We start from the raw sequence: 72,089 nt of genomic DNA, 5'->3' as shown, positions 1-72,089 counted from the left end.
GAGCCAGATAATAATGTAAAAAAGGCATTATGGCTTCTCAGAAAAAAGCAGTGCCTAATGTAAAGTATGTCACATTTTTTTGGTAGGTTAGGGGATGGCAGAGGTGGAAAAATAACACAGTAGGTAACTTGGAATACAGCACTAGAATGCAACATTTTGCCTTGATACCACTTCCTCCCAAAACTCACCTAGAGGAGGACAAGCTAAAATCTAGACTTTTGTCTACTTCAGAAGCATTAAGAGTTATGCCATTTGATAATTACATAGCCCTCAAAGAGATGTGTTAGTATGAATAAGAACTAATTGGAAATATTGAGTATGAAGATATAATTTTAACATAAAAAAACTCAAAAGATCTCCTTTGCCTCTGTTCATTTTGTAGTTTAGGCTGAGGGGAAGCAGTAATCAGGGGAAGATCTTTTTATGATAGTGGCTGGGTTGCAAAAGGGAAAGTAGAAACCCAGGAGGTCTCTTAAGTCTTATTTTCAGAACTGGCACTCTATCATTTCAATTACATTATATTGACTAGAATCAGTCATGTGGCCAAATCCAAATTTAAGGAGATGGAGAGTACTCTAGGCCTGTTTTTGAGGAACTGTGATATTACATGCAAAGGACATGGATAGAGAGATAAGTAAAAAATTGGAGCCAGTATTTCAATATACCTCAGATTGTCACTAAATTTCTCAATGGAGTCACTAGATTTGAGAAGACAGTGGAAAATTATGTTTGAAGTGGTGAAGGAGAGAATATTAGACTAGAATTTTATACCACATTAAATTAATATTGACATACATGTATAAGCTAAAGATACTTCTGAGAATAAAGAGTTCATAAGATTGAATATAAAAATTCTTCTTGGAAAATACTCTCTGAAGAAGTATACAGAAAGAGAAGAAATTAACTAAGGAAAACAATGAGGGACCTAGGGGAAATACATTTACTAATATATTAGTAAATTATATTATTGTCTAAGTAAGTAAGGATCAAGTATAAAACTTGTGTCTATAATCATCTAGAATTAAAGTTTAGTCCAGTGGTTTAGTTTGTCCAATCAACCTGTCTACAATGATGGAAATATACTATCCAATTTGCAGGCCACTAGTAACATGGAACAATTGATCACTTGAAATGTGACCAGTGGAACAAAGAAACTAAATTTTAAATTTTCCTTTATTAAAGAATTTAAATATTTATATGTGGTTAGTGGTTACTGCTTTGGACAGCACAACAATTATAGGGTAGTTAGAAGTGGAGGTTACACCAAGAGAATACACTGAGGTGAGAACATGTTAAGTTACTTGTCTTAATCCAGGAAGTGATATAAGTATTGATAGGTTTAATATATTGAGACATGAATAGAAATATATGCATAGGATTTAATAAGTAACCAAAAAAATGGAAGAGAATGTGTTAAATATAAATCCATAGAGGAAAAATCTCCAATGAAAGGAAAAAGAAGTAGAAGCCAAATAATTTTGACAAATAGAAAACAATAACTAAGATGCAGAAATAAGTATAATTATAATAGTTAATACAATAGCTCTAAGAGGTCAAATGAACTAAAACACTCAGATTGGAAATTAATCAGCATATGCTGTCCTCAAAATAAAGGAAACATAACTATTGACAAAAAGAGAGTAAAAAAAAATTAACAGTACCGTAGTCCTTTCATTCAAATAAATATTTTTATCATCAAAAAAAGATTTCAGGAACAATTTTAACTTCAGCCCTAATAAAGAAATACTCCTGATATTCTGGAATTTCAATGAATATTTGTCATCCTTCTGGATTCCCAGCCTCTGGATTCTCTCCCTATGTTTGACTAATCACCTATTGTATGGCACAGAGCCACCCTAATATAAAGGCATAAAATGCCAGACACATATTCTTCAATCTTCCTTGGAGTTCTGCTTAGGCATGCACTTTCATTAGCCTTTGACAGAGAAGGTAATGATAACAAAGAAGCAGGCCTGGGGGATGCATTCTGGAGATGGGTAGCAGAGGTCCTATCAGGTCATAAGAGGCAATCCTGGCAGCAGTCCCTGTGGCAGATTCTACTCTGTCCAGCATTGACTGCATGGTCAAGATCTGTTTCAAGATGCAATGGTGTTTTGGGGAATTTTTCTTAATTCTGTATCCCCAAACCTGGTTCTCTGCCTTCCCTTTTCCCTTTCCTTTCATCCACTCCCATCACTCCCACATTAAGATTCTGTGAACTATTTAATATTCTCTAAATAAAATATTTTTATGCTTAAATTAGTCATGGTTGGCTTCTGTTTCTTGCAACCAAAAACTCCATCTGATATAACAGTGATTAACAGTAACCAGATCAAATTCACTTTGCTATTTCAAGTGGCAGATATGGACTCAGTGAGAGAAGTATCTGTGTTTTATGTCTTGCGTCTGAGTGAGAGGCAATGGAAGATTTCATGACCATCACATCTATTGTTCTAAATTGGGCCTCTTCTCCAGCTGCTAAATGCTCATTTCTTTCAGAGAAGTGGATATTCACATAAGCCCCATTATTGCAGATAGCAAAGAAAGTTCAGTTTGAGAGGAAACCTCTTTATAACTTAGAAAAGTCTGCTTATTCAACAAGGATATTTTGATGAGCATTTTGTAACCCCTTCCAAATCAATGGAAAATTGTTACATTTATACCACATTCTTTGATTACATAATAAAGCTCAGTGATGGTAACTGTCCTCAGTCAAGTAGTTACTTGACTATTTACCTGTGGTACTTTAAAATACCATAATAGATATTGCCTACTATTACATATCATTATCTACCTTCTTACCTAAAGATTATCTATGTTTAAACCTGCTGTTTCATTCATTTATTTTCTAAATGGTAAAAGTATCATTTGGAGAGGCTGTTCATAGGACATCAATGAAAATTAAATAACAACATTTTAATCACACTGGCTTCTTCCTATACCTGTTTAGTAAAGAAAGGAATTGCATAAATCACTTCACTTTACCAGGCCTCCTCAAATGAAAAAAAAAAAACACCACAAAACCAAAAATGGAATAAGATTGAATTGAATAATGGCTCAATTTATTGTTAATCTAACCATTGTATACTTATCATATTGACACTAACAAAAGCTACTGATATTGTCCAATGTTGGTGAAAGTGTGGGGAAATAGTGCCTCCTGTCTGGCACAGGTGAAAGGGCTGTTTTTCTATTGTTTGGATAGTGAATGTTATTAAAAATTAATTTGAGATATTTAGAATTTCTGGCCAGTAATCCCTTCTCTGGGATTTTATGTTACAGAAACTTTGCCATAGGTACGTAAACATAAATGTATGAACATGTTCATTACAGCATAAAATATTGATAAAACAAAATGTCCAAAATAGTTGACCAATTAAATACATTCTAGTAGAGCTCTACAACATAATATTATAGAGCTTTTATGACCGCCTGGAGGGGTGGGATGGGGAGGGTGGGAGGGAGGGAGATGCATGAGGGAAGGGATGTGGGAACAGATGTATATGTATGACTGATTCACTTTGTTATAAAGCAGAAACTAATAAAAAAAAAAAAGAATAAAGTAACCAAACGTAAGGTACATAGATAGTGGGAAGCAGCCGCATAGCACAGGGAGATCAGCTCAGTGCTTTGTGACCTCCTGGAGGGGTGGGATAGGGAGGGTGGGAGGGAGGGAGATGCAAGAGGGAAGGGATGTGGGAACAGATGTATATGTATGACTGATTCACTTTGTTATAAAGCAGAAACTAATTAAAAAAAAGAATAAAGTAGATCCATAGGGACTGAATAATAAAGATATTCATGATACAGTGTTTAAACAAGAATGCAGGTGCAAAAACCTATATGTGGTGATCTAATTTTTTATGATATTTAATAAATTAGGTTTCTGCCTATTTTTCATCAGGTAAAAATGACTTGAATGGATTTTTGCTAAATTCTGGGGACATGGTCAATATGATATCTTAAAAATCTGTTCAGGGCTATGATATTATCTTTAAGGAGATTGTTGGTGGCAGAGAACACTTCAGAGAGAGAAGCATGCAGCAGAACAGATGCCAGTGTTGACTGACACAGTGTGATTGATTGCATAACATTATTCATAATAACCAGAAATTTTAAACAACTCAAATGTCCATCTACTGACAAATGGATAAACAAAATATCCATACAGTGAAATATTATTTGGGAATAAAACTAATTAACTACTGAATATATGCTTCAACATGAATGAACTTTGAAAAAACATTATGCTATGTGAAAGAAGCCAGTTACATAAGATCACATATTGTATGATTCCATTTATGTGAAATTCCCAGAATAAGTAAGAAACGGAGATAGTCAAGCTGATGGATCAGCGACAAGGGAGGAACATGATAATGGGGTCTAGGAAGAGGTATATGGATGGAATTATGGGAGGAGTACAAAATACATGAATCATTGTCTCTCTCATGATGGGGGAGACGTCCAGTACAATTTCACAGGATAACCTATCCTCTGGAAATCTGCTAGCTTGTGTCTTTGGCCATTTCAGTGTTTTCCCAATTGGCCAAAATGACCATAGTGGCCATTAAAATAAGGAAGTGGGCTGTGCCTGTATCTAGAAATGAGTTCCTTTTCAATGAGGCTACATCTGCTGAGTACCTAACCTGTCAGCAAGAGAGAGCAACACCAAACTTCTAGTGCTGACAAACCAGCTACCTAATGAATCAGTTTGAAAGGGGAAACAATTTGGCCTTCATAGAGCAATACACGTTTTAGATTTAGGCTTGCTTTCTCTGCCAGTGATGGATTTCAAAATTCCTTACTCATTTTCACATTATTCTGTGCAACGTTGTCTTGATCAAGGAACCAATTGTATAGCAAAGAAGTATGACAATACTATCATGACCATGAGATTCAATGGTTTATCACATACTGCAATGTTCAGAAACAGCCAGTCTAATAGAACAGTGGAATGGCCCATGAAGTCTCAGATATGGCACAAGCTCTCAAACAATATCCCATGGAATTGTGGATCTCTCCTCCAATATGTTGTATATGCATTTGATGAACAGCTGCTCTATGGTATATACTTGGTATTATGGTATTCTAAAGAGTTAGACTACATTTTTTTCTTTCCATTGTTACTTATTGAGTACTTTGAGATGTATAACATACTATTTAGGCACTGTGGAGTAAGCACTCAAAGAACTCTCTTCCAAATGAGCATGGGAGAGGGCATTTACCTGTCTTCATTTTCCATTGAACTTCATCTCTACTTTAGCTATTAAATAACAATGCCTTGGTCTTGTCATTAATAAGAGCTGCACAACCTCCAAAACATTGAATTTAAAGGTGTTTTCTCTTTGACCAGTTTTCTTACCTTCAGCCTTTTCTACCACTGTATTTCTTTCCAACTTTTCTTCTCTCAATTTTTCCGAGCTCTATTTCTTCATTTTTTCTGATTATTTAGTACCTTTCTAATTTGCTTATCTCATTCCCCAGTGTATACTTTATGGTCTGCTTCTTCCACATTGATTTTGCTATCACCTATAGGATTTATCACTGGATGTTTTGTGCTATATACCATTCTGGTCTCTATACCCCAGGGCTCACTTTATTTGATTTATCTGCTTCTAGTACTGTTAGAAGAAAAAAAAAATAAGTAAAGATGCTGTATCTATAGCAGCTTAAATTTTGTTTCATTGGATATCTATAAGTATTTAACAGTCTTCTTATTGACTTCTTGTTGATTTCCAATTGAACCTCCACAGTGGAATCTTTTTCATTAGTATTTAGTATCTAATTATGGCTTGCTCCCTTCTTCATAGAAAAAGGTCTCTCTTCTTCAACAGTTTTAGTGACTTCACCTACACAGACATACCTCAGAGATATTGCAGGTCCAGTTCCAGACCACTGCAAAAAAGTGAATATCACAATAAAACAAGCCACATGATTTTTTGGTTTCCCAGTGCATATAAAATTAATGTTTACACTATACTGTAGTCTATTAAGGGTGCAACAGCATTATGTCTAAAAAAGGAGTGTACATACCTTAATTAGAAAATACTTTATTGCTAAAAAATGCTAACCATCATCTGAGTCTTCAGAGTGGGTCATAGTAGTAACAAGAACAATAAAAAAGTTTTAAATATTATGGGAATTACCAAAATGCCACACAGAGACAGCAAGCAAATGCTGTTAGAGAAACGGCACGATAGACTTGCTCAACGCATGGTTGCCACAAACCTTCAATTTGTAAAAAAATCACAGTGTCTGCAAAACACAATACAATGAAGTGCAATAAAATGAAGCATGCCTGTACTTCCTTTCTCTGCTTTGCATATTTTGAAGAAAAAATATATTCTCACTCTTTCATGAAGTTAACAGTACACCTGTATACTTGACTACATGATGTTTCCTTTGAGTGTGTGACCTTACCTTCAAGTTCCAGCAGCCTCCACCATCTTCATGGATTCAGCTAAAACTTCTCTGTAGATGACGCTTCCTCCTTCCCCCAATCTTTATCTCTTTTTATATTTAGCTTTAGTCCTACATTCTTTCCTTTTGGATTTTGGCAGTTGGATATCTCCCTGGAACTCAACGTCAACATGGGTAAGACTGAGCTTATAATCTTGCATCACCCCCAAACCCATCTCTTGAGTTTTTCTTTCTGTTAATGACAGCATTATTCTCTGAGCCATTGAGTTTTGAAAATTGAGAGTCCTTTTAGGTGATAACTTATAATCTGCCAAACCTGGGGACTCTTTTTTCTTTTTTATATAGAATCACTAACTTATATCTCTCCCCTCACTTTATCTTATTATTTCCCCAGCTTTAGTGAGATATAATTGATATATAACTTTGTGTCCATTCCAGGTGTATATTGTGATGATTTGATATACATATGCATTGGGAAATGATTACCACGATAATGTTAGTTAACACATCTATCACCTCACATAGTTAAAATTTCTTTTTGGGGGAGGTGAAAACTTTTAGGATCTACTCTTCTGGCAACTTTCAAATATACAATAGAGTATTATTCACTACAGTACCCATACATTACAGTATAGCCCCAGAACTTATTAATCTTGTAACTGGAAGTTTGTACTTTTGACTACCTTCTTCCAGTTTCCCCACCCCACCCCTTCCTCCTGTCCCTGGCAACCATGAATCTACTCTTTGTTTTTGTGAGGTTTTTTGGGTTTTTTTAGATTCCACGTGTAATGGAAATCATACAGCATTTTTCTTTCTCTGTCTGACTTATTTCACTTAGCATAATTCCCTCAAGGTCCATCCATGTTCTTGTAAATAGTGGGATTTTCTTCTTTTTATAGTTGCATAATCCATTGAATATTTGAACATTGAATATTCCATTGAACATTTTCTTAATTCATTCATCTATTGATGGACACATATGTTGTTTCCATGTCTTGGCTATTGTAAATAAAGCTGCAGTGAACATGGGAGTGTAGACATCTTTTTGAGATAGATATTTCATTTCCTTTGGTTGTATATCCAAAAGTGGAATTACTGGATTGTATGGTAGTTTTATGTTAAATTTTTGGAGGACCATCCATAATGTTTTACATAGTGGTTGCACCAATTTACATCACTGTCACTTGTTATCTCTTGTCTTTTTGACTATAGCTACTCTAATAGGTATGAAGTGATATCTCATTGTGGTTTTGATTTGCATTTCCCTGATGATTAGTGATGTTGAGCACATTTTCATGTACCTGTTAACCAGGTGAATATCTTCTTTGGGAAAAAGGTCTATTCAGGTTCTTCGCCTATTTTTAAATTAGGTTATTTGGGGTTTTTTGCTATTGAAGTTGTATGAGTTTCTTATATATTTTGAATATTAACCCCTTATTAGATATGTAGTTTGCAGAAATAATTTCTTTCTTACTGTGGGTTGCTTTTCCTTTTTTTTTTTTTTTTGATGGTTTCCTTTGCTGTGCAGAAGCTTTTTAGCTTGATGTAGTCCCACTTGTTTATTTTTGCTTTTGTTTTCTGAACTTTTGGTGTCATACCAGAAAGAAAAGAAAAAGAAAAAAAAATCACTGCCAAGGCCAATGTCAAGGAGGTTTTTCTCTATGTTTTCTTCCAGAAGTTTATGGTTTCAGGTTTTAGATTTAGGTCTTTAATCTATTTTGAGTTAATTTTTGTGAGTAGTGTAATATAGGGTCCAATTTTATTCTTTTACATTTGAATATCCAGTTTTCCTATCACCATTTATTGAAGAAACTCTCTTCTCCTACTGAGTATTCTTGGCTCCATTATAAAATATTAATTGTACATATACACATGGGTTTACTTCTAGGCTTTCAATTCTGTTCTATTGGTTTATGTATCTCTTTTTATGCCAATACCATATAATTTTGATAACTATAACTTTGTAATATAGCTTGAAATCAAAGAGTGTGATGCTTCCACTTTGTTCTTCTTTCTGAGGATTGCTTTGGCTATTCAGGACCTTTTGTTGTTGTATAGGAATTTTAGGATTGCTTTTTCTATTTCTGTAAAAAGTGCCATTGGCCTCCAGGTGTATCCAGAAGTTGAGTGAGGCTGGAGACTATGCTATGCAATTGGCCGGGGTCACTGACCAGGCTCCCTGCTTGGGGTAAGCCACAGGCTGTGTTGGGCAGGGTGGTAGGCTGGATTCCGCTTCTGGGCAGGGTTGAAGTCTGAGCTCTGCAGCTTTGTGGTCCAGTAGGTTGGGCCACGAGGCTGTCCAGGGTCAATATTAAGTCTCCCTAGTTATGTGGGTCCAGAACCTATGCTCAAGAGTTGGGCAAGGCTGCTGGCTTGGCTCCCTGAACAGGGCTGTAGGATGACCTTCATTGCTGTCAGGTTCCCTGGCCAGGCTTCCTAGTTGGGTGGGACTCAGCAATTGGGCAGAGCTGTGGATTTGCTTCCCTGCCTGAGCAAGCCAGTAGGATAGGCTCCATGACCAAAATGGCCCTTTGACTGGGGACTTTGTAATAATTTGAATACAAGTTAAAAATCTTTCAAGTGTAAGAAGTATAAAAAGTGAAAATTAAAAGTTTTAAAGAAATGGAAGTGTTCTCTAATAGAAAATTAATTCCATCATACTTTAGCTTTTAATTTTCTCTTCCCTCATTGTGAAATAGAATTAAAAAAACCCAAAGTGTACAAAACATGTTATCGTACTTTCTAGATAAGCTTTTAGCCTTCTTCCGGGTCATAAAAATTTAATCATCATTTGTTGCTTTTTAGCTTTTGTTCTTTTCTCCATAGATTCATTTGTAAATGTTAAACATTGATTTATAAAATATTCTTATGCTGGTCTAATGATCATTTTCTGATCATAAGTTTTACCTGTTGCCAAGAATAGTGATGGAAATGAAAATTAACTTATAAGGCTCTTTCTCATCTCTGCAATACCATTAACAAATTTGCGACAGAAAGCATATAGGAATCAAGAAAACATACACTGACCAGCTGAACAATCACTCTTTTCTCCTGAATTGGAAATTGACTGTGGTGTTGAGCAGAGCTGGAGTGATCAGTGTCACATGCAAACGTGGGCACCCAAGTCATTTAGGTGGTAGTAGAAGGTGATTATTTCAATCCAAGGCCCAGAGTCAGCAGGTCAGAAAGTCATTTGTTCTGTAACTAAGGAGAACAGACAGGTGACTGAAAGGGCAAGGACATCCCATAAATGTTTCACATGAAGTTGTACCTGTAAGGGCTGAGAAAGAGCCCAGTATTGGCCTTTGGCCACCTCCAGAATATACTGCATGTAAGTGAGGCCAGAGTGGAAATTGTTTATGGGAGGGAGTAACCAGGATTTCAACACTGAAACTTCTCTAAGAAAACTAAACTCAACAGATATTCATTTTCTTTTTTTATTCACTAATTTTACTTCAGATTATTTACTATTTTTATTTTACAATGAAATCCCCTCACTTTTTAGTCTCTCCTCATGTGTGTTCAGATGTGAGTCTTCCAAGCAGACCAGGCAGGAGCTACTTATGTGGCCAAGTGACTGAGTTTCTTCTCATGAGGCAGGGACTATTTATACCTCTGAGTGGTGTAGAATTTATTTTGACATTCTGAATAATTAAGGGCAAGATGGAGACCCTTGAATGCCAAATGTCTTTTTCATAGAGTAATTTCTTTTATGTGGAACATACTGGGTACCATGGACATGGTGATCATCTGTCTTAATTTGCCTGGCCTGCTCTCCAGTTATAATTATAAATGGCCTTCCTTTCACTCATAAAAGTATTCTTGTTTGGAAACTAAGTTATGTGGCCTCTCTAGCCATGGTGAATAGAAACGTGTTTGAAAGCAGAGGTTCCACCCTCAAGAAGCAAACAAGTCAGTTGAGGATAATACAACTTGTATAACTACAGTGGCTTTTCAGGCTCATCTTCACAGACACTGAGCAGGATCTACCTCTGAGGTAGTGTTTTGGAGAATAAGGTGGAAATACAGGTGTTCCCCTGAACTTGAAAAAAACAAACAACAAAAAAACACTTGTTTGGAGTCAGGGCTCCATGTCTTCCATAAAATTCCTATATGGAGCTGGGCTTGAAAAAAATCACCTAATTTATCTGTGCTTGAATATTTTCACTTCTAAAACAGGGGACAGGGCTAGGTTAACAGTATTTACCCTGTTTTCTGAGAGACCTGGGTAACAGAGGGGGCCTTAAGTGTGGGGATCAGAGGTCTCTAGTCAACAAGCTTTACTTCAAAAAGAACATCAGGGTTTCTCTGTTTACATATTGAGTTTGTGCCTGAAGTTTCATCTGAACACAAGTTTCTGGTTATATAGATAAATAAACATAATTCTTGATGTTTGAAATTCTCTAACAAATGATCCAGTGACTCTAACTGAGTAACAGGAACATTACTGCAGGGTGACTGCTTGGTAGTCCAAGGTACTATAAGCCCTAAGCAACTAGAACATGATTCCAGTATATAGAAAGCCTGCTTACCTTACTTCCATATCTAGTAAAGATAGTAGGTGATAATGTTGCTTGTGCCTTTATAGGCTGCATGTAGAAAATTGAACCTATAAATTTCCTTTTCAGAAGTTCTCAGTTAACAGTCCAGAGGCTGCTTTCCAGCCCCAGGCCTATGTCTAACTATCTCTGCAGCAAAACAAGCCTTTTTGACTCTCTGGATCTCAATCCCATTGTGTCTGTGTATAAAATTGGGATAACATTTTCTGACCTTCTAGTCTCACTTGTTTATTATCATTATCAAAGAAAGCAAGAGATAAAAACAACACTCTGAAATGCTCTAAACATGTGCATTCCATTATTATTTATTAGAATTATTTCTTGGGATCATTTTTATATAAGTTTTGTGGTTGTTTTAGGTTACTCTTGAATGTGAATCAACTTAACTTGCTGATTATAAAATTTTCTAAAAATATTATTTCTCAAGAGACAGCATATTGTAGTATAGGTCAAAGATACTTGTTGCAAGCAAAGAAAACAAATCCTGCCTCAGGCAGAATGGAATTGAATGCCCACAGGACATGTAGAAATCTATATGATAAGATACATATGACAAGGCTTAAGAAATAGATCTAGGGGACTTCTAGAGACAAAGAGACAGGAAAAACTCAGTACACATTTGGAGTAGTCTGACAGCAGGCATTACTATTTCTGTAAAGGATTCTCTTTAACTAGGGGTGGGTGGATTTCAAAATACACATCTCTTTGTACAGCGAGGGTACCAATCCATCAAGTTGGTGTTTAGCTAAAAAACCCAGTAGGGCCATACTGGTGCACATCTGTTGTAAATCAGATCTTGCCTCAAATTATTCCTCATGTCTGGCATCTCTAACTGAAGATAAAAACTCCATCTACTACCATTTCTGTAGATGAGCGTGGGCCACTCTTAGTTGCATGATGGCAAGGGGTTCAGAGAGTGTGTAGCCAGGAGCTTCTGTAGCACCAGAATGACACTAACTTGACCAAAATTTAGACAGCATACAAAAGGAACTTGGGTGCCAATAATGAAGGGATTGCATTCTGCACAGCCAAAAGGACAAGCGTTCACAAAAAAATGTGGTATTTAGTTGCTGTCTTGTTTTTCTCATGCATATTTTGGTAATTTAATTATCTGTTATTTCTCTAAAGCACAGAAAAGTAAGGCTGAGGTAACAGATAATATATGCAAGTCATGGAATTTTAGATGCTGATATTTATTTGTGCTGACTTATTCAATATTATTTCACTGAGCAATCAAACATTAAAATTTAATGACAAGGTACAGAAATATATGTGACAGTTAATATTTAGCATGTCTATTTCAGAGATAGGGACATCCTTTAATTTGAGTAAAGAAATGAGATTTCACAGGGAGGCCTACACATTTGTAAGTGTAGATTCTTACGTGGAATTTTGGAAGATAAAATTTCTTCCTTTCTAAGATAAAGTTATTTCCTTTCTCTTGTTTCCATGGTGATAATGGATTGGTTTTAACTTGTCTGACCCTCCAGCTATAGTTGAAATCTGAGCTATTTTGCCACATGCCAGCTTAGTCTCCAAGCTTAAGAACAGGCTCCCAAGTGGCCAGAACTGACCCTCACTACCCAAGCCATCAGGGAAGTTAGCAACACTAGAGATGGATCAAGCAATCTGAGATCAAAGTGTTTTGTGCTGGTCTCAGCCTATCAATAACCAGTGCTGTGGCTGACATGGCCTGTGTGATTTTTATTAGGATTGCAAGATGCCCTCAAGTAATAACCATCAGGAAATTCTGAAGAAAAAAAATTATTGCTTTCAAGTCCTGGAAATTACATGGCACACCTGAGGGCACACAGTAAGGTTACAGGTAGAAAGAGAGGAAATGCAGGCCTGGGGTTCTACTTTTATTGAGGTTGAAGGTGCAGGCCTAGGGTTTTGTGGGTTCACTGTATTATAGATGAATTTAAAACATAAGAGGGAGAATTTAAAACATGGGAAAAGAAAAAACAAGCCACCCAATGGTCAGTTATTGAAATCAAACAATAAAACAAAGGAAGCTGATAGGGAAGGGGGGCATGGCCTTGCTCCTTGTCTAGCCCTGTGGCTGGCACTGTGCTTATTCAAGATAGCCAACTTGAAGTGAAGTGGATACCTCTTGGGAGTAGAGGCCTCAGTAATCAAAGGTCAAGTCAGGCACTTGCATTACAAAAAAGAAAAAAACAACAACATTCAGGTCTACATATAAAAAGCTGAAGACCAAACAGTGGAGAGTGCTCAAAGTTCATTTACAAGCCAGAGGTGGGGAATTAAGATGGGGTATAGAGAACCAAGAGTTAACAACAAAATAGAGGTGGAATTTGAATGAAACAATGGGGAAACAAAACAAGAGAAATCCTGGAAATGTATCTGTTATACCAACAGGTACATTTCCAGGCCTGGAAATCAGCATGTTTAGGTCTGCTGGCTAATTTTAAAGGTCAGCATCAGGGAAAATGGATCTGTTCACATTCTTTTACACTTCCAGTCCTCTGGCCTGTTTCTAATATTTGAAAGGCCCAGGGCCTGAAAACAAAGAGAGACCCACATGTAAGATGTTTAAACGTTTGAAAGCTGTATATCCAAACCACCAATGTGTTAAATAAAATACATTCTATCTGCTCATTGAACAGTATACTTTCATGGTAAAACGTGAAAAAAATATGTATGGTTTTATAAGATTAAAAGTAGGCAAGATATAAATTTTAATTGAATTTAATTTTTATTGTGCCAATCTAACTATTCTGTCAATGGAACTACAATGTTTAAATGAGTAATAAACAGTGGCACCCATGACTTATAAATTACTTTGTATTTATTTTGCTTTTTCTTGTCTGATCATGGTTTCATAATAGATACTTTTAGAAACATATTTAGAAACATATTCTTTTGACAGTGATGATATAAAAGAATTTAACTTTGTTCAAAGTATGTAAACTTTGAATATAATATATAAAAATATAAATTGAAGTGAATGTAGAGAATACAATGCTATTCTTGTATTTTTAAGTTCATTTCTTCTCAAATATCCAAACTTTTCTGTTGAATGTAGAAGTAAATACAATTTATAATTAACAAGTATAAATTTTAAAATTCATTTATATAAATATAAATTTAGAGTTTTTTGGAAAATTTTATTAAATCTTATCATATACTTTTACCAAAATAGTGCTCACAATTCTAGTTTCCAATATCCAATATCATTGCCAATGTAAAGAATCAATGTCAGGCTTTCTTTATGTTATGTGATATATATAAATGTCATAAATATAAATACAACCAGCCCTCCAATCTGCAAGTTTTATATCCATGGATACAACCAAACTCAGATCAAAATACTTTTTAAAAAAATTCCAGAAAGTTTCACAAAGCAAAACTTGAATTTGCTGCACATTGGCAACTCTTTACATAGCATTTACTTGTTTTAGGTATTATAAGTAATATAGAGATAATTTAAAGTATACACGAGGATGTGCATAGGTTATATGCAAATACCACACCATTTTATATAAAGGACTTGAGCATCTATGGATTTTGGTATCCATGGGGGTCCTGGAACTAACCCCTGTGGATACTGAGGGATGACTACCTATATATAAATTTGAGAGAAATATACATTGATATTGCCAATGTTTCTGTTGTCAAACCTAAGTTTGTGTGCCCAATACACACAGTGAGGCCAAACAAACTGATACGTTGGAGTTTGGAGCAGGGAAAGGTTTATTGCAAGGTCCAAGAAAGGATAATGGGCAGCTCATGCTAAAAAAAACCCTGAACTCTCTGATGGGTTTGAGGGAAGAGTTTTCAAAGGCAAATTTGGTGGTGGTGGTGGTGGGGACTGCAGGGTGTGGGACTTTCTTCTGATTGGTTGATGGTGAGGTAACAAGATGGTGTTCCAGGAATCTGTTATCAGCCTCTGTTTCCACCATCCAGAGTCCATGTGCTATGCTCAGCCTGAAGTTGCCATTCTCCACCTGAGTGGGGCCCTAGGTCCTATAGAAAAAAATCGGAGATACGTATCAGATTACTATGCACATCCCCTGGGGAGTAACCAGGATCTTGCGCTATTATTTCTTGACCTCTTTTCCTTCTTTCTGCATTCCCTCACTTCCCTCATTAGTAACTGTTTGAGTCTGCCCTTTGGAACTCAGAGAAGGTCTAGGAGACTGAAGCCTTTTTCCTACAAACAAGAAAAAGGAGATACAGAATGGCTTTTGTACCTGGGAGTGCCCAGTCGGGTTCTGCTTGGTTTCATTTGTAGGCCATCTTGTATAACTGTTGCAAAGACTTTGCTAATTCCCAGATATATTTGGAATCATGAATTGGAATACAAATGAAGGGAAGAAAATGAATGCTCTGCATACTGAGATTCATGCCCTGTAAGAGAAAGAATTTGTCAAGGTTTCCCCTCTTATCTAAGACTTTCTAATATTCAAATCCTCTCTGCATTTTGTTCAGGGACATAGGGCAAGAGATGAACCAATAATTTTCTGGGCCTGGCTGGTGTGAGTCAAGGCAGTGATTTTAGGTGTCAGGGTTGCACTATGTCAGCTTTGAGCCCCAGATCCTAATGACATGACTATGTACTTTGTAATCATTTAATTTGATTCTTTGTGATAAATATCCTCTAAAGCATGGGGTTCTGGGTAGGGACCTTTTTTGTGGATCTAAGGGTCCTAATATCAGTTAAGAATATTACATCTATTTCAGATCACTAACAAAAGGGCTAGGCTAGAGGTGCAGGCATAAAAAGAGAAAATAAATTATCCAAAGTTGATAAAACTTCCACTTTGTATGTGGGGGAAAAAGAACACTTAATATGTTGATAAAGGTTAATGTATTGAGATTTTAATTCGTAGTGGTACTTTCTTATTCTTCCTTGATCATCATGACCAAGCATGACCAAGCATATTAGTAGACCTTTTGTATTTCTGTGTTTTAAGTGCTTTTGCAAAGACAAAAACCCACATGCACTGATGAAGTTATGCTGGGCTCTTGAGACAGCAAGGGAAATGGGTAGAGGGGGAGTATCTTTGAGAACTGCAAAGGGTAAGGAGATATTTCCTATAGACTGGCAGGATTATAGAGGTTGGCAGTTTCTACATATGGTATTCATTCATGCCCTGCTTTATTGCAGCACACACAGATGATAGCAAGACTTTGGAGAATATAGCTTCCAAGTGTACATATGGCCCTGAGACAAGTCCATAGCTTTAGAAAAAGGCCCAAATATGGCATAGAAAAAGACTCATCAAACTTCAAGAATTCAGTAGACAGGGATGGCAATATCTCAGTAGTAATCAACAGACTAACCACAAAAGAGGCTTTTCTGAATATTCTGCTCTGCATAAGGGGAAAGCAGTAGAGGAATTCAAGAGAGTAATAATGCCTGATATTACCAAGTCCAAGCTCATACTGCTCAGCACACAACAGGCCAGTAAATAGAGAGACGAGGTGTTGGGGGCAAGAATAGCAGTTTTATTCAGAAAGCCAGCATACCAGGAAAGTGGTGGACTAGTGCCCCAAAGAACCATCTTCCCTTAGTTAGAATTCAGGCTTCTTTTAGACTAAAAGGGGAGGGAATGTGGCTGGTTTTTGCAGACTTCTTGGTGATAATCCTTTGTTCTTGCAGCTGTCCATGTAGGTCTGGTCATGATGTTCCTATAAATCTTCAACAAGAAAAATGTTATTTTCTGTTCTGCAACTTTTAATCTCTATATGAATGAAAAGTGTTACGGCATTAAAGGTCAAGCCTGGGAGGCAGAGCCTTGAGAAAGTGCTATTATGTATATTTCAGGCTTTAGGAACATTCTTTTACTTACTGAGAAGACAAAAGTGCAGAGTCAGCATGACTAAGCATAGGCAATCAAGCACCACATGGAGTCAGGTTTGTCCTTCTCTGTTACAATATTGACTTTTCTGATTTAAAGGCAGATTTAATTTTATTTATTAAAAATGAAAAAAAATGTGACTTTGCATGCATACTTGAGTTGGAGCTACAAACTTATTGTCATTGCATGTCATCATTTTTGTTCAGCTCTGCATATTTTATATTTAAATATTTGTCACAGTCATGTAGATACTTGGCATCAAGAAATACTTCAACAGTATTTAACACTCTGGTCACCAATATTGAATCCTAATTTTACCATATTTTAGCAACTAAATTATTTCATGAATGGACATTAATTTTATCTGTATTTGATTGGTTGTATAGTTTGGAAAAATAAGATTCACACACACACACACACACATACACACACACATATATATATATATATCTTCATCTGGGGGTTGTATGATCTGAAGATTCACTTTTAAGGATATATTCACTGTCCTTTTAAAGCTATATTTTAAAAATAGAAATTAACCTTTAAAAGGTAACATAAGCCATTACCATATGAACAGGAAGCTTTAGATTTTAGAAAGAATCTGCTGTGCCATGAAGATAGTGGGCTTTCTGGGAACAGAAGAGAAGTAGGATACATAAAGGTGCAAAAGGCTATTACACAATGGGCTGATGATTTTATCTGAGTCCAGGCTTGCATCTATAGCTCCAGTTTAACAAGGTTTTCAGTAACTTTAGCAAACCCAAAGATACAATAAAACTGAGAACAATGGCAGAGCTCTACAATCTTTTAAAAGCTTCCCACTGGTACAAGCAACCAGAAAAATGTTAGCCCAGTTTGAGGAAACAGTCTTTGGGATAAATGAAAGTTCCTTCCTCTCCCCTCTCTGCTCGCTAATCATTGTCTCCATCTCTCCTCCTGTCCCTCTGCTCAGAGAGGCTATGTACTGATACAGATATTACACATAGTACTTGATACAGATGTTATTTGTCTCATGCATCAAAGAAAAAGCAACATGAGAGTTGTGAATTTAATTCAAGGTCTTGCTGAAGGCTATAGCCTGGGAGACAACCACTCAGTAGCTCTGAGTTAACTAACTCCTAGGAGGGAGGGGAGAAGCCAGTATACCTATGATTTGGGGTGGCGGGGTTGCTGGGAAATACATGTAGTCAAGCATACATCTTGGTTAAAGATTACTGTTAATCACAAGGAACAGATATCTCAAGTTAATCATTTTTGTGCTGTTCTATGGATGGGAAGATGCAAGAATATGGGGTCACTGAAATTCTTCCTGAGGTATGCATCTTAAGTTTCTAGGGGCCATTTATTCAAAACACAGAATGCTTCATCCTGTGTTTTTCATCCTGAATTCCCCTCAGGGTGTACTGTCAGTGGGTGACTGTAGTGGGTTGTGATTTAACCCTTGTATAACTGGATAATGAGGGACACTCTTTGTTCTTTGTTATCCCCACATGGTTGACTTTTTTGACTTAGCCAGATCCATGCCTGTTCGGAAATGTATATAAGGTCAAACAAGTGGGGTGTATATGAGAAGAAATGATTTGCACAAGAATGTAATGTTTGCAAATAAAAGCTCTTTTGACATATACCATGTTGAGCTACTTTTTCAAACAGAAGAGAATATCAGTCATGATTTTCTTAGGCACTGTTTGTAAATATAAATTATTCACCTTCTTTGGATTACTGTGAGATCAGTATTGGTTTCTTGAAAATGTCAAAAGGCTGACCTCAAAATATTACTGATTGAATACTGCTGCAGATTGGTAGCCATGCTTTCTTTTTCTTTCATGTTCCCATCCTTAAGATCATCTTCAAAATGACAGATTATGAGACTGTAGTTAAAGTCGCAGTCGGATGTTTGCCATTTGGGTAAGCTTGTAATGACCAATATAATGTCAATCAAGCCTTATACCTTATACCAATCAAACCTTATATATGGTTTCTATGTTTTCAAACACATTTTCTCATTCTATCTTTACTCTGCCCTATGAAGTCAATTTGGAAGGTGTTGGGGAGGAAAAAATTTTCCTCTACGCTTCCAGATTTTTCTGGCTCATATAAGAATTAAATTGACATGAGACAGATTAACAGGAGAACATCAAACAAAAGTTTGATAACACATTTAGATGAGAGAGACCCAGGAAAACTGAATAACTTGTCAAAATGGCCAAAATCCTCACCTTAAATACCATCCTCAAGACAAAAGAGGATGTTGGGGGGTAGTAGTTTGGGGCTTCAAAAGGAAAGAAGGCAATTTACATGGAGGTGGAAAAACAAATATTTGTTAAACAAATGTTTGCTGGGCCATCAGAGACCATAAGACATAAAGAAGAATCTTAACAAACAGACTTGCTAGGTTCCTCCTTGTCTACACATCTAGTTCATACTACAGTGATCTATGGATAGCTCCCTTCCTGGAACAGGTCCTCTATATACATTATTTTAGGTGGTTAGGGGAAAGATAAAAGTTCCTTCCTGACCTTTGGGCCTTGATTGTTGTCAGTTTGAAATAATCCTCGTGCCAAAGAAACATTTTGAGATGGCAAATTTTGTTCCCCTACAAAGGTATGGTTATTACTACTTAAGGGTAGGAAAACAGCCTCAGAGTGGAGTGGTTTGCCTAAGGGTGTACAGTTAGTAAAGAACAGTACCTGAATAGCAATCCAGAGACTTTAAGTTTTATACCTTTCCATAACAATAACTGATATTGCAAGTACATCTTACAAAAGTATTTTTCCCTGATATGGTATTTGTACTTTTTATTTGCTAAACGTTCTTTAAAAAATGAACATTCTTTTGTTGAATCAAATTCAGTTCAGATGTACAGAATTCAGAGTTACATCATCTTTTCTCCTAAGCTTTGATACCTGGGATGTGATGGGTGGGCCCAGGCAAGTTCCACTGGTTTTACTGTTTTAATCTAAATTGCTAAGCATTTTCTCATTGAAGTAAAAATTTCGGCTAACTTATTTTGTCTCTAAATATTAAATATCAAGAAGATTCAAAATCAATGTTATTAATTTGCTTCATTTTTCCATTAGTTTGTAATCCCCTCCCTCCCTTTGCTCATAGAGTTTTCTTCTCTTTATCCTAGAAGGTTCTCAATAAAAAAAATGACAGGGAGGCTAAAAGCTGAAACTGGGGCAGTGCTGGATCCATATGAAGTATGTCAATTATGAAGTGCTTCAATCACTTAGTTTCATACAGCCTCTTGGATAGAACATTGCAATCGCATTTTGATGTTCTAAAGGCTTCAAAGTAAGTCAGTTTGTACTACACCAAGGGAAAAAAAATTAAGATACTAAAATTGCCTCTGATTGTAACTTTTAAGGCTCTTCTTCATTTCTATCCAATCTTTTTTACAACACAAAAATACCTGGATGGAGAAAAAAATTAATTCAATTAAAAATTTTAATCTACTTATCTATCTACTTGTGAGGAATAAATAGTCCTTGTAAGCACTACAGGGCACAGCTAATTTGCTGTCTGTATAGTTATAGAAGGAGGCTGGGCTATTATGGATAACTAACATTATTTTAACAATAATGCTATATTTTATGTCTTAATTTTAAAGCAAAGCATTAAAAAGCAAGTGAGTATCTTCACCTTCCACGAATTTATGTTAAGTTCCATCTGGGTGCAAAACCCTTTCCTGAATCTATGTGGATATACATGTGTCAATCAAAAGTTATGATAAAGCCCTGGGTCCATCAGAGTTAATCATATATCCAGATAAAAACAGCAGAGTTTTTATTCTGAGAGGGACTGAGTCTAGGCCTTTGAAAGTCATAAAAATTGGGAATTGTACACAAAATCTGGAAGGCAAGATATTCCCATCAAATTTAGATAGAAGATAAAAAAGTCTGAATATTTCACTTTGGCACTATGTTATCCACTCTGATGGCTGATGACACTTCAGCTAAGAGTAGGGGAATCAGTCTGTCCAAGCTGATGAGAAGGTTGAGATAACCAGAAGGTTTGTAAGGGAAATTATATTTTCTTTAAAGCCTGAAGAACAGTTTGTAGACCTAAATCTAGCTAAGCATATGCTTTGTCTTTATTAACCATTTTAGAGAAGAAACTTCTCTCATTAAATCATTCAAGATATTTATGGAGGAAGGCATATCTCAATTTATATTTCCCTCACAACCGCCTACTAATTGTTATAGCCATGTTAAAATATAACGTTCTTGATTTTTGTGTGTGTGTGTGGTACGCGGGCCTCTCACTGTTGTGTCCTCTCCCGTTGTGGAGCACAGGCTCCGGACGCACAGGCTCAGTAGTTGTGGCTCAGGGGCCCAGCCGCTCCGCGGCATGTGGGATCTTCCCGGACTGGGGCACAAACCCATGTCCCCTGCCTCGGCAGGCGGACTCTCAACCACTGCGCCACCAGGGAAGCCCACGTTCTTGAATTTTTGTTCCATAATGTCTCCAAAATATTGTCACCAATTAGTTCTTTTCTCCTAATACACAGCCGGTGCCACTGTTCTCCCATCTCCCTTTGTTTCTCCTTCATGCTTTCTCTTAATGTCATCCATAATACAAACTCATATATCCATACTAACCACTTTCATAAGGTTGCTGTTTAGTAATTGAACTAGCAACTTCTTCTACTAATTAATCATACTATAATAGAATTTTCTGTTTGTCATCGTTCTGTTTCTGGGTCTATAGCATTTGCAACATTTGTCAAGGTGTATTATAAAAGGATGCACTTAGGTTTCTCTATTGTATATGTCATCTGTCGAATCAGGCACTGTGGAAAATTCTAAGATTCCTGGTAAACATGGATGCATACATAAGAATTGATTTTCTTTGTGTCTGAAGGTGCTGCTGCTAATTATGTTGCTCCATATCTCTGAGTGTGGTTCAAGAAATAAATCAATGTGGGACTATTGGACTTTCTTATATTCTCTATGTGAGTAAATCATAGTTTGCTGTAGACAATGTTTGTGAGGCCTGAATATTAATATAAAATTTGTTTTCCATTGTAATAAACTATTCCCACATCTCTATTGAAATTCTTCTGGTATTATATTGGATATACAACTCAGAAATAAGAATCTGTTCCCACTCTTTAGAAAACTGAATTGAGATTGATTTTTACCCACACGTACACACACACACACACAGATTTTCATTTAGATTATAGGTCAGGCATATCAAATGTTTTACAACTTGCTCCTTAATCCAACTGATTGATAATTACTGGTTTGCCCTTCTGAAGCCACCTTCAAGGTCAGCAAGAAAGGGTGCTGAGATCAATTAGCAATGCCTCCTACACATGCAGCCGTGTAAGGTAGCCTGCTCTGTACGTGTCATCTCGACCATTGTTCTTTCAGGAATTGTTAACTTCACGTTTTGCACAATGCCTGAAAAGTGTTTGGCATCAAGTGTTGAATGAATAAATCTAAGATCTCTCAGTCAAACTGAGGAAAACACATTTAATCCACAGGAAACAGAGAACAATTAAATACTAGCCTATATGCTACTAACACTTGCTGCAGAAAAGAGAGACAATGGTGTGGGCTGAAATTAGAGAAAGACTTCATAAGGGAATTTGGTATTAAAGAAATAGAAGAATGAGAATAATGGTTAAACAGAAAACTTAGAGGAGAAGATAGAGGAAACAAAGTGAAAAAATATATGGAGATATGAATATACTAATAAATATTGTGCATTGAAATAAAGAAGAGATCTAAGATGAAAAATAACATAGTATAGGGGAATACTGGTAAAGAAGAGGTGTATGTTTGTGTATGGTGTGTGTGTGTGTGTGTGTGTGTGTGTTGTAACAAAGTAGGGACAGATTATGGTGGGCTTCCAAACTAAGCAAAGGAATTTGAAATTGATGGAGAAGAAAATCATTTCTGTGTTTTAATAGAAAAGTGAAAGATTGAATGTGATAGTGTAGAAGGTTTCATTTAGTAGCAGTCCATAAACAGGTGAAATGGATGCAGGAAAAACTTGATGAAAGAAGACCAAGTGGGATCGCTGGTAACACAGACTTGGGCTGTTGAGTTTTGCCCAGTTTGGAACTGAGAGGAAATGTAAAGAGTGTAAGGTATTTTGAACGTTTAAGAATTATATTTTTGTTAACTTTGACATAAAGACAGAGAAGGAAGAAAGAAACATTATTCAAAGTTTTTAACCTAATGTTATCAAGTTTCTTGAAATCTCCAGAACATACTATTGGAGACACTAGAAATTCTGGCATGGTTGGAGACCATGACTTGATTTTATGTGAGGTAGGCTTTGGATGTCAGAGGCAACTGATAAATATGAAAAGCAAAGACCAAAAATTTTCTTTCCTCTTGCATATATGGATATGGGGTTTTTGTTTTGTTTGTTTGTTTTGTTTTGTTTTTCTGTTTTGGCGATTGAAGGATAGCGAAGCAGAAAGATCAGAGAAGACACTGTAATATGTAGCCTACAAATCTTTGTGAAGATATGTGTCTTGAGTCATATTTGGAAAGACATATATAGTCCATTGTCAAGAGATCCTGTTGGGTATAGCGAGATTATAAATCTTCTGAGATTCCATGATCTAGATAAGTGACCATATTCTTGCCATGACTCTTGAACCATAAAGGGCTGCAGTAAATGCATGGGTTAATGTTAGGATTTGAAATCAACAGCGTCAGGAAGGGGGAAACTTCCCCCCAACCCTCTTAAGTTCTTTTTGCTGCTCTAGTAACTGGTCTAGTTAAAATTAAATTAAGTTGACAGAAGACATATTAACAAGAGGAAAAAAAATAATTTAATGCATATGAACAAAGGTCTCATAGGAATGGAACCCCCAAAGTGACCAAAGCAATTTGTTTGTATATCATTTTTAGACAAAGAAACAATTATTTGTGAAAGTTTAACAAAACAAAAGGGCTTGTGCTTGGAGTAGCTGACTAATAAATAAGTAACAAAATTTGTTTACACAGCTTTCTTTAACCTTGAATTCCCTAACCCTGGTAATAAGGATACTTTCTATCCTCCTGGCATAGGGAGGATATCTTCACATGGGAGATTTATTTCCCACTTTCAGGAAGAAAGAGGGAGGTCAGAATATGTTTATTTTGTTGTTTTTGTTTGTTTGTTTGTTTGTTTTTAATATATCAACCCCCACCCCAAAGTGGCTGTTTCTCAAGTAACTTTAATTCAAAACAATCAATAGGTCATTGAGGCTTATTCTGGAGCAGCTCGATCTGGGTCCCAACCACAGGATATTCAATAATAGGAGGGTTTGAAATTGAAAAGAAGAAAGAATTTCCCTAGGAGAATGAGGTTGAGAAGAATGAGGGTCATAGAAGGTTATTTATATAAGAATGTCTCCAGCATGTATCTTTTCACCCAATGTATGAACTCCCTAAATTCTGTGATGTGGCTGTTTCTTTGGCAGATCTTATTTTTCCCCTGTTTTATGTTTCTTTTTCAAGATAATTGTCCAAAAATGGGACTAAAACAATTAAAAAACAAAACAAAACATTATGCAACGTTCCTCTCTGAAAGCAAATTTCCTAAGATGGTCACAAGGGCACAGGAGACCAAGGGGTCTGTCGTAAGATATTGTAACCATCTGAATCTTCTCCTGAGGTTGATTCATATGGCACCTGAGAGTTTAAAGGTGAATGTAAAACTTCTCTTTGATAAATGAAAGGCAAAAAAATGTATATTCAGTGTAATGAGGTTATAGTCCCAGTGTTACTAAGATTAAAAGCAGATTATTTGCATATCTTAAGGAATCTGCTTTTATTCTTGGGGCCACTGGGGTATGCTATGAAGGCAGCTGCATCAGTTTCACAGTGAGTTCAAACTTGGTAAAACAAAGTTTCCCAGTGAAACGGAAGTTGCTACTGTGAAAAACACTGACTGACCCTCTGCAGGTTCTATGCCAATCTCAAGGTAGGTGCTCAGTAAATATATTTTGAATACATGAATGAACCTAGTGTATGGGATTTGGTAGCCATCCCTGCCGGAATCCAGCAAGTACAGTCTGTGTAGTGAGCAACTTTGGCACAAGTGTACAATTTTTTTGAGCAATAAACCAAATACTTTTTAACAACAAAATAATGGTAAAGTAGAGCTACAAGCAAATTACAGGAATGAGAGAAATTGAGGAAGTAACAAGATTCAATCAGAGATATTTTTACAGTTTTAAGTGTTTGATGGAGGGTAAGTTGGCAGCAGCTGGTAGGAAGGAATCTCCTCTAGAGAAGAATAGAAATTCTAAAGAAGAGGAGTCATTGTGGAAATGAGTTACCACAGAACGTAAGGAAAGATGCCAAGCCTGAGTCATCCTGTTTTTGTTTACTAAATCTTGGTTTATCCCATGTGCAACAACAGACATCAGTTACAGGGACAAGTAGTGGTGTGTCTGTGGAGAGGGAACTTGAAGAGTACCAACCTTTCTTTCCCATTCTTATGTTTCCCACATAGAAGAGAACAGATGTTTTTGGGCAAAATAGTAAAGCATAGTACCTTCTTGACCATGAAAGCATTTTTTTCTTGCCACCAAAGTATGCTAAGAATGAAGGGAAATTGTAGGTAACTATTTTCAGAAATGAAAGTATTATGCATGATTATCTTTGATATAGTACCATGGTTCTTTATCTTACCTTATGGAGAAGCCAGTGTACTTTGGTATTTTTTGACCCTGAAGTAGGGAATTTCTGATTATGGCTATGACTTGATTAGACTTCTTCTCTACCATAACTGCTTCTCCTCAATCAGAGTTTTTAATGGGAGCACGTTTATCACTCCCTCATGTCCTGTCAGAGACAACTGCTCTTTCCCAGGCTGCAACCAAATGGAACTGAGAGCCAGAGAAGTAAGCTATCCCCAGTAATGCTAGCTCACCTGGTTTCCCTAAAAGATACAGTCAATTTGGCCTCCAGAAATTTCTGTTCCAGTTAAAATATTTGTCACACTTGAAATAATTTTTGAATTTTAACAAACTGTGCTCCGGTAAAGTACTAGTATAGAAAATTAGATGTATTCCTGGTCATTTGAATATAGCTTATCCTAGTAGCGTTTTCTCACAGGGAAAAAAATCTGGATATTCTCACAAAATTCCAAAAAAATTAAAATGTTCAGTTACATTAGACTCACCTCCTTTTTTCACCTGTTTTAGCATAATGTATCAACAAAGATGGGAAATCAGATAATGAAAATGGAATGCACAAAATAATCACAGGCTGGTTGGAAATATTTAATTGTCTATTAATTACTACTTAACACAGATTTCTTCAAATTACTTAGCAAAATCAGTCATTTTAAATACACACGAATGCTTGAACACCATGGAATGGTGTGTTTTTTTTTTTGGAATGAATATGATTTTCTGTCAAGCTAACAATAAAACATTCTGTCAGTGTTCCACATACATAAAAAAAGCATACTTGAGAAGTTCTCTTATTATCCTGCTAATTTATGATGAATACAATAACCACTTGGCTTAATTATCATTTTCAACCATCCACATCTATTTAGAGATAAACTAACCATAAAAGAGGAAGTTAATACTTGATTTAGGAAGTTAATACTTGATTTTAATGCATGGCTCTTCAACTCCAAATGCAAGGCAACGAACACACCCAAAGCACATATGGCATTCCTGATAGTTTATATTTTACTGACCTAAATCATCAAGCTGACTCAATTTTTTTTTCTTCTCATAAAGTAAAGTTGGCTGCAGCTTCAGCAAAATCCTTCCTATTCTGTAAGACAAATCAGTATATTTCCCATGCTTTATTGTATTGTCAAGGAAAGAAAAAGCCCATGGCACCTGGAAGCTGTAGCAAAATGTTAATCATTTGTACTGCTCTTATATCAGCATAAACCTCCCATTAGGATACTGGGGAGGGGGCTGGGAGGCACAAGAAAAGAAGTCTACAGAATTGACTTTTGGCTCCATTAGTCTTATTACAGATTTTATTTTACCCACTGGTAACTGTTCTTGTTTACCTCTCTGCTATCTGTAAACTGTGCAATTTTGATAAGAGGATTTCAATTTACTACTGATGTAAGGCATCACTGCAGATGGAGGACAATAGCAGCAAATGGCAGTTAGTGGCTTGTTTAAAAGCCATTTGCTGTGAAAATGGAGTTAAGGGTCACTTAGGCTGGTTGGACTCTTGCTAGTTTTTTCTTATCATGCACTGCAAATTGGAAATTGCTTAAATGTCACCCTATTTTTAGGGCTATGGGAGGGTATATATGATGATATTTTATTAGTATTGCAGATTTATTGACAGGTGGTAGTATCAGTCATCCAATGTTCAAATTAGCAATTAGTGGAAAGCTGCATGTTGTGATACATTAACAAATACCTATTTAAAATAATGACTTACTTGGTTCTTGTTATGCATCAAGTAATCTAAGTTCTTTACTTAACTCGTTAAATTTTTGCAACAATCTTATAAAGTAGGAATTCTTCACTATCTCCATTTTATAGATGAGACAACTGAAGCATAGGCAGATAAATGACTTATTCGAGGTTGTACGTTTAGTTAGCTGTAGAGCCAAGGATGGGATCTTGACACTGGTTCCAGAGACTGCACTTGTCAAAAATAACCTGTGGCTGTCAGTTATGTCTAATAAGGCCCCAGGAAGGTCACTGCCTTCATGTGTTTTAGGCTTCTTTAGGGAGGCTTTAATAATAAGGAAGCAAGTTAGACCGCTCATCCCTTAGGACAAGTTTGTATTCTGCCACTTGGTCCTGCTCCTCTGAGGAGAGTTATAAAAGATTTTTACCCTTTCCAAAATAGGGTAGGTTTTATCATATATATGTATCTATATATGTACATGTGTACTATATACATATGTTAAAGTTTATATGAAAACATACAAATATGGATATATCAGAGAACACAGGAACACACAGAAAAAACAACTTACATCTGTTTAGCACTTGTTCTGTGCCAGACAACATTCTGGGACCTTTACATGCATTAACTTATTTAACCTTCACCACAACCCTACTAAATAGGTACTACGATTTTCATCCTTAGATTTTAGCCAGGGGAACCGAGCCTCAGAGTAGTTTCATGACATGCCCAGGGTCCTATAATAGTCAAGCTGAGTTTTAAACACAAGCAGTCTAACTCCAAGGTCCAATCATCTACCCACTAGCTATAATACAGATTTCCATTTCCTTTATTTCTAATTAATGATTGACTAGGAAGCATATGAAATACCTATAAGTGAACTCCTCAAATTTAATTTCTCTAATCTGAATAATCCATTTTTTTTTCAATCTTGAAATTTAATATTCAGTATAACCACTATGGTAGTATTTATAAATGAAAACACTAACACAATAATAAAGCTTATTGTATCAGAAAACTATTCCTACCTTTAGAAATTCCTGTCTTGCTGAGAACTGAAGATACATTTAAAGTAAGATTGGACTGGCTTTAGTGTCTGCTCTAGCAGATCAATATAAAGATCAATATAAAAGAGAATGCCTTAGCCAATAACTAGAATGGTTGCTGTGCATTTTTTTTTAACCAAAGAGAAGGTTACCTCTGCTATTGCATCTGACATTTTAATTTAGTTTCTTTCAGTAACTGTATCTGAAAGCAAGCATTTTTTTCTCCATTAGCTACACTTTACTCCAGCTTCAGTAACATGATTTTAAGTATTCCTTCTGACTACTTCTACAAGCTCAAGTGATGATTTCAGCTCATCTGTCATTGCTCACAGGAATCCTGCACTTTGAGTCAATACAGGAGGGATTTCATCACATCCGGAAATGCATTGGCCTGTGGGTTCTACAGACAGCCAAGATTTATTACTTGGTGAATATAATTCTCTTGTCTATGAGTAAGTACAATGGTCATATTTTCTGAATCAAAAAAATTGAGGATACATCATCCAGTACATGTTCTGACAGTAAGATAGAATACATAATATCAGCCCTGACAATAAAATTTATGGTGCATTACCAGCCTTTGTGTGAAGGTAGTGTGGGCAGTTGGAAAATCCAAAGGGCAAGTCTTGATTTCCTTGATTACCTTCTATGATAAGAAAGGAGAATAAAAAAGAATAAATGACTTTTCTAAAATTTTGACTTTATGTCAATCCCATTCTCTTTTCTCTCACCTCCTTCCCTTATCCTTCTTTTCTTTTTCCCACACTTATTGAGTTTATTTTATGAGACAGAAAATTGGTTAAGCATTGATGGAATAGAGACAAATATCATAATACTCTGCCTAATAGGAATGCATAATCTATTGGAAAAAGAGATAAAGAGTATCACTTAAATATGGTGTTCCATGAGGAATATGTAAGAGGGAATACAAGATAGAATAGTATTTGAGAAACCTAGATTAAATTGCCTTAAATATTAATGGAGGGAAAAGACACATATAAGCTGTAGAGGTAGATTAGCAAATTCAAGCAAGGCTGAATCCAAGCCCCTTAAATGATGTCTTCCAAACACGGCAGCTCTTTACATCTCTTGGTTATTCCTTCCTCTCTACTGGCTTCATTCTCAGATAGGATTCCTCTTTATAAAGAGATAGCTTTAGGTGTGTACCTTACCTATTTAATAAGCCTAGCAGAGATGAGGGTTTTCTGGCTTATAATTCCAGAAAAAATTTCCATGTTTATGTTTATTGTCCTCATTGGGTTACATGCCCAGTCCTCCATCAGTTAACACAGAGAAGGTTGGTGTGGAAAGCTCTGATTGATCACATCTGCTTCTTGTGAAACACCTGGGTCTAGGAGGAAGGATTGGCCCTGATAGAACCATTTTCATTGTGAGTGAGAATGAATAGCTAACCCAAAGGAAAATCAGATACAATGACTGGTAGAAGACAGAATGGATATTGATGGGCAAAAATACAAAGCTGTCATTCTTGTAGTCTTTAGAGAAGGGAGAATATGTTAAGATGAAGAGATTTGCTAAAAGACAATGGTGGAAGGATACACACAGAAGCAACCCAGGAAAGAAACACTAAGGAAGTATATCCAGGAGATGATTGGGATCCTGTTAAGTACATAACATGACGTTCTCTAAAGCCATATGGCTTCTAGACTCTTCCGGTCAGAATGCCCCTTATGTATAATGAACCATCAGCAACTTTGTTACAGTGAAGATGATAAGTTCAGGTGAATTTAGTTTTAATTGCAGTAATCTGTAATGATCCTAAAAAAGGAAATGAGAGAGAAAGAAGGTGTTGCTTCCTTCAGTTGAGAGAGTATGACATTTTCATGCTTTGATCCTAAAGGAGAATTTCATACCAAAAGCATGCCAAAGAGAAGCAAACCAAGGAAAGAGAATGACTTTAATGACTTTCTTCATTCTATCATATTCTAAAATAAGAAAGGCAATGGTAAACGTAGTATAATGGAAAGACTCCAGGAGTTGGAATTAGAAAACTTAATTGAAATACTGGTTATGCTTTTGATTAGGTAGGTGTATAATATTGAGAGATTTATTTAATTTCTCTGAGACTCAGTTTTCTCATCTTTGAAATATAAATTATTGTGTTTTACTAAAATTATTTGAAAATTAAATACAATATCTATGTAAAGTTCTTTGAAAACCCTAAAGTGATATTACTGTGACCTAGTATTAATGAGTTTGCAGATTATATTTAATTACATAATTCCTTCTATTAACAGTGAACATGATATAAAATTTTAGCTGTCCATGATCTTCTCTAAAATTGGAGTTGAAAGTAGTGACATATCTTAAGTAAAATATTATCAAATACATGTTCATATGTGTTCAGTTCTGTACCTTTGATTGAAATACTTAGGATTCAGTTAAAAACCACAGTTTCAACTTGACAAAAATATAATGTGCAAAACAGATAATATGAGCAACCCACAGGAGCTGCAGTAATCTAATGTGAAACAAACAAAAAATCCTGTGATTAATATGTTTAAGAAATTAATTATAAGATAAAGAATTGGGGGAAAGAATTATATTCTATAAACAAAATAAATAAATGGACATTCTAAAATTAAAAGCAAAAAGTCAATAAAATTAACCACTCAGTGGATGAGTTTAATAAGAGATAAGCAGAGGTAAATAGAGAATTAGTAACTGATGAAAAATACAGAAAAGAGCTTAAGAGACATGTTGGATATATAAACAGATCTAACATAGATCCACTTGGAGGTCCAAAAAGAGGAGAGAGAGAGAAAACAGAGAATCAGTATTTAAAGGGCTAACATCTGAGAAAAACTAGGAAGGAAAAACTCACCGGTAGACTAAAACTGAATTAAATAATAAAGAGTGTTTTAAAGAAAAGTATTACAAATGAAAGCAGAAAAAAATGAAGAGCTATAGAAAAATTACTCTTTGCATTTATAAAATTAATCAGAACAGTATATGCCTGAAGGGAGTGGAAGTAAGGATTGATTGTTGGGAAGTCATGAGAACAATTTCTGGGGTGACGGTAATGGTTTATACTTTGAAAGAGGTTTGGGTTACAGAATAAATGTAATTATCAAAACCCATTGAATGATACACTAAGATTTGTGCATTTTAGTGTATATAAAGAAAGAAAATATAAACAAAAATTGAACTGTAGTAATTGATATACATGCTGAAGTGTTTATGGATAAGGTATACTGATGTCTTTAATTTACTTCAAAATAAATAAAAATATGCATTTCATAGGATGGTAGATTGATGAATTGAAAGAGGTATGAATATATGCTAGATTCATGATAGATGAAGTAGACTTATGATAAAACAAATATATAAACTGTACAAAATATTATAAAAATGTAAATTGTAGAACATAAAGGGTGGGTATATGGGTGTTAATAGAGCAATCATTCAACTTTATTTTGGAAATTTTTATAATAAAATATTGGAAAATGTATATGAATTGAAATACAGAATGATAATAATTCATAAACCAAGAAAGAGTAAATAGTTCTAAGGCATTTGAATTATTTAGGGAATTTTTAATGTACTAAAAGAAAAGCATATTAAAGGAATGTATAACTAGCAAACAGATTAAAAACAGATTGAAAATAATAGATTTTAAAAGTAATAATAACAATACTTAATTCAAGAGAAGGCAAGAATACAGAGAAAAGTGAACAAAGAAAAAGTGAGATAATAGAAAGATGGTAGATCTAAATCCATATGTAATATTAATTTCATCATATATAAATGGATTAGGTATATAGGCTAATCATAACACCTAGAAACATTTACTTTTTTTTTTTTTTACAGACTTAAGATGTCATTGATGACATTATGTATATACATTTACATTTCCAGACTTTATGGAAAACTTGTGTAATTAAGATTTAAAAATCACTAAACTAGTAAAAATAACTATATGCTGATTATAAGTGATACATCTTAACCATAATGATAATGTAAAGTTTGAATATAAAGTACAGAAGATATACCTTCTAAACACTAACCAAAAGAAAGTTAGTATAAGTATGTATTACAATGTTCATCAAAATAGAGTTGAGGTAAAAAAAAATTGCTAGAGATAAAGAAGAATACCTATGATAAGGATAAACTCACCAGAAAGAATTACAAGTTCTAAATATCTGTACACAAATTGTATAACCTCAGAGATTCCAAGGCAAAAATTCACAGAACTAAAATGAGAGGTAGTTACATCCATAATCACAGTGGGAAAATTTAATATCACTGTTTCAGTAAGTGATAGAATAAATAGATAGCATTAGTAAAGATATGGAGGATTTGAATAATATGATTAAAAATTTAATAAACTATATCCAACAACTATATGATACATATCTCTTTGTACTGTTCATGTATTTTACTAAAATTGACCATTAACTTTATGCTTAACCATGAAGCATGCTTCAAAAAATTTCAAAGGAATGATATTCTAACAAACATAAAAGATAACTAGAATATGCTCAAATAATGGAAATTAAGCAATGCATATTTAATAACTCATCAGATAATTCAGAATTACGATGGAAAGTAAAAATATTTTGAACTAAATAATAATATATACATGCATATATATAATATATATCAGAACTTCAGATATATAACAAAAGCAATGTTTAGAAGGAACTGTGCATCTTTAATGCACATATTAGGAATCTGAAAATATATGATCTAAACATCTATCTCACAGTTTAGATAAAATGTTAAATCCAAAGAAAGAAGAATAAAAGAAAAAAAAAAGACAACAGAAACGAATGTAATAGAAAAAAAGTAGAATGACAAAACCAAAAATTTATTGTCTAAAAAGACTAATAAAGCTGATTACCCTTAGTGAGACATATATTATTTATAATATTTAAAATAACCATTTTGGGTAAGTCTTGTGGAAGAGATGAGGTAACCTGCCCAAGGTCACACAGCTCTGAATAGAGTCAGAATTTTAATCCAGGCTTTCTGGCACTAGATTTTACTCTTAACTATTACACACCACATAAAATCTCAAGTTATTTAATCTCCTAGTTTCTTCAGCTATAGAGAGGAATATTGTTTATGCTAAATTTTTTAAACTAACACACTCCTCCAACATCTCTTTTAAGTTATCTCTAGAGGTAACCTAAATACTTTCCTCCATGTGTCTCTCTTTCTTTGCCTTTATTTCTTTAATACATAACTTTTCACACTCAAAAATAATACTTCCATAGCATTCCTGAAATAGAACATGAGTCATTAAAAAATAAAGTGGAAGTCTTCCCCAGAAGGATGTTCACAATCCCTCTCTCCCTATCAGAGGAAAGATTTCAGCTGATCCAAGAAACATTCTAGGTTAGGTCTAGGCTTATATAGGCTGTAAGGAAATATTAAATTTACCAAATCTTTCATACACACACACACACACAAACACTCACATGTATATATTTAATTCACATTTTTTCACATGTGGATATTAAAGTTTAATCTAAAAAGAGTATTCAATTTTAATTAATATAGTATAATGCCTTTAAAATATTAATCTTTTAAGAATTCTTAATTATTCCTCAGAATGTGCTTGTTAATTTACATAAGAATTTTCTTACAATAAATATTTGGATATAATATCTTCTATATCATTAATGGCATCTAGATTATTGATTTATGAAACCCTCAAGGTCAAGTCCTTTTTTTTTCCCCAACAATAACCATTCAACTTAGCCTTTATAAAAGTCAAAACATACTAGTCAGTTGAGAAAGTAAACAGTAAATCCATCTCTATTGCTACTTGCTATTATGTTTGAAATCAACACTTTGAGAAACAATAATTTCAGTTTCTATTTCCTTTCATATTGCTTTAAGTATGGAATTGAACAAAATATACTACTTTGGTAATACTATTTATTACTAAGTTGGCAGTATATTAATAAGTAGAAAGCATAGAACTAGAAAGTTTTATAAGCATGATCAATCCTCTATACTCCCATATAAAACAGAAAAAAAATTTTAAAAAGAGAAAAAATATAATATAGGTCAGAATCTCATATCTACATAAAGAAAGGAAGAGCAATAAAAAAGCAATAAGTGAAGGAAAAACAAAAACTTTTATGTTTCTTATTCTTGATCTATCAGATAACATTTTGTTAAGAATAATATAGCAGCAATATGTTCAATGATTATAGCTTATGCATAAGTAAAATAAATGATAGCAATGATACCAGGGGAAAAAAAAAAGAAAATTTCATTTGATACAAAAGCTCAAGAGCCCCATTTCCATTTGCAGCAATATTATGGTACAAATAAGCTTTTATCCTGCTCTAACAAACATTCATTCTAAGATAAGTGAGAGGTTTCAAAAGTGCTGTAAGCCTGTGGTGGTTGAAATTCTGCTTTGCCATTTATTTCTATGTGGTCTTGGGAAAGTAATTTGACTCTGCTGAGGCTCTTTTCCTTTGAAAAACAGAATTAAAAGAAAAAACAACTAACATACCTTATGACATACGTTATGCACATACCTTATGACAAAGCTAACATTTTACTTTTGGCTTACTACTTGTCAGCCACTGTTCTAAGTATTTGAATATATTAACTTATTCAATGCTTACAACCAATTTTGGGGTAGAAAATTAATAACAAAAGTTTAAATGACTTGTTCAAGGGTTAACAGGTAACATGTGGCAGAGTGGGTGCTGGAGCTAAACACATGAAGTTTAGCTCCAGCATCCATGTGATTAGCTCTATACCAGAGTACACATCCTACTACAGAGCTAGTTGATGACAGGGATAATGATGACTGTGAATGCAGCAAGAATATCACGAAAATAATAATAATAACAATGGAAATATATTCTTCCATTCAAAAACTTTGGAGGACCATCTTGAGAAATTATATTAAATTAATTATATTAAATTAATTAATTAATATCCAATTATATTAAAATAAATGATGACTGAAATTGCTATAGAAAAATAATAGCAAATCTATAATCTATGTAAAATAGATAATTGTACTTAGAGAACAATAAAGCGATATCTTCTGCTTAAGGCATCACATTTCCTGGTGAGAAGAGAGACCAGAAATAATCATGGAATGGGATAATATACAAAGTAACTGCAGGGTAATATTCTCCTGAGTGGTTGGACACTTAATGTTGAACCAGTAGGTTGCTATCAATACAGAATCTCCCAAAGTTAAGAGACATTTTTCTCTTTCCAGTTTTGTTTTTAGAGTAACCACAGCTAAAATTTTAATGTGTGGATATTATGGATCTCTAAGATCCATGAAAAAAGAGGACTCTACACCCCCAATCGGTAAGCAAAGTCCATCATATTATAGCATCATCTTTATTAGATGTGCTAAAATAGGGGTTATCAAACTTGAATGATAAGTAGAATTACATGGGGAACTTTAAAAAGACTATTGATTCTTTTGCTCCCTGTGAAGTGATTTTCTTTTAGTAGATCTGGGTGGGATCTAGAGATATGTAGTTTAAAAAATCTCCCCAGGTAATTGTGAAAATGTCCCAGGTTAGGTACTTATTGTTCACAAAGCTAGTGAGTTACACGTGTGCATATTAAGTGGAATCAGTGCCTAAAACAGTGAGATCAGCTGACAGAGCCCCCATTCCCCCACTAAAAATGATTTTTTAGCAAAGAGATAATGAGCATCAATGCATTCATTCCATCACCTCAGCAATGGCTGACCATTGGGATCACTTGTGCAGCTTCCAAAAATACTGATGCCTAAGTCTGCTTTTAATGATTCTGATATATGGTCTGGGGTGCAGCCTAGACATCAGGAGTTTTGAGATCTCCTGATGTGGCTCTGAACTGCAGCCAAGGTTGAAAATCACTGTTCTGGAGTGAGTTATTCTTTCCCATACAAAGCATACACATACAGAGAAAAAAAATAAAGTCCTTAGGAAAATACCATTCTATATCTATGGAAATCTGAAAACACAAGAACTAGTTTTAAGTCCATCTACTGGATAAATACTATACACTTCAGTGAACATTGAAAGCCTGAAAGTCAACCATTCAATGACAGCCTCATGATTCGAAATTCAGCCATTTGGAGGTGGTGGACTCACCTGAGTGAACACGTTTTCAAGGCTGGTGCCAGCCCATTCCTGCCTCTGTTACGTTTCAACTCCTCCCTCAAACTCTGTATAAGATCAGCAAATTGCTTTGCTCAGCATAGCTCGCCCTTCAGTAAGCAAAATATTCAGACTTATGTTTTCACATCTTGAATAGTGGTTTTATCCTTAGATGGTCCTTCCACAGAATAAAAAGTAAGGAAAATTAGCATTTATTTTCTAAGAAATGTTTTTAAGCTTATATATGTAAATTTGGATTAATAATGGTCTTATTGGCTTACATATGATCACTTTAATTAACTTGTTAAATAGCAAGTATCTGTGTATTCACAAGATGATCTGAAAAATACAATATTAGAGGAAATTTTCATCTGTCACAACTTTCCTAACCTGATTTAGAAGTTTATCATCCTTTTTCTTCTAAACAATTTTTCATTAATAAAAATATGTATGTATAAGCAATATATAGTATATTTTTAGCTGTTTTTGAAATTTATAAAAAAATATCAAGTGTATGTTATCTTCTGGAAGCTTCTTTTTTCAGACTTGTTGTATTACTAAAATATATTAATGTTGTTGCTTGTAACTGTACTTCATTTATTTTCTCTTCAGTATAATATTTAATCGCTTTGAACATACTATATTTATCCATCTCCTGGATAGACCTACTTTATTCACAAGTGTGTTTATGTATTTATATATACATGTATGTATATATGTGTATATGCATGTGTGTATACATTTGTAGGTTAATGTAGTGCTATTCTTACACGCTATCCTGAAGTATATGTGAAAGAATTCTTCTTGAGCATATTCTGAGGAGTGGAAATGCAGCATCTTAAGGTATCTGACTACTTAATTTTATAAGATCATGGCTGGATGTTTTCCAATGAACATTTCCATAAGCAATATATGTGTTCCTGTTAATCTTCTCCAACACTTGATTTTGTCGGGTTTCTTAGGATTTTGTCAATTGAATATATAAAATGTCACTCATTGTGACCTCAATTTGCATTTCTGTGATTAATAATAAAGTTGATCATCTCTTTATAATTTTATTGGACATATTTGTTCTTTTCTGTAAAATGCCTGCACGTGTCTTCAGCCATTTTCTTTTGGAGAGTTTGTCTTTTTCTTTTTCAAAAATTAAATCAATAAATCTCTTAAAATTCAACAACAAGAAAAGAAATAACCCTATTAAAAAATAGGCAAAAGATCTAAAGAAACATTTCACCAAAGAAGATATGCAGACAAAAAAAAAAAAAGCATATGAGATGTTAAACATCATATGTCACTAGGGAAATGCAAATTAAAACAATAATGAGGGCTTCCCTGGTGGCACAGGGGTTGAGAGTCCACCTGCCGATGCAGGGGACACGGGTTTGTGCCCCGGTCCGGGAAGATCCCACATGCCGTGGAGTGGCTGGGCCCATGAGCCATGGCCGCTGAGCCTGCACGTCCGGAGCCTGTGCTCCACAACGGGAGAGGCCACAACAGTGAGAGACCCGCGTACCACAAAAAACAAACAAACAAAATCCAATAATGAGACACCACTACACATCTATAAAATGGACAAATCCAAAATACTAACAACATCAAATGCTGATGAGGATATGGAGCAAGAGTGGGAATGCAAATTAACACTTTGAAAGACAGTTTGGCCATTTCTTACAAAGCTAAACATACTCTTACCATGTTATCCAGCAGTTGTGCTCCTTAGTATTTACCCAAATGAACTGAAAAATAAGGTCCACACAAAAATCTGCATATGGATTTTATAGTAGCTTTATTCATATTTGCCAAAAATTGGAAACAACCAATATGTTCCTCAGTAGGTAAATAGCAAATACACTGACACTTCCAGGAAATGGAATATTATTTGGCAACCAAAAGAAATGAGCTATCAAGGCTTTAGAAAACACAGAACCTTAAATGCATATTACTAAGTGAAAGAAGGCAATCTGAAAAGGCTACATACTGTATGATTCCAATTATATGACATTCTAGAAAAAGCAAAACTACGGAGACAGTAAAAAGATCAATGATTGTCAGGCTTGGGGGTGAGGTAGGGTTGAATAGGTGGAGCACAGATAATTTTTAGGGCAGTGAAACTATTCTCTATGATACCATATGGTGAAAACATGCCATCATACGTTTATTAAAATTCAATAGAATGTACAACACCAAGAGTGAACCCTAATGTAAACTATGGACTTTGGGTGATAACAATGTAGTAGTACAGATTTATCAGTTGTAACAAATGTACTGCTCTGGTGCAGGATGTCAATTGTGGTAGAGGTTGTGTGCATGTTAAGGTAGCGGATATATGGGAACTTTGTACTTCCTGCTCAGTTTTGCCATGAACCTAAAACTGCTCGTAAAAAATAAAGTTTATTAAAATTATATGAACTGTGTGTATTTCACTAATACTTGTCAGTTCTATGAATCATAGATATCCTATTCCAATGTTTAACTCATATTTCTACTTTCTTTGTCTTTTGATATTTTTTCTTAATAATATATAGTCAAATTTACCAATCATTTTATTTATGGTTAGTTTTTTGAGTGCATATCTTATTTGGGAAATCTTTCCAAACCACAAGGTCAGAAGACTACTTACCTGCATTTCCTATTAAAATTTAAAATTTTGACTTTAAAATTTTAGATCTTAATTCATCTGTAGCTTATTTTCATATAGTGGTAAAATAAGGGCCTGATTTTATTTTCTTTTTCCGTGTGAGAAAAGTTTTTCCAGATGCATTAATTGTACAGTTTCCCCTTCTTTCTTTACTGATCTGCTGTGCTCTTTGTCATATAACATAATTGTCTATATACAAGGGTCTTATTCTGGGTTCTCTAATGTCATATAATATAGTTGTCTATATACATGGGTCTTACTCTAGGCTCGCTAACCTATGAAATGAGCAGTTTTCTATTGCTGTGCTACCTCTATTTTTTCATAAATACTATAGCTTCGTAATAAGTCCTGATATCTGGTAGGGCAAGTATTTCCTCCGCTTTCAGTTATGTTTTGCTTATTTTGGCTCTTCAACCTCCTATACAAACTTTGCTATCAGTTTCTCAGATTCTTGTTCTTGTTTATTATTTTTCCCAGATGTCTTTTATTTGGACCTGTGATCTTATAATTCCCTTGGGATCAACGTTGTCATACCTAATGATGCATATTAGGAATGCATACTTTGTGTATGTCAATCATGATGGATTCAAAGAGAGGGGAAGGGAAAAGACCACAAAACGGTCTTGAATCATACCTCATTGCAAGACTGCTCCATATGCTTTCTCAGGTTACATACTGTACAAGAGTGCCATAGTAAAAGGCACTATGAACATTATAGTTGTCTTCATTATTTTGACATTCAAATTACCTTTAAAACTATTCGATCTCCCAAACAAATCATATATGTTTTACAAAAATTTTCTAGTCGGTGATGGTAAAATATCTTGTTTTAACAAGGATGTTTAAGATGTTCTATTTCAAATCATGGAAAAGATCCGAGTTTGATATTAGAAAGACATTGCTGATTTGACAAGTAAAATGAAAGGAATCTTCACAGAAGAAGATGGAATTGTAATTGATATACTGATTGACCAGTATCTTTAAAAATGCTTCTTGGTAAAGTGCACTTGTTAAAGTACAGTTCCATACTTGACAAATTCTTTTGATGGTGGAACATAACTCAATGACACATGGAGAGATGAAAGGCAAAACTCTGTTACTTATAGCTCCAAGCAAGAAAAGGTTGCCAGTGGGTTACACACCAAGACAGAGTAAATTAGGTGGTTTTGTAGGTTCCCTGTGAATTCATTAATTTGAATAATTTCCTAGGTTCCTAGGGAAAAGCAGCTGTCCTTGGTTTTCTGGTCCTTGGCCCTGAGGTGATTTGGGTAGATGAATGGCTGAGAGCCCAATAAGTGAGGTGGTTAGGAGTGTGGACTTAATCAAAATGAAGAGCTGACCAGCTTCTAGCCAGGACCTCAAGGGTCAAGACAACATTTTTCCCTGCTGGCGCAGTGGTTAAGAGTCCGCCTGCCAATGCAGGGGACATGGGTTCGTGACCCGATCCAGGAGGATCCCGCATGCTGCGGAGCGGCTGGGCCCATGAGCCATGGCCACTGAGCCTGCATGTCCGGAGCCTGTGCTCCACAGCAGGAGAGGCCACAGCAGTGAGAGGCTTGCGTACCGCAAGAAAAACAAAACAAAACAAAACAAAAACTGTATTTCAGTACTACAGAGAATGTCATCTGCCCCCTTTTCACTATCTTGTTGTTGATTTTTCCAATTTAAATGAATTTTTGATTTCCCACTTTAAATCAATAAATACTTTCATTATAACATGAATAACTATCTAATAACTAATATCCATTATTAATAATTATTTTATATTCTTCAATGGGAAATTATCACATCATGACCCATAAATTATATTATAAATGCTGTTTATTGCTTGTTACACTTACTTCATGAACACAACATTTACTTGTAGCTATTTCTTCTTAAATATCAGAAAGAAAAAAAATGATTTGATTCAGAAAGTAGGACACCGAAAATTATTAGGAAGTGAAATCAGTGAATATTTGGAGAAAATAGTTAGAATGCAAGGAGAAGAAAAATAAGAGCTACAAATTGTAGTTGAATATAATGAAGATAGGTCACTGTTTGAAGAAAATGTGACTTTGCTTTTACTTCCTTGATAAATACTAACAAACACATTTTTTTAAATGTGGATGTTCATTGCATCTTTATTCACAATAGCCAAAAACTGGAAACAATCCAAATATCCATTAATTGGGGAACAGAAAAACAAAATGTGGTCTATCTAGAGGACTCTTACTCAGTAATAAAAAGAAATGAGCTACTGACAAGCATAACAAGGTAGATGAATCTCAAAATTCTTATGCTGAGTCAAAAAAGCCAGATTCAAAAATGTTTATAAGGTATGATTCCATTTAAATAAAATTCCAGAAAATGCAAAGTGTATTCTAGTGACAAAAATCACATCAGTAGTTGTGTCCAGTAGTTGCCCAGGACCAGGGTTGGAGGGAGGGATCATTTGCAAACGGCCACAAGGAAACACTTGAGGTCGATGGAAGTTAACAAACACTTTTTGATTACAAAAACTAGCATAAGACACAATAGAAGAATTGACTAAATTGAATATGCTTTCTGCTGCTCCAAGTATATGGCTGTGTGATTCGAATATTATGCAATGTTACAGTTTTATTGGAAATTTAAGTATATGTCAAGAACAAAATTTACATTTCTGAAAAACATTACAGAAAGAAAGATTTTTGGAATTCTTTTTACATGAATTATTCCAAATAGTCAAATTAATCACTATATTCAAGTTATCTTATTCGATTACAAGCTGTTCTGTAAGTTATCTATATTACAAACTTTGGAGGAATACAAAAAGTCCACTGAAGAATGAGAATTAGTACAAAACTTGGGAACGTTTATCAGATATACTTAGTAAATACAAAGAAAATGAAATGTACATCAACAATAACACTATGTATTCACATTGAAATTCAATTTGGAAAACATACAAATAGAAATGTTGAAGAATAGACTATATGAATATAACAAAATATTGCATGCCATTATTGAATGTGTGTGATTCAGTTTTGGCATGGTAATGTCTGGCATTCTGATGATTACTGATGAAATTTTATGAATAAGATAATGATAACTGCCTTCATTTGTCAAAACTTAGAGTAGAAAATTGATAACATGTTGTTGATCATTTCTGCAGAAATCAAACATCAACACAAAAAGATTATCACATTGCTTAAAAAATAAAACTTTAAAAAAATCATTTGAATTGTAGTAGATGTAACAACTGAAATAATTTTGGAAAAAGTGGAAATGCTGGTACTCAATTTTTTAAAGATAAAACCTTGATATAGATCATGTAGAACAGACAATTATTGTTAGATTTGTTGGCTTTCAAATACAGATATTTCTTTATACGAAAACATTTTGAAAATTTTAAGTAGACATCATTTGAGAAGAACTATAGATATTTTTAGTTTACTACTAAAAATTTTGAACTTAAACACAAATTACTTGAGGGGCCAAAGATAGAACAAGGCTGCAAATATGCATGGTAAGATCAGTTACCAGTGAGAAACTTCAAAACAACATCTTATTACTTCTGTTCATTGTTTAAATTGTAGCAAAAAATGTAGAAAAAAAATCAATTTCTTATTTTTTATATAGCATCCATTAGTATTTATAAAATTCATTGTTTAGCTTTAAAAACATTGTCAAATACGTAACGGGAAAATTGAGTTGATCTTTAACGTCATAGAATTCAGAGGCAGTGTAGAATCTGTTAGAAACTGTTGATTATGTTAATAAAGATAGGCATTGTAGAAGCTAAACCAAAAGCCTATATTTGAAAAAAGCATTTTTCAAATGCTTTGCTTAGCACTCATTTGACATGATTCTTTTAATATTAATGTTTTAAGCAAAATATTGCAGAAACTAAAGTTCAATTTTATGTCCTTAAAAGTATCAAAAAGATTAAGAAATTATTTGAAGAATAAAATAAAGCAATGAATAAGAAAATATATATTATTGATGTTAAAGAAGTTGCAGTCTCTTGCTATTGTTGTCAATTTTTTCGTGTTTAGAAACTTTTAGAATAGGGAGGAAAATACCCACTTTTGACTAAAATCTCACGATCAGGGCGCCTAAGACACCAAACTAAATTTCAAAATCTATTATTTCCTACATTTTATACTGAGATATCACTCTTAAAAATGTGTAATATTAAATGTATATCTTGATCTTTTAGCATTCTAGATGTTCATCACAATTCTTTAAATTACAAATTCTGTATACGATGGCAGTCCTAACTGAAATTGACTGATAAAATTAGTAAGGAGTGTTAGGTTGATAAAGCGTCAGTGGATGAGTAAGTAAAGCTTTAGATAGTTTTCTCAAATCCATCATGACTTCTTTGGAATATGACATTTCATTTTCAGGAAAATAATTACCATGCCTATTTCTAAATGCTCTGGTAGTTCTAAGGGTATATTTATTTTTGTCAGTATGAGTTGACAGTTGTTTTAATATTACCATGGATGAGGTATGGTAAAGCCAGACAGAGTTCAAGGGAGAGAGAGTGGAAAGAGTTTTACAGTTTAGAAATACAGTAGCACTCAATGACAAGGGAGGCAAGAATATACAGTGGAGAAAAGACAGCCTCTTCAATAAGTGGTGCTGGGAAAACTAGACAGCTACATGTAAAAGAATGAAATTAGAACAGTCCCTAACACCATACACAAAAATAAACTCAAAATGGATTAAAGACCTAAATGTAAGGCCAGACACTATAAAACTCTTAGAGGAAAACATAGGCAGAACACACTTTGCAATAAACCACAGCAAGATCTTTTTTGACCCACCTCCTAGAATAATGGAAATAAAAACAAAAATAAACAAATGGGACCTAACTAAACTTCAAAGCTTTTGCACAGCAAAGGAAACCATAAACAAGATGAAAAGACAACCCTTAGAATGGGAGAAAATATTTTCAAATGAATCAATGGACAAAGGATTAATCTCCAAAATATACAAAGAGCTCAGGCAGCTCAATATCAAAAAAACAAACAACCCAATCAAAAAATGAGCAGAAGACCTAAATAGACATTTCTCCAAAGAAGACATACAGGTGACCAAGAGCAAATGAAAAGATTCTCAACATTACTAATTATTAGAGAAATGCAAATCAAAACTACAATGAGGTATCACCTCACATTGGTCAGAATGTCCATCATCAAAAAATCTACAAATAATAAATGCTGGAGAGGGTGTGGTGAAAGGGAACCCTCTTGCACTGTTGGTGGGCATGTAAATTGATACAGCCACTATGGAGAACAGTATAGAGTTTCCTTAAAAAACTAAAAATAGAACGGCCATATGACCCAGAAATCCCACTACTGGTCATGTACCCAGAGAAAATCTTAATTCAAAAAGACACATGCACCCCAATGTTCATCGCAGCACTATTAGCCAGGTCATGGTAGCAACCTAAATGCCCATGGACAGATGAATAGATAAAGAAGATGTGGTACATAAATACAATGTAATATTACTCAGCCATAAAAAGGAATGAAATTGGGTCATTTGTAGAGACTTGGATGTACATAGAGACTGTTATACAGAGTGAAGTAAGTCAGAGAAAGGAAAAACAAATATCGTATATTAATGCATAAATGTGGAATCTAGAAAAATGGTACAGATGAACCGGTTTGCAAGGCAGATATAGAGACACAGATGTAGAGAACAAACGTATGGAAACCAAGGGGGGAAAGGGAGGGTGGGATGTATTGGGAGATTGGGATTAACATATATACACTAATATGTTAAAATAGGTAACTAATGAGAAACTGCTGTATAGCACAGGGGGCTCTACTTCACTTTGTTGTACAGTAGAAGCTAACAGAACATTTTAAAACAACTATACCTCAATTAAAAAAAAAAAGAGGGAATTAACTGACCTCTACCCAGAGCCTCAAAACTGGGTCAAGACAGCGTTAAAAACAAAACAAAACAAAACTATAATGGTGGAGAATATAGCTTCTCAGAATAATAATTCATCAAAAATCACTTCTACAATGCCAAAAGGAAGTCTGTTAAGTCCGATGACCACTCCTCTCAAAAGCAAGGTATTGGAGCAAGTAAGTATTTAAAGTACAGTAATGAATTTTATTTCCATGAAAGCAAGACATGTAATTATTTCACAGCAAATAATAACCTAGTGACTTTGCCTAATTATTCTGATCAAAACTTTGAATTATCTACAATGGGTTTAATAATTTGGTTTGTATAATGTATATACAATGATTTCATGTTATAATTTTTATTCTTGAAAAATAAATTATCTACTACTTACAACATGCTTTTACTGAAGGAAGGAATACCTTTTCCAAGTTTGTCCAAAGAGATAATATGGGCTGTTGAAGGAGATGTTAGTTTGATATTAGTTTGATATCACCCTACAAGTGTCTGACCAGGTTAATTTTTAACTTTAGATAATAAACTAAATTTCCCCTCCCCCGGTATGGAAGCTGCACTCCAGGATGGGAATTCAACCAGAGCAGAACTAAAACAGATTTTGTCTCATTTATTCTGCCATAGCTTTACTGTTGTTCCCCTCTGTGTTCAAGACTTTGGCACTTTGTCCTCCACATCATACCTACAGAAACAGTTCTAGTTTCCCCAGCAGTATCTTACAATATTTGTTATTGTTGTTTTCTTATTTTATTATTTCTTGGCTCTTTTTTTCACCAAATTTTTTACAATCATTAAACTTGTGGGAGGGAGCCAAGAGCCCACACTGATGTGCCATCTTGGCAGAACTCCTTCACTGAAATTGGAAGGAATATCATGCCATTGAATTTACAATTTTTAAGCAAAGTCATGAAGTCTGTCCTGAAATCATAAATAACCTGGGAATTTTGTGTGATGAGGGAATGTAGTTGTAAAAAAATTATATTTCTAATTTTATTGCTTACTTGCTCACTTTGAAATTTTTCTGGAGGAGAAAGATTCTACTTTAGTGCCTTTTTATCACCCTCACCCTTTTGTTGCTTAGAAGCTCCTTGTAAAGATTTTAAACTTCATAAGAACAGGATGGGAGATGGGAGCATGTATAATTGTACAAATTTAATTGCTGTAAAACAAATGTAGAAAGAAGGACCTATAAAGTAATCAAGTCACATCCATGGACGATTTGGAACAATAAATCCCAGCATATGTAATGCATTCATGATGCAGAGGCATAGATAAGACTCTTCAATACAGTATAAGAGATTTATAAATCAGATACCACTTACCAACACTAAGAAATTCAAGTCAGTTGTAAATGAAATTAAATGAACACATGGACCTCTCATTTTACATATAGAAATATACAGGAATGTACCAAGTTCATACTTTTTGAAATCATTTGCTTTAAGGACCTAAAGAATGTCCATACCATCTGCTATATATTGAAGGCAGAAAATAGGACACAGAGGTAATGTTTTCAAGGAGTCTGACAGCCTTCCAGTGTCTAGGACTTTGAAATAATTCAGTAAAACCAGAAGACCATTCTCTCTAAAATGTAACATATATTTATATAAGGGGATGGATGTTACTCATTGTTTCATTATCAGTAGCTAAGTGAGCATTAGAAAGCTTGATGAAGATAACATTAATGCAATCTTAGACTTTAAAGGCTCAGATAGATTTCCTAGATTAAGAAATGAATATGATTTTATTGGATTTATGATTTTACTCTGACTTGGTAATTAGAGGGAAAAATGTCACTTCAGTCTTACTTCCTATGGTTGGATTTCAATCTTGGTTTTAAATTAGAACAGGAGCACATTTTACCTTCTTATGTAAGGAATAAAGACACATCTGTTTTTATATTTCTATGAGTTTCTAGCTAAAAAATGTAAATGCTAAAAACACTAAATTCTGCTCCCTCAATAAGACAATCTTTAAAATTACACTAAACACAAGTGAACTCTCAAGTATTACAGGTCCAGCTATAGGCCATGTTTACCTAATAATAATAATCAGATTTGAAAACAGCTTATGAGATGCTTTTTACTTTCTCTCTGCATTAGTCAAAGTTGCCTTTGTTTGCATGTCAAGAAAAATGGTAAATAAGACAAACGTAACAAAGAGCCTAAAAACAGACAGCCCAACACTGCAGCAGCAGGCATGGGATATCCTTCATGTCTCAGGCTCCCATTGTCTTTCCATACCACCTTCCTTAGTATCTGACTTTTATCTTCCTGATTACAAAGATGATGCCTGCACCTGCTATCCAGGCTCAAAGAAAGATAAAGGGGAAAAGATTGAAGAACATGCCTCTTAAAAGGCTCTTCTGGAAATCTAACCCCGCACTGCTGCTTACCTTGCTTTGTACCAAACTGGATCACGTGGACCTTGCAAAAATGCACAGGAGTCTGGGGAGGTGGGTTGTTGTACATGAGCCTGATCTTTTTGTAAATGGATATGATAAAGTTATCATAGTGAGGAAGAAAGAAATAATGGATTTTGAGTAGGCAGCTAAAGGTATGTACCACACTGCAATTGGTTGTAAGTGACAAAATTCAAAGGACAGTATCTTAGGGACGAGCTAATGAATCTGGATTGCCTAAAATGGCAAGAACTCATGATGAATATGTATATCTTAGGCAGGTAGAACAATTGAGAAAACAGAGGCTGCAACAGTAGCAAAATAGACGGGTATTTGGACAAATTCCTTGGACAAAATCCCATGAATAGGTTATGTAGAACAAGGATAGGAGCAGAAACTTAGCAAAGAACAAATTTCTCACTAGGGAATGCAATTTGGTTTAGAAAAATTCAGAGCTCAAGGTCAGAACAAAAAGAAAAGGAAGGTCTCCAAGGCTAGAACACTGAATTGGACATGACTCTATGTGGTTAATGATATCCTGGCAAGAGGAATTACAAAGTGGAAAATGTCTGTTCTTAATATTTTTCTAGAAGTAATATTTTTCTATTACTACCTCAATGACTGTCATTTGTCTGTTTGGCCTTGACTATTTGCTTTCAGTCTTTGATTGTTTTTGTCACTGCCCATAAGGTTTTGTTTTCCAATATCCACTTTAAACCCTCTTCACTTTCTTACACGTTCTAGGTTTTTGCATCCCTCCCTTGCCATGGACTTTGGCTGCCTAAAACTTTCCCATAGGAGTCCTCTCCTTTACCATTAGTGATGTAAACAAGAGTAAACCTAGCTCAAGAACAGCCTTTGAAATTTCTTCTTGGTGGGTAAGCAATGTTACCTTTAAAAACATTAAAATAACTTTTTATTATCTCAAAAGTCATATGTGCATTGTAGAAATTTAGAAAATAGATATAAACAACAACAAAAAAGATACCATACTCCCACAAACCTGAAATAACCCCTAGTAGCACTTTATTTACCTTTCAACATTAATAAATTTTCATCTTATCTAATACCTGGTCCATACTCAAATTTCCCTGGATATTCCCAAAATGTTTTTTTAAGCTGCTCAAACCAGATGCAGTCTGCTTCTTATATATCCCTTGAGGTTTTATAATCTAGTACAGTGTTTCTTTTTTCCCAAGACACTGGTTTGTTGAATAGATCTAATCATGGAAAATCTTAACTTCTGGATTTGTCTTTTTCAGGACTGTCCAACAGAATTTTCTGCCTTGATGGAAATATTCCATATTCATGCTAAACAGTAAGATAAATACTTACCACTTGCGGCTCTAGAGCCAAATGTGGCTAGAATGACTGAGCAATTGAATTTGTAATTTATTTTTAAATATAAATTTAATTTAAGTTAGAATTTAAATAGCTACCATGTGTGGCTAGAAGCTACTGTACAGCAGTCCAGGTTTAGTTGCTCTCTAGTATTCATGTTTAGCTTATTCTTCTATCCCTATATTTCTTATGGATTGAAAAATGTAGACTTAAGCCTGAAGAGTTGATGGATACAAACTGAACAACTTCAGCTAGAACACCTCCTGGTAATGTTGTACATCGCTTATTATACCATACCAGGAGACACTTTACTATCTGGTTGACCCAGGATGAGGATGATGATAGTCTGATCCCTTCATTTCATAGTTACAGTTTTTGCCTTGAGTCTAGAAAGTAATCCATGCGGTAGCTATAGTGAAACTGAAAAAATGTCTGGCTTCTCTTCAACCATACTCCTTGATTTTTTAAAATACCAGTTGATAATTCTTGCATCAGTTTATTTCTTTAGGTGTTAGAGAATGATGGTCTTCAGTTCTACCATTCTTTCTCTTATTAGATTGACGTTTTTCCCCTTTCTTCCTCTTTCTTCCTTCTCTTTCTTCCCTTCCTTCTCACTCACTCTCTCTTTCCTTCCTTCTTCCCTCCTTCCCTCCTTCCTTCCCTCCTTCCTTCCTTCCTTCCTTCCTCGCTTCCTCCCTTTCTTTCTTTCTTTCCCTCTTTCCTTCTTTCCTCCCTCCATCCCTCTCTTCCTTCCTTCTTTCTTTCTTTTGAAGACCTTTTTGGATTAACTGGAGCTATTTGGTTACCTCAGAGTTCCTACATGAATGGAAGGTAAATGTTTACATTTTTCTCTGGTTATCAATTTTTAAACAAAGGTGTTTTAATAGCCACTTCACCTGCTAAAATATGAGATTTTATGGCTTTCTCTTTTGTGAGTATCATTAAGAAATTATGTTTTTAAATGATTATAGCATTTTCAACCCAGTGCAATCACTTTTAAAAAAAAATCAAACTGTTGTAACTTGGGCCCATGAATTTTCCTTCTTTCTGGTTTCTGATGTTACCTTTTAAAATGGGGCTCTGGTTTTATTATACAGACTTCCTAGGGAGGTACCTCATATGTTTATAGAGACCATGGCTTCAGAGCAGATTAGATTCATATCATGACCCCTTTAACTTATTTCTTTTGTGGAGATCCAGTATTACCTTTCACCCCCAATATATCTCTCTTTCTAGGCATCTGGACTAGACATAATGCTTAGTTGAAAGCCAGCTTGACTTGAGACTGGTAGACTGTTACATAAATCTGGAATTCTTGAATGAATATGGGAAATGGGCACTCAGGTTTAATTTTCAAGATTATAGCTTTTTCAATGCATCACATACTTACATGATTTAAAGTAAAGAACACAAGATGGTCCATACTGCATACTCTTCTGTTTCCAATAGCACTTCCTGTGGATAGTGTATGGCATCCAGATTTACAGGGCAGAGAAGACAAGCTAAATGTATGGTAGATCTTGAGGTATAAGGTAAGGAGCTGTAATTTATAAGGTTACTCTAGAGTTAGGGAAAGGTCCCCAAATGTGATGGGTTTCATGGAAGATTGAACAACCTGGCAGTATAAGATGTACACACTTACTTATTCTCCAGTATGCACACATACAACTAGAAAGCTTATAATTTGTCATCTTATGGTTCATGCTGGAATTTTCTGGATTTCAGAACATGTTTATCTTGTTGGGATAGATTTCCTCTTCCAGGCTGAAAGTATTGGGAGGTGAAGCCCGAGAAGTATTTTGGGAGTTTACAAGGTGCAAGGATAGACATATCAAAATTGAGTTTAACAGTGGGGAAAGATTACATGCTTTGATCCTTCAGAACACACTATGGGATAATAATGTTTCTGATATTTCTGAATTACTTTATAGTTAACATATGGATATAGTTATCCATATGTACTACACGACTTGCTTTTCACACAAATTCAACAAATTAGATTTCACTATATCCTGATTTTTCATGAGGAAACTGAGGTTTACAGGAGTAACTTGCTCATATTTACCCATCTGGAAAGTACTTGAGTTGGGATTTAAAACACATTCCATCTAATAAATTAATCAATAATTCATTTAATAACAATTTATTAGACACTATTTGTCAAGCCTTCTATTAGGCCCTAGTGACACAGTGTTATACAAGATGGGTATGTATTGTCTTTTTTAAAATGCAGACTTTTTTTAGAGCAGTTTTAGGTTCACTGCAAAATTGAGGGGAAGATTCAGAGATTTCCTACATATTTCCTGTCCTGACCCATGTATAGACTCCCCCATTATCAACATCTCTCACAAGAGTGGAACATTTGTCACAACTGATAAACCTACACTGATACATCATTATCACCCAAAGTCTATAGTTTACATTCGGGTTCACTCTTGATGTTTTACATTCTATGGGTTTGGACAAATATATAATGACATGTATCTATCATTATGGTATCTTACAGAGTATTTTCATTGTCTTAAAATTCCTCTGGGCTCCACCTATTCATCCTTTCTCCCACAGCCTCTGACAACCACTGATCTTTTTACTGTCTTCATAGTTTTGCCTTTAGAATATCATATATTTGGAGTCATACAGTATGTAGCCTTTTCAGACTGTCTTCTTTCACTTAGTAATGTTCATTTAAGGTTCTATGTCTTCTAAAGCCTTGATAGCTCATTTATTTTTGGTGCTGAGTAATACTCCATTGTCTGGATGTATCACAATGTATTTGTCCATTTACCTACTGAGAGACATCTTGGTTGCTTCCAAGTTTAGGCTATTATGAATAAAGCTGCTATAAACATCCATGTGCAGGTTTTGGTGTGGACATAAATTTTTTAATTTATTTGAGCAAATATCAAGAAGCATGATTGCTGGGTCATATAGTAGAAATACATTTACTTTTTTATGCTGACAATCTGTCTTCCAAGGTGGTTGTACCATTTTGTATTCCCTCAACAATGAATGAGTTCCTATTGCCCCACATCCTTGCCAGTCTTTGGTATTGTCAGTGTTTTTGGTTTTGGCCATTCTGACAGGTATGTAGTGGTATCTCATTGTTTAAATTTGCATTTTCCTGGTGACATATGATGTGGAGAATACTTCATATACTTATTTGCCATGCGTATATCTTCTTTAGTGAGGTGTCTGTTAAGGTCTTTGGTCAAGTTGTTAATCAGGTTGCTCATCTTCTTATTTTACAGTTTTAAGAGATTTTTTTTGCATATTTTGGATACCAGTTCTTTACATGTCTTTTGAAAATATTTTCTCCCAGTCTGTGGCTAGTCTTCTCATTCTCTTGATGTTGTCTTTTACAGAGCAGAAGTTTTTAAATTTTAATTAAGTCCAGCTTATCAATTATTTCTTTCATGGATTGTGCCTTTGGTGCTGTATCTAAAAAGTCATTGACATACTAAAGATCATCTAAATTTTCTCCTATGTTATTTGCTGGGAGTTTTATTGTTTTGTATTTTAGATTTAGGTCTGTGATCCTTTTTTTTTTTTTTTTTTAAGAAGATGTTGGGGGTAGGAGTTTATTAATTGATTTATTTACTTTTGCTGTGTTGGTTCTTTGTTTCTGTGCGAGGGCTTTCTCTAGTTGTGGCAAGCGGGGGCCACTCTTCATCGCGGTGAGCGGGCCTCTCACTATCACAGCCTCTCATTGTGGAACACAGGCTCCAGACACGCAGGCTCAGTAGTTGTGGCTCACGGGCCTAGTTGCTCCACAGCATGTGGCATCCTCCCAGACCAGGGCTCAAACCCATGTCCCCTGCATTAGCAGGCAGATTCTCAACCACTGCGCCACCAGGGAAGTCCTGTGATCCATTTTGAATTAATTTTTGTAAAGCATGTCATGTCCATGTCTAGATTCACTTTTTTTTTTGCATGTGGATGTCCATTTGTTCCAGCATCATTTGTTGAAAAGACTATCTTTGTTCCATTGTACCACCTTTGCTCCTTTGTCAAAGATAAGTTGATTATGTTTATATGGGTCTATTTCAGAGCTCTCTATTCTGTTCCACTGACCTATTTGTCTATTCTTTCACTAATCACATTTTCTTGATTACTGTAGCTTTATAAAATGTCTTGAGATCAAGTAGTGTCAGTCCTCCAATGTTGTTCTTCTCTTTCAATATCGTATTGGCTATTCTGAGCATCTTGTCTTTTCCTACAGGGAAATTATAATCTAGTTCAAAGTCCATCATTTTAAGCAATGTTCTATAAGGCCACTTAAAAAAAAGCATATATAGCCCATACACATCTCATTATCTTCTCCCATCTCCCCACCACTGCCCTCTCACCCCAAAGTAATAAATACAACTTATCTTCTTCCTGTGTCCCTGCCACAGTTAATGTTTACCCAGTGGCTTACCAAGGTACCAGGGAGATATGATTACTCTTCCTAATCACTTGCCTCATCTTATCCAATCAGTCACCAAGTCCTATAGAATATGTATTTCATATTTTTCAACCTCATTTTCTATTTCCCATTACCACTTCCATAGATTAAAGACTTATTTCTTGATTGAACTATTGAAACAGTCTGTGAGTGGATGTGCATGTCTTTAATCTGTTGTTCGTGCTCTGTATTGCTGTCACAGTGTTTTTTAATAAAATATAAATCTGGTCTTTGAAGCTTTTGCTTTCAAAACGTTCATTAAATTCAATATATTTTTTAAAAAAGGTCAAATGTCTTAGCAAGACGTATAATAGTCTTCATCATCTGGCTTCTGCATAACTCTATTGTTTCTTGTCTCAGAGGACCCTTTGACCCAAATTGCATTTCAACACTCCACTACACTAAGATATTTGCAGTTCTCAACTGTGAATGACCCAGGGAAGCTTTCCTTGTTTCGAATCCTACCTGTACCCCAACAAACTAACTTTCTCCAGTGTATTTTAGGTGTGTGATCTTGTAATTTATTATCCAAACTGGGACACTGCTGAGAGAGAAAGAAGAGTTATTAATAATTATGTCAAAGAAGAAAGGCTTGTTGGGTTTGTATCAGGCAGTTAAGATATATGTTTACTCTGATTTAAAGGATTCTTCTTTATGTGCTCAAAATACCCTGAACTCATCTCTATAATATAACATTTACTTCATTCCATGAAAAGTTTTGTCTCTCTCTGTCTATTCAGACTGCTATAACAAAATACAATAGACTGGGTGGTTTATGAACAACAAAGTTATTTCTCATGGTTCTGGAGACTGAAAGTCCAATGTCAAGGTGCTGGTAGATCCAGCATCTAGTGAGAATCTCTTTCCTGGTTCATAGACAGCTGTCTTCTAGCTGTGTCCTCAAGTGGCAGAAGGGGTGGGAGAGCCTCTCTGGGGCCTCTTTTATAAGGGCACTAATTCCATTCATGAGGACTCTGCTCTCATGATCTAATCATCCAAAGTCCCCACCTCCAAGTACTTAACCATACTGGCTATTAAGTTTCAACATAGAATATGGGGGGACAGAAACATTCAGTCTGTATTAGTCTCCCATTTAAGGTTCTTGAATTTTAGATACAAGGCTACTTTGTTCATCTTTGTCTCCAGAAAGTTTTGCATAGTTTTTGAAACTTAGTGTATGTTCAATATTTTAAAAATAAGTGCTGTTAAACTAATATTTTCAGGTAGAAACCTCACAGAGCATTTGGAAGCAAATTGAATTTTTGCATCTATTGTGTGTACAAACAACACTAAATACTTAACCTTTTCCAAATTAGAAAAGGGAACTGGTGGAAGATATTTGTATATCTGAAATTGCTTTTAAGGTACTGCTGTTTGTCATGTGAAATTCATCAGCTGCATTTCAATAGTTTATGATTAATATCTTTGGAGAGTTTTTGAATTAATTGAAGGATATTTCCCCTGATGCTACATTTATTTACTTTTAGGAGATGGCCCAATATGATTATACATGGCTGCATGTTTCAAGCTGATTTACTGTAGAGAAAAAATAAATATTACTTCAAGCTAGAGAAGAAAATATTGTACCTAAGTAAGGCTAAAATTCTACGACATATCACCCATGTAACATCTCACATATTACGACAAATTCAACCCTGTTATTAGGAAACTGCTTCGAAATATGTAGTAGATCTGGAGGTAAAACAAGTTTGTTCCTCATTCCTTAATACTTATGTCCACCCTTTACAAACCATTATAAGAATACAGGGCCTCTCAGGGATTACATATGAAGAACTGAAGCAACACTTCTCTCACTTAGATCCATTTGGATCTGCAGCAGCCTTCACAGTGAAGGGTAGAGCAATTTCTTCTGGCATACCTCAAAGGAACCCAGTTGTTTTTCTGCCTCCTCACTTACCATAGGGCTCTCTAGGACTAAGATTGAGTCTTCAACTATCTACTAACACATGTTCAAAAAATGTTTTATTGAATCAACCAAAGATAAATAAATATGTATCAATAACAAGGGAAAATCCAATAAAATATTCATTTATCTATACTTTATTTTTGCTATCAACCTCCTTCTACTCTCTTTCTAATGATCTTTTATTTGATTGAAACAACAATAACAATAAAACTTCACCTGATAATGCAACAATACATAATGGCAAAATAGGCTAAATAATATTTTGGGAGAAAAATAGAACAACGGACCCTTCTTGATATGGGACCATTAATATTTATGAACGTAAAATAGATAGCTAGTGGGAAGCAGCCGCATAGCACAGGGAGATCAGCTCGGTGGTTTGTGACCACCTAGAGGGGTGGGATATGGAGGGTGGGAGGGAGGGAGACGCAAGAAGGAAGAGATATGAGAATATATGTATATATGTTTCTTGTCTGATCCACTTTGTTATAAAGCAGAAACTAATACACCATTGTAAAGCAATTATATTCCAATAAAGATGTTAAAAAATATCTTTGTATGTGACTTTTATATTTTTCTTTTGTGGGTAACAGTAAAAACAGAGTGATCTATGACCAGGCTAGTACTATTCCTCAAATAATGAAAAGAACAAAATGTTTTAAATTCCTTTTGGGCAAAAGCAGAAGATTTTTGTCATTTCAATAAAGAACATTACTAGGACTTCCCTGGTGGTGCAATGGTTGAGAATCCGCCTGCCAGTGCAGCGGACAAGGGTTCAATCCCAGGTCTAGGAAGATCCTGCATGCCGTGGAGCAACTAAGACTGTGCCATAACTACTGAGCCTGCTCTCTAGAGCCTGTGAGCAACAACTACTGAGCCTGCATGCCCTAGAACCTGCGTGCCACAACTACTGAAGCCTGTGCACCCTGTAGGGCCCGTGTGCCACAACTACTGAGACTACGTGCTGCAACTACTGAAGCCTGCACGCCTAGAGCCTGTGCTCCACAACAAGAGAAGCCACCACAATGAGAAGCCCGTGAACCACAAGGAAGAGTAGTCCCCGCTTGCCACAACTAGGGAAAGCCCATGCACAGTGACGAAGACCCAACACAGCCAAAAATAAAAATAAATTAATTAAATTAAATTAAAACAAAGAACATTACCATTTTTTTTTTACTCAATCCCTAGTCACAATATGACAGAGATGGAATGAACTTTGCAACGTTTTAATAGCCATGGCTTCTAGTAGCATTATCATTATATTGTCCCAGAGAGATGAATATCTACTTATCCCTACTTCAACATACCCTAAAGAAGGAGATTCCACAACCTGGTGTCATAAACCAGTCTGTGTACAACAATTTTCATTACTAGTGCCTTCCTTGTAATTCCTGCTATAGTTCGTATGGATTTTATTCCAAGCAGAAATGGAAGCTGATTTTTTATGATGTCAAAACTATCAACTAAAAGAAAAAGGCTCATTCAAACCATGCATGTGGTATAATATAAAAATGAAATGTGTAAAATATAAGAAGGTGGTAAGTATATAGAGAAAAAATGTAACCGGATATGGGAATATGGGGTTTCTAGAATGCTTGAGAGGCAGTAATCATTTTCTATGCTGTGTAACATATTATCACAAACTTAGTGCTTAAAATACTTATTATCTTATTGTTTTGATGAGTCAGGATTTCAGGCATGGCTTAATTAATGTCTCTGCTTCAGTATCACAGGACTGCAATTCAGGTGTCCACCAAAGCTACATTCTCATCTGGAGGCTCAAATGAGGAAGAATCTGCTTTCAAGCTCACTCATGCTATTGGCAAGATTAATTGTATTGTGTGTGGTAGAATTCATGGCAGTTTTTGCCTTCAAGTCAATAATGGAAAGAGTGATTCTAAAATGAGTCAGCTAGCAAGACAGAGTCTTATATCATGTAACATAATAACAGTGATATCCTGTTATATTTTCTATAGTCTATTGGTTAAAAGCAAGTCACCGGTCTCTCCAACACTCAAGGAGAAGGGATTATACAAGATTGTGAATACGGGGAGGCGGAGATCAGGGGAAACACCTAGATAGTCTACCTGTCACAGAGGCATTAAATTTTTAAATAGAATGGTTAGAGAAAGCCTCATTATGAAGGTGACATCAGATCAAATACTTGAAAGAATCATGTGGGAGACAACGCTAAGACTTTTTAAGATAACAACATCCCAGATAAATAGGACAGCAAATGCAAGCACTCTGAAGTGGGAGTGTGTTTGGCAAATTTGAGAAACAGCAGGAGGAAGAGTGGCTGGAGCAGGATAGTGAGAAAAGGAGATAGTAGAAAAGGATATAGTCAGACGATCAGATAGATACCAGGAATGAAATCAGGAAGGGGAAAGGTAGTGGCTATAGTAGGGGAGTATTTTCTTGAACTTTGTAGGAAATTGTAAGAATTTGACTTTTATTCAGAGTGAGATGGGAAGACAATGGAGGGTTTAGAGAAGAAAGTAATTTGACCTAACCCGTTAATCACTGGCTAAGAACAGACATAGAATGGCACTTGTGAAAGTGTAGAGACTGGTTTGGGGGTTATTGCTGTAACTCTAATAGAGATAGCAGTAGAAGTGGTAAGAATTGGTCAGAATCTGGATAAAATCTGAAGGTATAGCCAACCCTTTTCCTTAAATTTTCCTTCTCCATTCCGTAGACAAAGTAGCAATTTCAGTTTGCTACTAAATCTACTCTAGTCCATCTAGCCCCCTCCTTGAGAATTTGGATACATATCTAAGACAAGGTAAATATAATATCCATGAATAACTATATAACCTGTAAAATTCAGGACACAGTGGTTGCCATTGTCTACCATGATGTCTAGAATAAAGAAAAAGTTTCAAAAAGAAGGGCGAAGCAGATGCATAGAAAAAGGAAGTGGAATACTGATTGAAAGCATTCGGTGAATATCAGCTGTTTTTATTTGACACAGCCATGCAAATTAGCATCAACTTACTCATCCAAAGGAGATAGAAAATTTTATTTTTGGACAAGCCAAATCTCAAGGAAATTTTTAAAAAATCTTTTCATTTTTTACTATCAGAAATACATTGTTTCTGAAATATTGTTAAGCCTCAGAAATGGTTGTAAAATGTTTGTGGGCCAGTAAACATTCTGGCCAAATAGAAGATTTATAATAGCATTTTTATAGTTCTCTGAATATTCTTTGAGCCTTACCAGAAGTCTTCACAATTGTGGTAACCTACAGAAGACAAAATTTTTACAAAGATATTTTGTGTGTGTATATATATATGTATATATATATATATAGTTTATTGTTTATATATATATATAGTTTATATATATATATATATATATATATATATATATATATAATCATTTTCTTCCTCAAATCACATAGTGACCTGTAAAAAGACTAAGCTTTGTTTTCTTTCTTTTTTGAAATCTTGAGATGACAAAGAAACTAAATGAAGTTCAAATGCAGATTGATTTTAATCCATCTGAATTTTTATCTGTCCTCTAAACCTCTATAACCTAGAATCTATTATTTCCAAGGCCTGCTCTACTTATAAGGAAATGTGATGGTGGTAATTCATTAAGATGGTTTTATTTTAGGTACTGGTCTCATTGTGAAGCCATTTTCTTAATAACTAATTTGATGTCACGGAAAGTATTAATAAAGGAAGGATTTCATTTCCGCAAGGCTGTTGGCATATCAGTTGCCCCCTCCATTGAATCGTCATGGTGCAAATTAAATGTGAAACTGGCTTAAAGAGTGCAATGACTCTTGCCTTGTTATAGTGTGACCATATGTGGCCAATTATATTTCCTCTGTTTTTAATAATGTGGTTGTTGATTTACTAGTTGACATTCTTCTCAGAGCATTAATTTTTATAGGGTTTCATCTTTTGAATTATCCTCATGTGGTGTGTTACAGCAGTGCTTTCTTGCCACCACATATTTTAAGCCTCTAAACAGAACACAGGATCGTGTTGTTCCCATGGAAACCTTCAAACATTGCAGAACCTCAGTTTTGAATCTGCAAATCCTACTGTATGTAGGTTCATGCCCTGAAAAGGTATACTCTAACTTCCAATGCCCCTAACATGAAGATGTAGTTAACCTGGCTGCCATTAGAGCTAATTGTTTGTTATTTGTATTGGTTCTGTTGTGGTAGAAAAGAGCTAGACTAGCCCATCACATTTAACCAAAACACAGATCCTTTTTGAACATGAGCATCTATTATGGAGAGGGTTGTAACAGCTACTGGGGCAGTTTTTATAATATTTACACATTCATTCATTCAGCTATTATTTATTAGTAACTGTAATGAGAGACACATTATTTAGGCCTGGGAGCTACAGTCCTGAACAGGGCAAAAATCCCTGACTTCATGACACATACATTTTAATGAAATATGGAGTATGAAGGTTAAAGAAAACAAGCAATGGGATAGCAAGTAATGGAGATGATGTGTATGCAGTAGGGGTTGTTAATAGGGGATTAGTTAAAGTCACCAGATGACACTTCTCTGTAGTAGGTGCATCTGAGCAGAGACCTGATTGAAGTAAGTGAATGAGTGAGGCAAATATCTGAGTGAAGTTTTTTCTGGGAAGAGGAAACTGCAAACATAAATGCCCTGAAACGGGAACGAGTTTGGTAGGCATACACTAGACATATAGCAAGAGTGCCAGCATCCCAGCTTCTAATAACCAAGTGGGGAGTTAGGTAAGTGATGTGAAAATAGAGATAAGAAGGTGGATGGAAATTGAGGGAAGAGATCCTGTAGTCTCTCATAGGCCACATGAAGAACATTGAATTTTATTTTGAGTATGAAGGCCTTTGAGCTGTAAAATAGTGTGATCTAATCTACAACTTAAATAAAATTGATCTACTTGTGGTGAGGATAATTGACTGTATCAAGACAAGAGTAGAGGCTGGGAGACCTGTTTGGATGCTATTGTACTTATTTAGGTGCAAGAAGATAACATAGAAGAGGGTTGTGTATCTGAAAGATGGAACCAACAGGAGTTACTAAAGTTTTAATTACAGATTGTGTAAAGAAGGATTTGAAAATGACTAGGAGAGTCATTTTCATAGTAGAGCACTGTTCTGAGTAATGGGTCGATGATGGTGCCATTTACTGAAAAGTAAAAAATTCAGGAAAGATTGACTTTGAATGGTAGGGGGACAAGAATTCTGATTTGAACATGTTAGGTTAGAGCTGCCCAGTTAGGCATCCAATTGGACAGCTCAGATGTTTCTATATCCAAGTCTGGACTTCAGAGAGGTTTGTGCAGAGAATATAGCTATGATTCTGGGAGACACACCTTTAAGGAAATCACATGTATGAGTAACTCAAGCTAGAAATGATGCTGTGGATGACTGCTAAGGACATAGCCTTCTTTCTACACAAATTGACTTAGATGTTTTAGTTATTGATTGTCACAAAAATGCTGCAGTATTTTAATGCTATGTTAGTAACAACCACAAAACCTCAGTGACACACAACATTGAACTTATTGTTCACATACCTTTGGTCTGTTGGTTGTCAGCTAGGCAGCTTTGCTGATCTTGATAGGGTTCACTCACATATCTGGATGTTGACTCACTGTCAGCTGGAGCAACGGTGGTGACTCAGCTCCGTTCCATGTGTCTTTCACTCTCCAGCAGACTAGCTGGGCCTATTCTCATGATGAAAGAAAAAGCACAAGAGTAAGCAAGCCTAAAGAGCAAGCTGTTATATGTCTCAGCCTGCATCAGACTTATGATTGAGTGTCAAAGAGCAGGGTATGTTACCTGGCCCACAGTGGGAGAGCACTGCAAAACAAAAACAAAACAAAACAAAAAACAAACCATGAAAAAGGGCATGGATATGAGGGAGTGTATAATTTGGGCCATTTCTACAATCTATTACACAGGCATTCTAATGAGCACATGTAGAATGTGGCCTTACAGAGCATGAAAACATTGTATGAAATTTGTGCTTCCATTTTAACAATATCTTCTTCACTTAGACTCAGTCTCTTTTTGAAGGTACAAAAAGCACAATTTTGAAAGTTAGGTAGTTCTGTATGTGAATTCCAGCCACATTGCATCTGTCTCTGTGATTACTTCAACTAAAAAACAGTGATTATAATGTCTAATTTGTTAAGGTTTTCATAAGGATTAAAACTAATATCTAAAGTTCCTAATATATGGTGTGCACTTGACAAATGATAACTTCTAGGACATTATTAGTAGAAGAGGTACTACTAGTATTATGACATATAACAGTCAGCCACAAGTATACAATTATATACAATTATGCAATTGAGACAAGATTGAATATCCAAATTTATTAATGTTTAATATGAAAACACCAGGACTTTCCTGGTGGACCAGTGGTTAAGAATCCATCTTCCAATGCAGGGGACGTGGGTTCGATCCCTGGTCAGGGAACTAAGATCCCACATGCTGCAGGGCAGCTAAGCCCGTGCACCACAACAACTGAGCATGCAAGTCACAACTAGAAAGAAGTCTGTACGCCACAACGAGGAGCTTTCATGCCACAACTAAGACCAGACACAGCCAAAAATAAAATTGAAAAGACAAAACAAAACACCTTTTACTTCCATATATGAAGTTACTATGGTAGTCACTAAGGCTAGAGTATCCTTAGCTTTTCCTTTTTTAAAAAATTTACATTTCATATTTATATCCTCAAGGTTTTGTCACCGTTTCAATATAAACAGGAATTATACTCTTAGAGACTATTTGTCTTTTTTTGCTATAGCATAAATAAAACTGGCTCAAAATTCAGATCACACTGGGGAGAAAGCATGAAGTGATGTCTCTCCTTCAACCCCCAGTACCTGCACAAAGGTAGGACAGGGCTGCTTAGGATGGAGCTATATTTAACAATATTTGCATCAAGTTTCAAGATGAATTTGAAGTGTTGTATCATTTCTCTGATCAGTGTGCTAACACAAAGTAGCCTAACCGTTTATAACCACTCCCCCCCCCCAATGGTTGACAAATGCCTGAATCCAAGGGCAATGTGGTCAAACTTATCTGTTTTATAAACAAGTGAAATTAAATAAGTATGGATACTGTATCCAGGCTACCTATGCTCTCCAGACGTGTTTGTCCAGCTTCTCAGTTAGCTTTCATCATGCATTCTTGTCATTAAGAGTTCATGAGTTCATAAGAATTTTTCCCTTTTTTCTTCTATACTGTGAGCTCCAGGAAAGCAGTAGCTCTGTTGATTTTACTCACCCTTTTATCTTGAGTGTCTGTGCTTTTTATGAACCCAGCATCATTGGGAAGTGCTAAATCTATATTTGTTAATATATTTGTTCAATAAATGTTTAAATGAAGGACTTTTTCCACATGCTTTGTCTAATTTCTCTTGGGTTAGCCTGGATTAAAGTAGTTGAGAAATAAACAATACAATTCAAAATCGGAAAATTTTTTAAAGACATTTATTGCTTAATATTTTTAGAAATAATTTTATGCACTCTGTCTTTTCTGTCCATAATAATCTACTTGTGCTGCTTTAAGGCTTCAAGGCTTAAAGGCTTCCCATTATTATTAGGATAAATACCTGAACTCACACCATGACCATAAAGCCCTGCCTGATCTGGTGCCTGCCAACCTCTGCCTCTTTATCTTATATTCTTCTCCCTACCTCTCTCTGTACCCCAGCCTCACTGGCTTTCTTTCTGTTTCTCAGAAGAACATGGTCCCTACCAACTCACAGCTTTTCCCCTCTGGCTGGAATATTACTGGGACCTACCTAGTCACCTTCAGATCCTAACTGAACCTCCCTGGACTAAATCAATTCTCTAGCTACATACATTAATAGTGTTCAGCATTGTAATTCCTAGCAGTTATCAGAGTTTAAGTAATTATATATTTGGTTTTGTATTGTTGATGGAAATCATCAACAAGCCAATCTATAATAGGGACAGAAGAGAGTTTCACTTGAGCCAAACTGAGGATGACAGCCTGTGAGACACAGATTCAAGAAGCAATTGAATTGTGTTCCATTGGACTACAAAATAATGAAGTTTATGAAGGCAAAACCTGCAAAATTGTATGTCATTTGTCAAGAATTATAATTGGAGCTGGCAAGAAGTAAGGGTGATTATTAAGCAAGTACTGGTTCGTATCCAAAATGGCTGCACAGTTACATGGGGAGACCCTGAGACTATAAGGTTGCAGCTGGCAGCTGTTAGCAGATACTGTTTTGAAAGTAGCTGGTGGTGTCCCTGAGTCTGACGCGGTTCAAAAATTCAAGTTCTCAGTAATGCAGGAACTTGTCTGAGACCACATCCACAATGGCCACCTGTCCCCATTTTGGATGCCTGAGCCACAGTTATTCCACCTTGATTTTTAAATGCATTTTTTCTTCAATGGTTAAAACAGATATACCATGCATGTTTGGCCATAAGACAGGCTGCTCTAGTTAGCATAAAGTTTAAGTTAAATCATTTATAAGCCAGAATGACTTCCCCACACCTCAATATGTGAAAATTCCTTCCATCAGTATGATTATTTGATTTATGTCTGTCCTCCATATTGTACTGTAAGTTCCATGAGAATATGGACTAGATCTGTTTAATTTTACCTCTGCATTACCCAGGCTTAGCACAGTGCCTGGTACAAAACACAAACTCAGTAAAAATGCTCTGGTCCTATACGACAGCTTGCCATCAATGTGACTTCTTTAATTTGAAAAAAATCAGGTGATTAAAAAGCATTCTAGAAGGTTTTTTAGAAAGAAATATATTAGAAGATACTTATTTGATTTAGAATGTGTTCTTTCTACTTCTAATACATCTCTTATTTCTTTCCTTTCAGTTTTATTGAGATATAATTGACATACAGCATTGTATAAGTTTAAGGTGTACAACATAATGATTTGGCTTACATACACCATGAAATGCTTAGCACAAGTTTAGTAAACATCCATTATTTCATACAGATATAAAATTTAAAGAAAGAATAAATATCTTTTCTTTGTGATGAGAACTCAAGATTAACTCTCTTAACAGCTTTCATATATAACATACAGCAGTGTTAATTATATTTACCATGCTGTACATTACATCCCTAGTACTTACTGATAAATAAGTACCTGGAAGCTTTTACTTCTTCACCACTATTATCCAGTTTGGTGGATCCAACTGACTACCTTCATCCAATTACATCCAAGTACGTTTGTTATTAAAGTGTCAAAATTATTTTCTCCTTTTAAGATCTTTCCAAAACCATCATTTTATCATTTAAAAAAACAAGAAAATTAGAAAAATTTGACTTGAAGAATCATTAAGACTGATGTTACATTTCTCTTCTTCTGTCTACTTTTCAAATGAAAACTCCTGGATACCTAGACTTGATTTATGTTTCTGGGACTATTAAGAATAGGGGACTTGTTACAAAATATAACCATTTTCCATCTCCATTTTTTTAATGTGAAAAATTCCTTAGTCTTAGAACCAGCTGAAAGGTTTTTCCTTATATCTTTAAAGATATCAGCCTCTTTAATGTAAAAACACAAAATTGTAGAAGACCTGGATTTTTACATGTATTAGGCTCACTGAGGCTGCATCTGATCACTTTTAGCAAATAAAGTCTTCCTTAATGACTTATGTACACATCTGTTCTCTTAATGAACATTAGATTGATAATTTTGCATTAAAAAATCTTACCTCAAAATAGTTTTATCAATTGACAAAAAGATTAATAATACCATTGACTTATTGGGCATCAAATATTGTCAGGCTACACACCCTTCATTCACACAATTTTATTTAGTCCTAATTCTTGCTATATATTTTTCCCATTCAGTGACCCTGCCTTTCAAGGATGTTAATTCTTTCATTACAATGATAAACATATAATGTTCCTGTGCAGCTGGCAGGCTTCTTCTCTAGAACTTCTTAAGCAATCAGAAAGGCTCCTATATGTTAGCCCAAAAGTGATAGTACATTTCTACTCAAAGCACGATGTATTAATTGCCCAAAGCAAGCTCACTAATCAATGGATAGGAGGCTTTCAGACTAAAATAACATTAATACTCTGTCCCTGAGGAAGCCTCTTCCTTTTCCCTTAAAATTATGCACAAAAAATCATAGAAGAAGATAAAGTAAAATATCAAAAATTAATTCTGAGAAAACTGATTGCCCGATTTGGAGAATTTTTTCTAATTATAATATAAAGCTGGGAAGGTTGATTTGATGTATACAGTGGCTGGTTTTGATTCATAGCATCAGAAACTCTCTATGGTCCAAAGAAGATGGAAAAAAATTTCCCTCTAACTTGTCACTCAGTCTTTCAAAAACAACAAACAACAACAACACCTTGAGCTTCTACTATGTGCCAGACACTATAAGCACTGAGGAGAGAACACTAAATAAGATACTCACAATTCATACTCATTGAGATTTTAGTCCATTAGGGAAGACTGTGGCTTAAAAAAATATTAGAATAATGACACAGAAATTCAGAAGCGTTATAGAAATATATCATGGGAGTATCTAATCTACTGTAAATAGCTTATAGAATGAAGTAACATCTAAACTGAGATATAAAGAAGCAGCAGTTATTGGACAGAGTGAGAGGTATGTTTATTTAAATGAGATGAGTATTCATTTCATATTGATATTTTCTCTTCATATAGGTTGGACTAAAAGTCCAGTAAATTTTTTCCTACATGTTATTAGAACTGTACGTCTACATACCACCCCAGACAAGATGTATCAATTTAATCAATGGGTTTGAAGGTCTGGGAAGGAGACTGAGCATGGTGCTTTCATATACCATTTAAAGGTTCAGTGTGACTGGGTTACAAAGGCTGAGGTAGAGAGCAGTAGAATTTGAAATTGAAGAAGTCTGTGGGGGGCAAGATTAGAAGGAATTTTTAAGTCTTGCTAAAAAGTTTGGCCTTTGTTGTAAGGCAGAGGACATTTATTCTACTAGTTGTTGTTGTTGTTTTTTTTTTTTTAAGTTGAGCACATACATCTTTATCAAATATTTTAGGTCAAAATTGTTATTCCATTTTATATTGTACAGGAATATAAAGTATCACATTTATTTAGTAAATATTTGTTGAATTGGCATTACATCTCCTTTTATCAGGATATTACCCTTCATATAGTTCAACAATCTTCTAATGAGTTCATTCATTCAAACGACAAATATTTACTGCAAGACTCTATGTACAAAACACTGGATTCTGTGAAATAAAACAGACATAAATTCTTGTCTTTGAGAAGTTTACATTCTGATATGAGGAAATATACATTAAATAATAAATATAAAATATAAGTAAATTATGTACTAGGTTAGAAGGTGACAAGTGCTATTGGGGACAGTAGGAGTACAGTAAGGGTAATTAAGACTGCCAAGGACAAGACACAGGTTGAATGTCATTCACGTGTCAGGTGTGTTCCTGGACTAGGTATTTGCTAGATGCTACTGATTCAGGAATTTTTCACACTCAACAGTATAGGGACAAAGATACATAAGCACACAGATCATTGTAATTTTCTGTGACATCTACACTGTATTATAGAAGCACAAAATAGAAGTGCCTTATCCCAGCTAGAGACAAATTCTGATTAAGGAAAACTTCCTGAGAAAGATGGCACCTCACCTCAGTCTTAAAGATGGCACCTCACCTCAGTCTTAAAGATGAGCAAAATTCATCCAGATGTAGAGGAGCATAAAGTGCATCTTAGAATTCCAGGGGAAATAAAAGTTTATCTTGATTTCCAGGACCTCTTCATTCCATAGTAGGTGAAAATAACATAACACTTATGATGAGTTCTAGTAGTTCTTTTGTGGTGTCTTTAGAATTCTCTGTGTATAGTATCATGCCATCTGGAAACAGTGACAGTTTTACTTCTTCTTTATAATTTGAATTCTTCTTATTTTTTTTTATTTTCTCATTGCTATGGCTATGACTTCCAATATTATGTTGAATAAAAGTGGTGAGAGTGGGCATCCTTGTCTTCTTTCCTATCTTAGAGTAAATGCTTTCAGCTTTTCACCGTTGAGTATGATGCTTTCCTTCTACTAACTTTAGTTTTTTTAATTCTTTTTTTTAAACTACTTCCTTTAGGTTGTTTATACAAGATTATTTTTCTTTTCTGAAGTAGGCCTGTATCACTATAAACTTCCCTCTTAGAACAGCTTTTTCTACATCTCTTAGATTTTGGATTGTCATGTTTTCATTTTCATTTGTCTCCAGATATTTTAAAATTTCTTCAGTGATCCATTGGTTGTTTAGTAGCATATTATTTAGCTTCCAAGTGTTTATGTTTTTTTTTTGCAATTTTTTCTTATAGGTGATTTCCTCAAAGATATTCGTTAAGTGAAACTTGCATTTTTTAAATTGTGAGTATTTTGTGGTGAAGACTACAAAGACTACTAACACACTTTGGTGTCACTAACTTGATTTAACATAAGGCACCAGTACTTTTATTCTCCATTGCTTTTGTATCATCAGTGTAAATGTCAATACAGTTTAAAAGGCAAGTAAAACCTTAGCATTATAATGGAAATAATTTTTTCTTTGTGGATCTTCTGAAAGAATTTCAGAGACCCTCAGGGTTTAATAAAACCATGAAAACAAGTTCTCTTTTATATAATTGTTGGAGTGACTCATATCTAATTTCAACGGATGCTACCTTGTGCAGAAGTTGCTGAAAAAGTTGACTTTCTAATTTCAAAGCTAAATCTGTGATCTTCCTGGATTTTCACTTTAGCCAAGTAAAAATGCCCTTAATACCCTGTTTTTCCAGTTAAGCTCAAATCTTTAAGCAATCAGCAAGTTCTATTTATTCTACTTCAAAAATAGATCTGATACGTCCATATACTGTCACTTCATCTCCTCTTTAGTCACTTAGACAAAGCCACAGGATCTATCTCCTGAACAATTATGTTTGCTTTCTTGATATTTTTTGTCTGTTCCCACATTTGTTTATATAAAATGTAGTCTCCCTAGTTGGTAGAGTGATTACTTAAAAATATAAATCATATCTAAGAATCCCCTTTCTGAAAACCTTCCAATGGCTTTCTGCTGCCAAGGGAATAAAATCCAAGTTTCTCCACATATCCTACATAATTTGACTTTTGCCCTACTCTCTGACCTCATCATGTACCAATCCTGTCCTTGCTCACTATTTGCCAGCCAGCCTTACTGGCCTTTCTGTTCCTCAAATTGATTCCCTATAATCTAGAAGAATGTTTAATACATATAAGATGCCCAATAATTATTGGTTAAAATAATAAATGTTATTGTGTAGAATTTTGAAAAGATAGAGCTTTAATGTAGTAAAACCTCACACTGGTGACCTTGTGGTCTGGAAGCAAGGACAGTGCCAAATAGGCTTGAATTTAAAAACAATATTCTGTGCATCCTCATGATGTCATTTATAGACAGTACTACCAGAATTAAACTGCTATGTTTGAGTTCTTTAGATACCTAAAATCTAAACGTCTGTGCCAATACACACCAATGAAAATCTGATGGAATCTGTAAATCCTCCCCTCCAAAATAAAGCACATATGTAAAACACTTGAAATACAATTTTAGAGAAATATAGAAATCTTACAGCCCACCCAGGGACTACCGAGAAAGTCTTTGGATTCAGGATGTCCTAAAGCTACATAGTAATTGGAAGGCAAATTGTACACCAGGTAAACTATTGTTGAATTAAGAACTAGAGAGAAATTCAAGATCTAATCAGAGTATAAAGTGTTAAAATTTAGAGAATAATTTTCAAGTTCTTCTCTCCCATTCTGACATCACAAATATGGAAAAGATTATATTTTATAAGTGATTTACTGCCAGACACACAGCATGTTACTGGCAGAGCTGTGACAAAGTTCTAGATCCTTTAGCACCCACAATTTTTGCTTTATCACTGCATGAGGCTTGTTTGCATCAGGGAGTTTTGATTGAAAATGAAGTAAAACTGGGAACTGGAGTAACTGGTACATTTGTAATGTAATCTACAGGAGACTTGACCTCAGTTGGACCTCAGTTGCACATTTTCTCTAGACCTTGGTCCCAAATCTGTCAGGAGTTACAAAATAGTTTTATATTTACAACTTTTATACATATATGTAGAGTTTAGAGAAATACTACACAGGTCCAGAAAAATTATATGTCTTTATACTACTATGTCTCAAATATATGTCCTAAAGGTTACATGTGTGTGCATGTACACACACACACACACACACACATATCCCAGATTACAAAGAAAAGTAATGAGTATAACATGTTACTTCATCTTTTCATCCATGATATTGCAAAATTACATAACTTCTCATTGGGATGCATAAAAAGAAGACCAAGAAAAGGAAAATATTTCTTTCAGTTACATATTATGTGGAGAAGAATTTCAGGCATTCTGCCATTGGCTGTAAATATACAGCAGCCAAGGACGTTTGTGACAAAGAAAGAATTTATTTAGTGTTTATTTCAGTAGAGGTAACTTGCTTTGGAACATAGTGTCCAAAGTACGTTTTTCTTCTGCCTTTCAGATGATTGCATTTTAGAGGATAACTGGACTTTTTCAGAAAATAATCAAAATAAATATAAAAACCCACTAGACAAGCAGTGCTTATATTGGTTGCTTGACTATTATTCCAAAGCATTTTAAAAAATCAGCATTTGATAAAACATAGAGTAATAATATTTTCCTAACTGGGTCATTTTCAAAACTTCTTTGTCTTCATATTTTCATTTGACCCTCACAACCATACTATATGATAGGTGGCAGTTATTTGTTCTTAATTTAAAGATGAGTAAAAAGCTGTCATTGACTGATTACACATCAGGGGACAGTTACAAATAGGTACAATGGCTATTGCTGAGATGGTGAGACTAATAAAAAAAATGTCGGGGTAAGAGAAATGCATAAGTATAAATCTTTTTTACTCATGGGGAGATTAACTGAAATGTATTAAGTGCCTAGGACTCTGCCACTTCTGAATCTGATTTTATTCTCTTTCTTCGCATGACCTACTCATGGGAATTTTGTTTCTTTAGGTTTGAATGGGTACATGAAAGAGGCGGATGGGAAAAGAAAAAAAAAAACAACTAGCCATGAGACTATAATTATACTTCTTCCATTCATTCCTCCAAATGATTACTTCCCATCTTTGAAGTAAAAAAAAAAAAAAAAACTGTTCCACTTTTTACTATAACTCTAGCTTTGACAAAGAAATAAAGAAAATTAAGACACTAATCTCTCAACCTCTGACCTTTAAAAGTCAGACTAGATAATTTCCAAGGAATTGTTTTGGGAAATATCAATTCAATTAATTGCCTTTAGTGGAAGTCACATGGTTGAAATTTAAGCCAATACTTGAAATGTCATGCTCGAATTTGAGACTATTTTAACAACAACAATAATAACAAATGATGGGTTATAATTTACTTTTGGGATTTAGTAATTTCCATTCCAAGAATTCACTATCTTCCATATGAAGAACTTCTTTATATTAAAAATAAATACTTTCTTGGATGACTTTAGAAATTTTTCCAATGACCCTGTTAATATATTCTAGGTTATAAAATTTAAAATAAAACAAAAATTCCCTTTACTGTACCAATAAAAACAGATTGCTAAATTTGTTTAAAATGTACTAAACAAAAAATAACATTATGTGACCATTATATGAGATCCTTCATTATTTGCATTTGAATTTAGAATAACTAATCTAAATTAGGTTTACAAGGTACCATTTACCAAAAATGAATAACATTCACATGATTATATTTATTGATTGAATATTCTTGGTTCTAAAAATCAGGTGGAGCCAGTTAGTTCAGATTTTATTCTAAGGACGATATGAAACCACTTGGGACATTTAAACAGAAGAATGATATAATTCGATTTTGACTGCGAAAGATCATTCAAATCGATGCTGATATGGGAAGGATAGATTATGGGAAAAATGTGGCAGCAAAGGAAAAACAGATGAGTGCAACAGCCTTGATTTGGATAACTTAAAATTGACACTTGTCCTAAATAATTGAGAGACAACAGTGAGTATCTGGGACTGTGGCAAAATGCTAAATTTAGACATGGCATTTAATCAGCTCCTGTCAGCTGTCTTACAGGAATATAGATCTTTTCTCCAGTGTTGTCAGGTTTTGTGTGTGTGTGTGTAATTTAAAGGAAACGATGTAAAATCTTTTGACTGTTAAATATTGGCAAATTAAAAATTATTAAAAAGAAACACATTGAGAGCTAAACAGAACATGCCTCTATGTTGGATTTAGCCAAAGGGTCTTGGTTTGCAACCTCAGAGGTGAATTGACATTTTGGGGTATCTGCCTCTTTCTTTAATGAAGATTGAAACCTATTTTCTGGAAATTTTTCTATGACACAGTTTTGTTCTGCAGCTGGGGGTTACATTGTTTCAGATTACTCTTGTTCTCTATTACCTGCCTCTCCATACTATATATTGTATTAAAACAAGATCATCCTCCGACCCAGTGCTGAATGGACATTTGTCATAGAAAGAGATAGAACAGAGTATAGATAACTTTCTCTTTTCATTATTTCCATTCCCTTTTACCAGGTTGAGGATTAGATACTAGAGTATACAAACCAATAATTTATATCAACAAACTACAAAGAAAACAGTTTATAAATATGTTTATGTTGGATTTTTATTCAAAGCCAAATAACTCTCTGTGCACTTGCTGTTATTGGAAGAGAAGTTCAGAAAATAAGAGGTCTGTTAAGACTTAGGAAAGTTATGTTAGAAGACTGAAGCAACATTGATTTTACTTCTGGCTTTTATGTAAACAAAAATCTTCTAAAAGATATGACAGTTTGGGACTAACTTATGAATTTTATATGAATTGAGGTAAGCTATGCTTCATTTGTCTCTGTCTATGAGTGCCTAGCATAGTATTTGATCTGATAATTTAGATGCTTAAAAATGTGTTCTGACTAAATTATATTTCCCCAGCAACTAGACTACTGGCTGATGCTGACAATGGTTTTTTTTCCCTCTCAATGGTAAATTTCTACTTTTGAGATAAATATTTTATCTTTTTTATTACGATCTTCTTTTCATCAATTTTATCAGGCTAAATGCCTG

The sequence above is a fragment of the Mesoplodon bidens genome (assembly GCF_964165515.1).
Source record: "Mesoplodon bidens genome assembly, chromosome: 16".
Lineage (NCBI taxonomy): Eukaryota > Metazoa > Chordata > Mammalia > Artiodactyla > Ziphiidae > Mesoplodon > Mesoplodon bidens.
This window is presented reverse-complemented; position numbering follows the sequence as displayed.